General features: G+C 48.8%; 1 protein-coding gene across 1 annotated transcript; it reads right to left on the bottom strand.

The window, feature by feature from the left end:
* Positions 1-15,076: 15,076 nt before the first annotated feature.
* LOC141248663 (disks large homolog 4-like) lies at positions 15,077-39,238 on the bottom strand (the record flags this gene model as incomplete). The annotated part of the gene is made up of 5 exons (XM_073669393.1): positions 15,077-15,212; positions 35,824-35,933; positions 36,021-36,193; positions 38,380-38,481; positions 39,191-39,238. Coding segments are annotated over 5 exons (554 nt in total), but the record flags the coding sequence as incomplete, so codon positions are not given.
* Positions 39,239-61,598: the final 22,360 nt, after the last annotated feature.

The following is a 61,598-nucleotide window of genomic DNA, read 5'->3' as shown; positions in this document are numbered from 1 at the left end:
GACCACTAGACGCGTGCCTGAGTGTATACAGGGGGACACTAGACCGCGGTGCTGAGGTGTATACCAGGGGACACTAGACGCGTGCTGAGTGTATACAGGGGACACTAGGAGCGGTGCTGAGTGTATCCAGGGGATCACTAGACGCGTGCTGAGTGTATACAGGGGACACTAGACGCGTGCTGAGTGTATACAGGGGACACTAGACGCGTGCTGAGTGTATACAGGGGACACTAGACGCGTGCTGAGTGTATACAGGGGACACTAGACGCGTGCTGAGTGTATACAGGGGACACTAGACGCGTGCTGAGTGTATACAGGGGACACTAGACGCGTGCTGAGTGTATACAGGGGACACTAGACGCGTGCTGAGTGTATACAGGGGACACTAGACGCGTGCTGAGTGTATACAGGGGACACTAGACGCGTGCTGAGTGTATACAGGGGACACTAGACGCGTGCTGAGTGTATACAGGGGACACTAGACGCGTGCTGAGTGTATACAGGGGACACTAGACGCGTGCTGAGTGTATACAGGGGACACTAGACGCGTGCTGAGTGTATACAGGGGAACACTAGACGCGTGCTGAGTGTATACAGGGGGACACTAGACGCGTGCTGAGTGTATACAGGGGAACACTAGACGCGTGCTGAGTGTATACAGGGGACACTAGACGCGTGCTGAGTGTATACAGGGGACACTAGACGCGTGCTGAGTGTATACAGGGGACACTAGACGCGTGCTGAGTGTATACAGGGGACACTAGACGCGTGCTGAGTGTATACAGGGGAACACTAGACGCGTGCTGAGTGTATACAGGGGACACTAGACGCGTGCTGAGTGTATACAGGGGAACACTAGACGCGTGCTGAGTGTATACAGGGGACACTAGACGCGTGCTGAGTGTATACAGGGGACACTAGACGCGTGCTGAGTGTATACAGGGGACACTAGACGCGTGCTGAGTGTATACAGGGGAACACTAGACGCGTGCTGAGTGTATACAGGGGAACACTAGACGCGTGCTGAGTGTATACAGGGGACACTAGACGCGTGCTGAGTGTATACAGGGGACACTAGACGCGTGCTGAGTGTATACAGGGGACACTAGACGCGTGCTGAGTGTATACAGGGACACTAGACGCGTGCTGAGTGTATACAGGGGACACTAGACGCGTGCTGAGTGTATACAGGGGACACTAGACGCGTGCTGAGTGTATACAGGGGAACACTAGACGCGTGCTGAGTGTATACAGGGGACACTAGACGCGTGCTGAGTGTATACAGGGAACACTAGACGCGTGCTGAGTGTATACAGGGGACACTAGACGCGTGCTGAGTGTATACAGGGGACACTAGACGCGTGCTGAGTGTATACAGGGGACACTAGACGCGTGCTGAGTGTATACAGGGGACACTAGACGCGTGCTGAGTGTATACAGGGGACACTAGACGCGTGCTGAGTGTATACAGGGGACACTAGACGCGTGCTGAGTGTATACAGGGGACACTAGACGCGTGCTGAGTGTATACAGGGGACACTAGACGCGTGCTGAGTGTATACAGGGGACACTAGACGCGTGCTGAGTGTATACAGGGGACACTAGACGCGTGCTGAGTGTATACAGGGGACACTAGACGCGTGCTGAGTGTATACAGGGGAACACTAGACGCGTGCTGAGTGTATACAGGGGACACTAGACGCGTGCTGAGTGTATACAGGGACACTAGACGCGTGCTGAGTGTATACAGGGGAACACTAGACGCGTGCTGAGTGTATACAGGGGACACTAGACGCGTGCTGAGTGTATACAGGGGAACACTAGACGCGTGCTGAGTGTATACAGGGGACACTAGACGCGTGCTGAGTGTATACAGGGGAACACTAGACGCGTGCTGAGTGTATACAGGGGACACTAGACGCGTGCTGAGTGTATACAGGGGACACTAGACGCGTGCTGAGTGTATACAGGGGACACTAGACGCGTGCTGAGTGTATACAGGGGACACTAGACGCGTGCTGAGTGTATACAGGGGAACACTAGACGCGTGCTGAGTGTATACAGGGGACACTAGACGCGTGCTGAGTGTATACAGGGGACACTAGACGCGTGCTGAGTGTATACAGGGGACACTAGACGCGTGCTGAGTGTATACAGGGGACACTAGACGCGTGCTGAGTGTATACAGGGGAACACTAGACGCGTGCTGAGTGTATACAGGGGACACTAGACGCGTGCTGAGTGTATACAGGGGACACTAGACGCGTGCTGAGTGTATACAGGGGGACACTAGACGCGTGCTGAGTGTATACAGGGGACACTAGACGCGTGCTGAGTGTATACAGGGGACACTAGACGCGTGCTGAGTGTATACAGGGGACACTAGACGCGTGCTGAGTGTATACAGGGGAACACTAGACGCGTGCTGAGTGTATACAGGGGAACACTAGACGCGTGCTGAGTGTATACAGGGGACACTAGACGCGTGCTGAGTGTATACAGGGGACACTAGACGCGTGCTGAGTGTATACAGGGGAACACTAGACGCGTGCTGAGTGTATACAGGGGAACACTAGACGCGTGCTGAGTGTATACAGGGGACACTAGACGCGTGCTGAGTGTATACAGGGGACACTAGACGCGTGCTGAGTGTATACAGGGGGACACTAGACGCGTGCTGAGTGTATACAGGGGACACTAGACGCGTGCTGAGTGTATACAGGGGAACACTAGGCGCGTGCTGAGTGTATACAGGGGACACTAGACGCGTGCTGAGTGTATACAGGGGACACTAGACGCGTGCTGAGTGTATACAGGGGACACTAGACGCGTGCTGAGTGTATACAGGGGACACTAGACGCGTGCTGAGTGTATACAGGGGAACACTAGGCGCGTGCTGAGTGTATACAGGGGACACTAGACGCGTGCTGAGTGTATACAGGGGACACTAGACGCGTGCTGAGTGTATACAGGGGGACACTAGACGCGTGCTGAGTGTATACAGGGGACACTAGACGCGTGCTGAGTGTATACAGGGGACACTAGACGCGTGCTGAGTGTATACAGGGGACACTAGACGCGTGCTGAGTGTATACAGGGGGACACTAGACGCGTGCTGAGTGTATACAGGGGAACACTAGACGCGTGCTGAGTGTATACAGGGGGACACTAGACGCGTGCTGAGTGTATACAGGGGGACACTAGGCGCGTGCTGAGTGTATACAGGGGACACTACACGCGTGCTGAGTGTATACAGGGGACACTAGACGCGTGCTGAGTGTATACAGGGGACACTAGACGCGTGCTGAGTGTATACAGGGGGACACTAGACGCGTGCTGAGTGTATACAGGGGACACTAGACGCGTGCTGAGTGTATACAGGGGGACACTAGACGCGTGCTGAGTGTATACAGGGAACACTAGACGCGTGCTGAGTGTATACAGGGGGACACTAGACGCGTGCTGAGTGTATACAGGGGGACACTAGGCGCGTGCTGAGTGTATACAGGGGACACTACACGCGTGCTGAGTGTATACAGGGACACTAGACGCGTGCTGAGTGTATACAGGGAACACTAGACGCGTGCTGAGTGTATACAGGGGACACTAGACGCGTGCTGAGTGTATACAGGGGGACACTAGGCGCGTGCTGAGTGTATACAGGGGGACACTAGGCGCGTGCTGAGTGTATACAGGGGAACACTAGACGCGTGCTGAGTGTATACAGGGGAACACTAGACGCGTGCTGAGTGTATACAGGGGACACTAGACGCGTGCTGAGTGTATACAGGGGAACACTAGACGCGTGCTGAGTGTATACAGGGGACACTAGACGCGTGCTGAGTGTATACAGGGAACACTAGACGCGTGCTGAGTGTATACAGGGGACACTAGACGCGTGCTGAGTGTATACAGGGGAACACTAGACGCGTGCTGAGTGTATACAGGGGACACTAGACGCGTGCTGAGTGTATACAGGGGACACTAGACGCGTGCTGAGTGTATACAGGGAACACTAGACGCGTGCTGAGTGTATACAGGGAACACTAGACGCGTGCTGAGTGTATACAGGGGGACACTAGACGCGTGCTGAGTGTATACAGGGGACACTAGACGCGTGCTGAGTGTATACAGGGGACACTAGACGCGTGCTGAGTGTATACAGGGAACACTGGACGCGTGCTGAGTGTATACAGGGGAACACTAGACGCGTGCTGAGTGTATACAGGGAACACTAGACGCGTGCTGAGTGTATACAGGGGACACTAGACGCGTGCTGAGTGTATACAGGGGACACTAGACGCGTGCTGAGTGTATACAGGGGACACTAGACGCGTGCTGAGTGTATACAGGGGACACTAGACGCGTGCTGAGTGTATACAGGGGAACACTAGACGCGTGCTGAGTGTATACAGGGGAACACTAGACGCGTGCTGAGTGTATACAGGGGGACACTAGACGCGTGCTGAGTGTATACAGGGAACACTAGACGCGTGCTGAGTGTATACAGGGGGACACTAGACGCGTGCTGAGTGTATACAGGGGACACTAGACGCGTGCTGAGTGTATACAGGGGGACACTAGACGCGTGCTGAGTGTATACAGGGGACACTAGACGCGTGCTGAGTGTATACAGGGGACACTAGACGCGTGCTGAGTGTATACAGGGGAACACTAGACGCGTGCTGAGTGTATACAGGGGAACACTAGACGCGTGCTGAGTGTATACAGGGGACACTAGACGCGTGCTGAGTGTATACAGGGGGACACTAGACGCGTGCTGAGTGTATACAGAGGACACTAGACGCGTGCTGAGTGTATACAGGGGGACACTAGACGCGTGCTGAGTGTATACAGAGGACACTAGACGCGTGCTGAGTGTATACAGGGGACACTAGACGCGTGCTGAGTGTATACAGGGGAACACTAGACGCGTGCTGAGTGTATACAGGGAACACTAGACGCGTGCTGAGTGTATACAGGGGACACTAGACGCGTGCTGAGTGTATACAGGGGAACACTAGACGCGTGCTGAGTGTATACAGGGAACACTAGACGCGTGCTGAGTGTATACAGGGGGACACTAGACGCGTGCTGAGTGTATACAGGGAACACTAGACGCGTGCTGAGTGTATACAGGGGGACACTAGACGCGTGCTGAGTGTATACAGAGGACACTAGACGCGTGCTGAGTGTATACAGGGGAACACTAGACGCGTGCTGAGTGTATACAGGGAACACTAGACGCGTGCTGAGTGTATACAGGGGACACTAGACGCGTGCTGAGTGTATACAGGGGAACACTAGACGCGTGCTGAGTGTATACAGGGAACACTAGACGCGTGCTGAGTGTATACAGGGGACACTAGACGCGTGCTGAGTGTATACAGGGGGACACTAGACGCGTGCTGAGTGTATACAGGGAACACTAGACGCGTGCTGAGTGTATACAGGGGAACACTAGACGCGTGCTGAGTGTATACAGGGGGACACTAGACGCGTGCTGAGTGTATACAGGGAACACTAGACGCGTGCTGAGTGTATACAGGGGACACTAGACGCGTGCTGAGTGTATACAGGGAACACTAGACGCGTGCTGAGTGTATACAGGGAACACTAGACGCGTGCTGAGTGTATACAGGGGAACACTAGACGCGTGCTGAGTGTATACAGGGGGACACTAGACGCGTGCTGAGTGTATACAGAGGACACTAGACGCGTGCTGAGTGTATACAGGGGAACACTAGACGCGTGCTGAGTGTATACAGGGGACACTAGACGCGTGCTGAGTGTATACAGGGGAACACTAGACGCGTGCTGAGTGTATACAGGGAACACTAGACGCGTGCTGAGTGTATACAGGGGACACTAGACGCGTGCTGAGTGTATACAGGGGACACTAGACGCGTGCTGAGTGTATACAGGGGAACACTAGACGCGTGCTGAGTGTATACAGGGGAACACTAGACGCGTGCTGAGTGTATACAGGGGACACTAGACGCGTGCTGAGTGTATACAGGGGACACTAGACGCGTGCTGAGTGTATACAGGGGACACTAGACGCGTGCTGAGTGTATACAGGGGAACACTAGACGCGTGCTGAGTGTATACAGGGGACACTAGACGCGTGCTGAGTGTATACAGGGGGACACTAGACGCGTGCTGAGTGTATACAGGGGAACACTAGACGCGTGCTGAGTGTATACAGGGGACACTAGACGCGTGCTGAGTGTATACAGGGGACACTAGACGCGTGCTGAGTGTATACAGGGGACACTAGACGCGTGCTGAGTGTATACAGGGAACACTAGACGCGTGCTGAGTGTATACAGGGGACACTAGGCGCGTGCCGAGTGTATACAGGGGACACTAGACGCGTGCTGAGTGTATACAGGGGACACTAGACGCGTGCTGAGTGTATACAGGGAACACTAGACGCGTGCTGAGTGTATACAGGGGGACACTAGACGCGTGCTGAGTGTATACAGGGGACACTAGACGCGTGCTGAGTGTATACAGGGAACACTAGACGCGTGCTGAGTGTATACAGGGGGACACTAGACGCGTGCTGAGTGTATACAGGGGGACACTAGACGCGTGCTGAGTGTATACAGGGGGACACTGGATTTAGGAATCACTCACATTCTGCTTTGCAGTAAATGCTTTCATGACTGCGCTACGGTCTATGGTGAAGATCACGTCCAGCGGAGGCGGCACTGACGCAATGTATGGACTGAGGGAACTTATTCCATCTGCACAGTGATGCCTCATATACACATGACTACCTCCATATATAAACTAGTACCCCTATATACAAACATGGAAAAAACTGTTACCTTCTGGTAAAGTAAGGACACCCCCCCCCACCTGTCAATGAAATAACCGGACAATGACAAAAGTAAGTGTCGATGTAAATTTCCCGAATATCAGTAACGAGGTTCAATAGAAAAATGTAAGAAACCCACTAATGATCCCACTGCCAGGACACAACCCACTAATGATCCCACTGCCGGGACACAAGCCACTAATGATCCCACTGCCGGGACACAAGCCACTAATGATCCCACTGCCGGGACACAAGCCACTAACGATCCCACTGCCGGGACACAAGCCACTAACGATCCCACTGCCAGGACAACCCACTAATGATCCCACTGCCAGGACAACCCACTAATGATCCCACTGCCGGGACACAAGCCACTAATGATCCCACTGCCAGGAAAAAAGCCACTAATGATCCCACTGTCAGGACAAAAGCCACTAATGATCCCACTGCCAGGACAACCCACTAATGATCCCACTGCCGGGACACAAGCCACTAATGATCCCACTGCCGGGACACAAGCCACTAATGATCCCACTGCCAGGACACAAGCCACTAATGATCCCACTGCCGGGACACAAGCCACTAATGATCCCACTGCCGGGACACAAGCCACTAATGATCCCACTGCCGGGACACAAGCCACTAATGATCCCACTGCCAGAACACAAGCCACTAATGATCCCACTGCCGGGGACACAAGCCACTAACGATCCCACTGCCAGGAAAAAAGCCACTAATGATCCCACTGCCAGGACAAAAGCCACTAATGATCCCACTGTCAGGACAAAAGCCACTAATGATCCCACTGCCAGGACACAAGCCACTAACGATCCCACTGCCGGGACACAAGCCACTAACGATCCCACTGCCGGGACACAAGCCACTAATGATCCCACTGCCGGGACACAAGCCACTAATGATCCCACTGCCAGGACACAAGCCACTAATGATCCCACTGCCGGGACACAAGCCACTAATGATCCCACTGCCGGGACACAAGCCACTAATGATCCCACTGCCAGGACACAAGCCACTAATGATCCCACTGCCGGGACACAAGCCACTAATGATCCCACTGCCGGGACACAAGCCACTAATGATCCCACTGCCGGGACACAAGCCACTAATGATCCCACTGCCAGAACACAAGCCACTAATGATCCCACTGCCAGGACACAAGCCACTAATGATCCCACTGCCAGGACACAAGCCACTAATGATCCCACTGCCGGGACACAAGCCACTAACGATCCCACTGCCGGGACACAAGCCACTAACGATCCCACTGCCGGGACACAAGCCACTAACGATCCCACTGCCGGGACACAAGCCACTAACGATCCCACTGCCGGGACACAAGCCACTAAGGATCCCACTGCCGGGACACAAGCCACTAATGATCCCACTGCCGGGACACAAGCCACTAATGATCCCACTGCCGGGACACAAGCCACTAACGATCCCACTGCCAGGACACAAGCCACTAACGATCCCACTGCCGGGACACAAGCCACTAATGATCCCACTGCCGGGACACAAGCCACTAATGATCCCACTGCCGGGACACAAGCCACTAATGATCCCACTGCCGGGACACAAGCCACTAATGATCCCACTGCCGGGACACAAGCCACTAATGATCCCACTGCCGGGACACAAGCCACTAATGATCCCACTGCCAGAACACAAGCCACTAATGATCCCACTGCCAGAACACAAGCCACTAATGATCCCACTGCCAGGACACAAGCCACTAATGATCCCACTGCCAGGACACAAGCCACTAATGATCCCACTGCCAGGACAACCCACTAATGATCCCACTGCCGGGACACAAGCCACTAATGATCCCACTGCCGGGACACAAGCCACTAATGATCCCACTGCCTGGACACAAGCCACTAATGATCCCACTGCCGGGACACAAGCCACTAATGATCCCACTGCCGGGACACAAGCCACTAATGATCCCACTGCCGGGACACAAGCCACTAATGATTCCACTGCCAGGACACAAGCCACTAATGATTCCACTACCAGGACACAAGCCACTAATGATTCCACTGCCAGGACACAAGCCACTAATGATTCCACTGCCAGGACACAAGCCACTAATGATTCCACTGCCAGGACACAAGCCACTAATGATTCCACTGCCGGGACACAAGCCACTAATGATTCCACTGCCGGGACACAAGCCACTAATGATTCCACTGCCGGGACACAAGCCACTAATGATCCCACTGCCGGGACACAAGCCACTAATGATTCCACTGCCAGGACACAAGCCACTAATGATTCCACTGCCAGGACACAAGCCACTAATGATTCCACTGCCAGGACACAAGCCACTAATGATTCCACTGCCGGGACACAAGCCACTAATGATCCCACTGCCGGGACACAAGCCACTAATGATCCCACTGCCAGGACACAAGCCACTAATGATTCCACTGCCAGGACACAAGCCACTAATGATCCCACTGCCAGGACACAAGCCACTAATGATCCCACTGCCAGGACACAAGCCACTAATGATTCCACTGCCAGGACACAAGCCACTAATGATTCCACTGCCAGGACACAAGCCACTAATGATCCCACTGCCAGGACACAAGCCACTAATGATCCCACTGCCAGGACACAAGCCACTAATGATCCCACTGCCAGGACACAAGCCACTAACGATCCGACTGCCAGGACACAAGCCATGGTTCTGTGACACGGCCTGGTGAGGCGCTCGCTGCGGTCGATGTCTGCGCCTCTCGGTGAGACTTCTGCCCCCGTCCACAGGTATTTTGGTGGCTCCTCGTGTCTCAGATGTGGAGACGCTTTCTCCAGGCTGCAGGTCTCCGCTCCGTCCACAGATGTTCTGTAGGATTTAGATCAGGGCCATAGAAGCCTCTTCAGAAGAGTCCGATGCTTTGCTCTCAGCCGTTCTTGGGTGGTTTTACCTAATTTGGGTCATTATCCTATTGGGAGGAGGCATGATCGGAGGCACTGACTGAGCTTTCTGACACTTTGCAGCATATTTCTCTCCAGAATACCTTGAGATTTCATTGTACCCTGCACAGATACAGGACCCCCTGTGCCAGATGAAACAGAGCCGCCCCTGAACATCCCCAAGCTCCTCCATGTGTCAGATGCAGCAGAGCCACCCAAGAACATCCCCGAGTTCCACCATGTGTCAGATGCAGCAGAGCCACCCAAGAACATCCCCGAGCTCCACCATGTGCCAGATGCAGCAGAGCCGCCCAAGAACATCCCCGAGCTCCACCATGTGCCAGATGCAGCAGAGCCGCCCCTGAACATCCCCGAGCTCCACCATGTGCCAGATGCAGCAGAGCCGCCCCAGGACATCCCCGAGCTCCTCCATGTGTCAGATGCAGCAGAGCCGTCCCTGAACATCCCCAAGCTCCTCCATGTGCCAGATGCAGCAGAGCCGCCCCAGGACATCCCCGAGCTCCTCCATGTGTCAGATGCAGCAGAGCCACCCAAGAACATCCCCGAGCTCCACCATGCGTCAGATGCAGCAGAGCCACCCAAGAACATCCCCGAGCTCCACCATGTGCCAGATGCAGCAGAGCCGCCCCTGAACATCCCCGAGCTCCACCATGTGCCAGATGCAGCAGAGCCGCCCCAGGACATCCCCGAGCTCCTCCATGTGTCAGATGCAGCAGAGCCGTCCCTGAACATCCCCAAGCTCCTCCATGTGTCAGATGCAGCAGAGCCAACCCAGAACATCCCCGAGCTCCTCCATGTGTCAGATGCAGCAGAGCCACCCCAGAACATCCCCGAGCTCCTCCATGTGCCAGATGCAGCAGAGCAGCCCCAGGACATCCACAAGCTCCTCCATGTGCCAGATGCAGCAGAGTCGCCCCAGGACATCCCCAAGCTCCTCCATGTGCCAGATGCAGCAGAGCCGCCTCAGGACATCCCCGAGCTCCTCCATGTGTCACAGCAGAACCGCCCCAGATCATGCCCGAGCTCCTCCATGTGCCAGATGCAGCAGAGCCGCCCCAGGACATCCACAAGCTCCTCCATGTGCCAGATGCAGCAGAGCCACCCCTGAACATCCCCAAGCTCCTCCATGTGCCAGATGCAGCAGAGCCGCCCCAGGACATCCCCGAGCTCCTCCATGTGCCAGATGCAGCAGAGCCGCCCCAGGACATCCCCGAGCTCCTCCATGTGCCAGATGCAGCAGAACCGCCCCAGATCATCCCCGAGCTCCTCCATGTGCCAGATGCAGCAGAGCCGCCCCAGGACATCCACAAGCTCCTCCATGTGCCAGATGCAGCAGAGCCGCCCCAGGACATCCACAAGCTCCTCCATGTGCCAGATGCAGCAGAGCCGCCCTGAACATCCCCAAGCTCCTCCATGTGCCAGATGCAGCAGAACCGCCCCAGATCATCCCCGAGCTCCTCCATGTGCCAGATGCAGCAGAGCCGCCCCAGGACATCCACAAGCTCCTCCATGTGCCAGATGCAGCAGAGCCGCCCCAGGACATCCCCAAGCTCCTCCATGTGCCAGATGAAACAGAGCCGCCCCTGAACATCCCCAAGCTCCTCCATGTGCCAGATGCAGCAGAGCCACCCCAGAACATCCCCGAGCTCCTCCATGTGCCAGATGCAGCAGAGCCGTCCCAGAACATCCCTGAGCTCCTCCATATATCAGATGCAGCAGAGCCGCCCCTGAACATCCCCAAGCTCCTCCATGTGCCACATGCAGCAGAGCCGCCCCAGAACATCCCCGAGCTCCTCCATGTGCCAGATGCAGCAGAGCCGTCCCAGAACATCCCCGAGCTCTTCCATGTGCCAGATGCAGCAGAGCCGCCCAAGAACATCCCAGAGCTCCTCCATGTGCCAGATGCAGCAGAGCCGTCCCAGAACATCCCCGAGCTCTTCCATGTGTCAGATGCAGCAGAGCCGCCCAAGAACATCCCAGAGTTCCTCCATGTGTCAGATGCAGCAGAGCCGCCCCAGAACATCCCCGAGCTCCTCCATGTGCCAGATGCAGCAGATCCTCGCTGAACATCCCCAAGCTCTTCCATGTGTCAGATGCAGCAGAGCCGCCCCAGAACATCTCCGAGCTCCTCCATGTGCCAGATGCAGCAGAGCCGCCCCAGAACATCCCCGAGCTCCTCTATGTACCAGATGCAGCAGAGCCGCCCCAGAACATCCCCGAGATCTTCCATGTGCCAGATGCAGCAGAGCCGCCCCAGAACATCCCCCAGGTCCTCTATGTGCCAGATGCAGCAGAGCTGCCCCAGAACATCCCCGAGCCCCTCCATGTGCCAGACGCAGCAGAGCCGCCCCAGGACATCCCCGAGCTCCTCCATGTGTCACAGCAGAACCGCCCCAGATCATCCCCGAGCTCCTCCATGTGCCAGATGCAGCAGAGCCACCCCAGGACATCCACAAGCTCCTCCATGTGCCAGATGCAGCAGAGCTGCCCCAGGACATCCCCAAGCTCCTCCATGTGCCAGATGAAACAGAGCCGCCCCTGAACATCCCCAAGCTCCTCCATGTGCCAGATGCAGCAGAGCCACCCCAGAACATCCCCGAGCTCCTCCATGTGCCAGATGCAGCAGAGCCACCACAGAACATCCCCAAGCTCCTCCATGTGCCAGATGCAGCAGAGCCGCCCCAGGACATCCCCGAGCTCCTCCATGTGTCACAGCAGAACCGCCCCAGATCATCCCCGAGCTCCTCCATGTGCCAGATGCAGCAGAGCCGCCCCAGGACATCCACAAGCTCCTCCATGTGCCAGATGCAGCAGAGCCACCCCAGGACATCCCTGAGCTCCTCCATATACCAGATGCAGCAGAGCCGCCCCAGAACATCCCTGAGCTCCTCCATATACCAGATGCAGCACAGCAGCCCAAGAATATCCCCGAGCTCCTCCATGTGCCAGATGTAGCAGAGCCGCCCCAGAACATGCCTGAGCTCTTCCATGTGCCAGACGCAGCAGAGCCGCCCCAGAACATCCCTGAGCTCTTCCATGTGCCAGATGCAGCAGAGCCGCCCAAGAACATCCCCGAGCTCCTCCATGTGCCAGATGCAGCAGAGCCGCCCCAGAACATCCCTGAGCTCCTCCATATACCAGATGCAGCACAGCCGCCCAAGAACATCCCCGAGCTCCTCCATGTGCCAGATGTAGCAGAGCCGCCCCAGAACATCCCTGAGCTCCTCCATGTGCCAGATGCAGCAGAGCCGCCCCAGAACATCCCCGAGCTCCTCCATGTGCCAGATGCAGCAGAGCCGCCCCTGAACATCCCCAAGCTCCTCCATGAGCCAGATGCAGCAGAGCCGCCCAAGAACATCCCAGAGCTCCTCCATGTGTCAGACGCAGCAGAGCCGCCTCAGAACATCCCCGAGCTCCTCCATATACCAGATGCAGCAGAGCCGCCCCAGATCATCCCCGAGCTCCTCCATGTGTCAGATGCAGCAGAGCCGCCCCATATCATCCCCGAGCTCCTCCATGTATCACAGCAGAGGCGCCCCAGAACATCCTCCTCCATGTGCCAGATGCAGCAGAACCCCGGTGAACATCCCCAAGTTTTTCCATGTGGCAGATGCAGCAGAGCGGCCCCAAAACATCCCCAAGCTCCTCCATATGCAAGATACAGCAGAGCCGTCCCACATCATCCCCGAGCTCCTCCATGTGCCAGATGCAGCAGAGCCGCCCCAGATCATCGCCGAGCTCCTCCATGTACCAGATGCAGCAGAGGGGCCCTAGAACATCCCAGAGCTCCTCCATGTGCCAGATACAGCAGAGCCGGCCCAGGACATCCCTGAGCTCATTCATATGCCAGATGCAGCAGAGCCACCCCAGAACATTCTCGAGCTCCTCCATGTGCCAGATGCAGCAGAGCCGCCCCAGAACATCCCTGAGCTCCTCCATGTGCCAGATGCAGCAGAGCCACCCCAGAACATTCTCGAGCTCCTCCATGTGCCAGATGCAGCAGAGCCGCCCCAGAACATTCTCGAGCTCCTCCATGTGCCAGATGCAGCAGAGCCACCCCAGAACATTCTCGAGCTCCTCCATGTGCCAGATGCAGCAGAGCTGCCCCAGGCCATCCCTGAGCTCCTCCATGTGCCAGATGCAGCAGAGCTGCCCCAGGCCATCCCTGAGCTCCTCCATGTGCCAGATGCAGCAGAGCCGCCCCAGAACATTCTCGAGCTCCTCCATGTGCCAGATGCAGCAGAGCTGCCCCAGGCCATCCCTGAGCACCTCCATGTGCCAAATGCAGGAGAGCCACCCCAAAACATCTCCGAGCTCCTCCATGTGTCACAGAAGGTGCAATGTTCTGTTCTTTGCTTTGTTCTTGCGTGTGTGAACAGAGCTGATGTGATACCAAAGAGCTCCAGTTTTGTCTCCTCCATCCACAGAATGTTCTCAAAGAAGCTTTGCGGCTCATCAATATTTATTGTGGCAAATTCCAGTGTGGCCTTCTATGATTTTCTTTCAGTGGTTCCCTCCTCGGTCGTCTTCCATGAAGCCCACTTTGGCCAAGTCCGTGCTGGATGGTGCAACTTGACATTGATGGACCTTGACCTCGAAGATACCCTCTAATCTCTTTGGAAGTTGTTCTGGGGTCTTTGGTTCCCATTCCTATTATCCGTCCCTTTAATTTGCCATCAGTTTTGGTCTTGCGGTCTCATCTAGGGAGGTCGTTTACAGCCCCATAGACCTTACACTTCTGGATAATCTGTGCCGCTGTAGTCACAGGAACATCTGGCTTTGTGGAGACGTCTTATAGCCTTTACTTGTCACATCTTGGTCTATAATGTTCTTTCTAATCTCCCGAGACAACGCTCTCCTCAGCTTTCTCTGCTCCATGTTCAGTGTGGTCAACGTCATGATCACAAACAGCACAGTGACTACTTTTCACCCTATAAATAGGTGTCTGACCAATTACAAGTCTGTAGACACCTGTGATGCTAATTAGGCACACGTCCCTACAGTCACATTATTCCCAATCTTTTCCAGGGGAACCAGCATTTGTGTATAGGACAGTTTCAGTAGGATTTTTAAAAAAAATTCTAATAAACCACAAATCACAAACTAAAAAGCAAAGTATGATTCTCATTATTGATATTCAGGAAACTTGCACTGAAAATTACTGACCAGTGGGGGTGTTCTTTCTTTACCAGAAGCTACCGACAATTTTGTCCATGTGTGTATACACTTGTACTCCCCATATATACACACACACACACTAATAATACACAGTAGTACCCCCACATATACACAGTAGTACCCTCATATACACACAGCGATGACCGTCTCACCTGAGAAGCACTCGGTAAAGTCTTGCTCCAGCTTTGTGGACCTCTCATATGTTTTTCTGGCTTGTTCCTCAGTTAGACGTTTGTTAATTTCTCTGGCAGAACAGAATAAAACAAAGAGGAGATCAGAAATGATCACACATCTATAAACATATCTGACCTCGAAACAAACAGGATTAGATCCACCACAGATGATCTCATAGGAATAGGAACGTGATACGAAACAAAGGGTGGTTATTAATGGAACAAAGGGTGGTTATTAATGAAACAAAGGGTGGTTATTAATGGAACACACTCAGATTGGGTCATTGTTAACAGTGGAGCACCATAGGGGTCAGTACTGGGTCCTCTTCTTTTTAACATTTATTAATGACGTTGTAGGGGGCACAGAGTAGAATTACAATATTTGAAGATGACAATAAACTCTGAAGGGTAATCACCACTGAGGAGGATAATTTAATGCTACAGAGGGATTTGTAAGAGTTATAAGTTGAAGACTCGGTCTGAGAAATGGTAATTGAAGTTTAACGTACCGTAAATGTAAGGTCATGCACTTGGGCAGAGGAAATAAAATGTATAATTATATACAAAAATATAAAATACTGACCATGGGGACATTGTCTGATGTTTGATGCGAACAGACACACGGGCTAAGAGCTCTCGCTCATAATCTTGTAATCCCAGCCTGCACCAACAGTGCAAATGAATTTATACCGCCGATCCTACCTCCCAGCACACTTGGGTACCTGTGAGGAGTTGATATTGGGGACCCCCAAGGAGAATGACCCGTCAAAAGAGCCACGCTGGCAAGGAGGACAGCCAGTCCAACATGGCGCTGGCTGAAGAAGCACAACAGGGAGATAAGGTGTCGGAGGCTGCATCTAGTCTGAGACGCTTTGCTCGGGTGAGAGAGGCAGCTATAGAGGATTCTCCTAAAGATCAGTGGTTGTAGGAACAAGAGGAGCAGGGAGAAGCGTGTGACCCTGAAACCAAGCAGATGACGCAGCAAAAAATCCAGCAGCACCCATCCTGGGTTTCAGGTGAAGGAATTCATGAGGCGCCGGCAGTAAACATAGAACTTACAACAGACCAGGAACCCACCATAAGGGATGTGCGGTCTGCGGTCAATATGACCAACAAGTGCTAGCCTAGGGACGTTAAGGAGCCTCGCTGAGAAGCCCACCTCCGAGTCTGATAAGGAGAGGGTATTCTGGGACCAAGGGAGGTTGTACCGGGAGACAGTTCCCTGTACACCCCAACATGAGTGGCTGAGGGAAAGACAGCTGGTCGTCCCCTACCAATTCAGGGATGAGTTGTTGCGGATCGCCCATGAAATTCCACTCGCTGGACACTTGGGGGTCAGCAAAACCAAGGCCCGGCTGTCCCATCACTTTTATTGGCCCAAAATGAGGACGGATGTGGTGAACTACTGTCGCTCCTGTACCACGTGTCAAAGAGTGGGAAAGTCAGGGCCGGCCCCCAAAGCCCCCCTGATCTCTTTGCCAGTGATAGAGGAGCCTTTCCAGAGGATTGCTGTGGACATTGTGGGACCACTGGCCATACCCAGCAGCTCTGGAAAACGTTTCATCCTTACCGTGGTAGACTATGCTACCCGGTATCCAGAGGCAGTAGCCCTGTCCTCAATTAGGGCGGATAAGGTGGCGGACGCCCTCTTGGCCATCTTTTCGCGAGTAGGCTTTCCCAGGGAGATGCTTACCGACCAGGGGACCCAGTTCATGTCACGCTTAATGGAGGCCCTATGTAAGAAAATGCAGGTGCAGCATCTGGTATCGAGCGCGTATCATCCCCAAACCAATGGTTTGTGTGAGCGATTCAACGGTACCCTCAAACAGATGTTAAAAATGCTGGTTGAGACCCAGGGACGCGACTGGGAACGTTACCTCCCACACCTGTTATTTGCTTACAGAGAGGTTCCACAGGCCTCGACGGGGTTCTCCCCCTTTGAGCTCCTGTATGGCAGGCGTGTCCGAGGACCCCTTGGGTTGATAAGGAAGTTCTGGGAAGAAGAGCCGAGCTCCCCAGGAGTGTCCATCGTGGAGTATGTCATGCGCTTCCGTGACAAGATGCAGACCTTGAGGCAGTTGGTGCATGACAACATGGCGCAAGCCCAGGCTGACCAGAAGCACTGGTATGACCAGAATGCCTGAGGGTGGACCTACCAGGTGGGTTAGAAGGTGTGGGTGCTGGTCCCCGTACCAAAGGACAAGCTTCAGGCAGCCTGGGAAGCCCGGTCACCTACGTGATCTTAATATGATGAAGGCTCATCAAGAACGTGGAACCTGCGTCCTTCCGGTCTGCAGACTGCCCGAGGATGGGGAGGACGACCCCCGCTTGGACATGCTGGCCCAAGCGAAGGCCAGCGGTTCCCTAGAGGATGTAGAGATAAGCGCCTTGCTATCCGCAGACCAGAGGTCTCAGCTGCGAGCAGTGCTGAAACCCTTCCAAGCAGTGTTCACCAACATGCCTGGCAGGACTAAGGTGGCGGTCCATGAAGTGGACACCGGGAATCATGACCCACTCCGGCGGACAGCCTATCGAATCTCCGACTAGGTGCAGCATGTCATGCGCCAGGAGGTCGAGGAGATGCTGAAGTTGGGGGTGATTAAGCGGTTCAAAAGCCTGTAGTCCTGGTGCCAAAGAAGGACCGGACCACCCGGTTCTGTGTGGACTACAGGGGGCTTAACGCTATCACAGCCTCTGATGCACAACCAATGCCACGCATTGAGGAGCCGCTGGAGCGGTTAGCCAGCGCGAGCTATCTCTCCATTATGGATCTGAGTCGGGGATATTGGCAGATTCCCTTGAGCCCCGGGGCCCAGGAGAAGTCCGCCTTTATCACCCACTTCGGATTGTATGAATCCACGGTCATGCCCTTTGGCATGAAAAATGCCCCTGCCACTTTCCAGCGAATGGTCAACCACCTGCTCCAGGGACTGGAGAGGTACGCAGTAGCGTACCTGGATGACATTGCTGTCTTCAGTCCCACCTGGGAGGATCACCTCGAGCATCTGCAGCAGGTGCTCGGGCACATTCACCAGGCGGGCTTGACAATCAAGCCAGGAAAGTGCCAGATGGGCATGAACGAGGTGCACTACCTGGGGCACCGGGTAGGTGGGGTACTCTGAAGCCAGAGCCTGGGAAGGTGGACGCTATCGTGTCCTGGCCCACCCCCAGGACCAAAAAGCACGTGCAGTCCTTCTTGGGCACCGCAGGGTACTATAGATGCTTTGTACAAGACTATAGTAGCCTTGCAAAGCCCTTGACAGACCTCACCAGGAGGAGCCTGCCCCATTCAGTCAAATGGACAGATGAATGCGAGGTGGCCTTTCGGGCTTTGAAGACTGCCCTGAGCAGATCTCCTGTGCTAAAGGCGGTCGACGGCACACGGCCACTTTTCGTACAGACCGACGCCAGTGAGTTTGGCCTCGGTGCTGTACTCAGCCAGGTTGACTAGGGGAACCAAGAACACCCCGTGTTGTACATAAGTCGGAAACTGCTGCCGAGGGAAGTGGCCTATTCCACCATAGAGAAGGAGTGCCTGGCCATTGTATGGGACCTCAACCGTTTACCCGTTTAGGGTCACCTTGCTGCTGGTGGGACGGCTTGTATACTTTTTTTGATCAAAAATAGTTCACTAAGTACCCTATATTTATTATGCAACTTTGCTTTACATTTATATATAATGATGGTAGGGTATGAGATATATTTTTGTCTTTTGTAGGTTTTACAGCCTTACTTGTACGGGCGCCCCTTCACTGTAGTGACTGACCACAACCCCCTGAGTTGGCTGCACATCATGTCCGGTGCCAATGGAAGGTTGTTACGCTGGAGCCTCACCCTCCAGCAGTACGACTTTACCGTTCAACACTGCAAAGGCAGCGAGCATGGCAATGCCGATGGGCTGTCCCGGCGAGGGGAGCCTCCAGAGATACGCCTGGAGGAGTACCAGAAGGTCCTACCATTATAGCGCAGTCTAAAAAGGGGGAGGTGTCAGGCAAAATGTATTTTTGTCCTAGTTTTAAAAATGAGAGATGCCTTAAATCTCCAACCCCTGTTCATTTGGAAGGGACATCCGTAGAACTTTCTTTACCTCCCCCCCTGACAAGAAATTTTTATTGCCGCCATAAAACGTCAGCGAGCATACTGGCATACCCTGGATTTTCCCTCCAAGATCCTATTGTCTAACTGTACAAGCTTTTAATGTCGATTTTAATAATGCACATGACTGTCACAAACACAGGGACCACATTTTTGAGATATTCACCTTTTTCCAATTGTGATGGTGTGGTTTTCGTGGCTGGGAGACTACCAGGAACCGGGGAAATGGATTCTGAGCTTCTGAGCGTCATAGAGATATTATATTTGATATCCATCTTCATGAATAGTGGTGACGGCAAACATGATGTCTCCATCTTGGAGGTGAGACCCCCCCCATACCAAGATATGAAATCTGAAGGATTTTTATGTTTTATGAAGCTGGGTGGGTTCACAACACCGAGCCCCCATGTGAGGTAAACAACATGGGTGTCTCCTAATGTTTTGGTCCCTTACTAAAAACCAGAGCGGCCATTTTAAGTCATTCTTACCCGGGACGTCAGACGCATGCACTCCTCGCTGCGTGGAAGAATCACATTTAATTTCCGGGGAGCCGTCCCCCCACAGGACCTGAGACCATCACCTCGTGGCGCAGGTTTTGCTATTATTTACCACTTTTATTTTAAAAACGGTTTTATGCATATATGTAAATTGTCTTTTTTATAATATCTTGCATATGTTTTGTAAACAGTGCCCACTATCGGGAGTAAATCATTATTATTTACCAGCTTCGTTCTTCTTGTCCTATGTCGAACAAACACGTTCCTCACCCGCTAATTCAAGTTACCTAACGGGTACAGCAAGGTCTGACCAAGTGTGATTTCTTGACAATACTGTACTGTACTGACCCCTGTGTATTAGGACAGAGCGGAGCTAGAGCGGGTGTACTTATATACTGTGTATTGTACTGACCCTGTGTATAAGGACATAGCGGAGCTATAGCGGGTGTACTTATATTCTGTGTACTGTACTGACCCTGTGTATGAGGACAGAGCGGAGCTAGAGCGGGTGTACTTATATACTGTGTACTGTACTGACCCTGTGTATAAGGACAGAGTGGAGCTAGAGCGGGTGTACTTATATACTGTGTACTGTACTGACCCCTGTGTATAAGGACAGAGCGGAGCTAGAGCGGGTGTACTTATATACTGTACTGTACTGACCCCTGTGTATAAGGACAGAGCGGAGCTAGAGCGGGTGTACTTATATACTGTACTGTACTGACCCCTGTGTATAAGGACAGAGCGGAGCTAGAGCGGGTGTACTTATATACTGTACTGTACTGACCCTGTGTATAAGGACAGAGCGGAGCTAGAGTGGGTGTACTTATATACTGTGTACTGTACTGACCTCTGTGTATAAGGACAGAGTGGAGCTAGAGCGGGTGTACTTATATACTGTGTACTGTACTGACCCCTGTGTATAAGGACAGAGCGGAGCTAGAGCGGGTGTACTTATATCCTGTACTGTACTGACCCTGTGTATAAGGACAGAGTGGAGCTAGAGCGGGTGTACTTATATACTGTACTGTACTGACCTCTGTGTATAAGGACAGAGCGGAGCTAGAGCGGGTGTACTTATATACTGTACTGTACTGACCCTGTGTATAAGGACAGAGCAGAGCTAGAGCGGGTGTACTTATATACTGTGTACTGTACTGACCCCTGTGTATAAGGACAGAGCGGAGCTAGAGCGGGTGTACTTATATACTGTACTGACCCCAGTGTATAAGGACAGAGCGAAGCTAGAGCGGGTGTACTTGTATACTGTACTCTACTGACCCTGTGTATAAGGACAGAGTGGAGCTAGAGCGGGTGTACTTATATACTGTACTGTACTGACCCCTGTGTATAAGGACAGAGAGGAGCTAGAGCGGGTGTACTTATATACTGTACTGTACTGACCCCTGTGTATAAGGACAGAGCGGAGCTAGAGCGGGTGTACTTATATACTGTGTACTGTACTGACCCTGTGTATAAGGACAGAGCGGAGCTAGAGCGGGTGTACTTATATACTGTACTGTACTGACCCCTGTGTATAAGGACAGAGCGGAGCTAGAGCGGGTGTACTTATATACTGTACTGTACTGACCCCTGTGTATAAGGACAGAGCAGAGCTAGAGCGGGTGCACTTATATACTGTACTGTACTGACCCCTGTGTATAAGGACAGAGCGGAGCTAGAGCTGGTGTACTTATATACTGTGTACTGTACTGACCCCTGTGTATAAGGACAGAGCGGAGCTAGAGCGGGTGTACTTATATACTGTACTGTATTGACGCCTGTGTATAAGGACAGAGCGGAGCTAGAGCGGGTGTACTTATATACTGTGTACTGTACTGACCCCTGTGTATAACGACAGAGCAGAGCTAGAGTGGGTGTACTTATATACTGTACTGTACTGACCCCTGTGTATAAGGACAGAGCGGAGTTAGAGCGGGTGTACTTATATACTGTACTGTACTGACCCTGTGTATAAGGACAGAGCGGAGCTAGAGCGGGTGTACTTATATACTGTACTGACCCCTGTGTATAAGGACAGAGCGGAGCTAGAGCGGGTGTACTTATATACTGTGTACTGTACTGATCCCTGTGTATAAGGACAGAGCGGAGCTAGAGCGGGTGTACTTATATACTGTACTGTACTGACCCCTGTGTATAAGGACAGAGCGGAGCTAGAGTGGGTGTACTTATATACTGTACTGTACTGACCCTGTGTATAAGGACAGAGCGGAGCTAGAGCGGGTGTACTTATATACTGTGTACTGTACTGACCCCTGTGTATAAGGACAGAGCGGAGCTAGAGCGGGTGTACTTATATACTGTACTGTACTGACCCCTGTGTATAAGGACAGAGCGGAGCTAGAGCGGGTGTACTTATATACTGTACTGTACTGACCCCAGTGTATAAGGACAGAGTGAAGCTAGAGCGGGTGTACTTGTATACTGTACTCTACTGACCCTGTGTATAAGGACAGAGTGGAGCTAGAGCGGGTGTACTTATATACTGTGTACTGTACTGACCCCTGTGTATAAGGATAGAGCGGAGCTAGAGCGGGTGTACTTATATACTGTACTGTACTGACCCCTGTGTATAAGGACAGAGAGGAGCTAGAGCGGGTGTATTTATATACTGTGTACCGTACTGACCCCTGTGTATAAGGACAGAGCGGAGCTAGAGCGGGTGTACTTATATACTGTACTGTACTGACCCCTGTGTATAAAGACAGAGCGGAGCTAGAGCGGGTGTACTTATATACTGTACTGTACTGACCCCTGTGTATAAGGACAGAGCGGAGCTAGAGCGGGTGTACTTATATACTGTACTGTACTGACGCCTGTGTATAAGGATAGAGCGGAGCTAGAGCGGGTGTACTTATATACTGTACTGTACTGACCCCTGTGTATAAGGACAGAGCGGAGCTAGAGCGGGTGTACTTATATACTGTACTGTACTGACCCCTGTGTATAAGGACAGAGAGGAGCTAGAGTGGGTGTAATTATATACTGTACTGTACTGACCCCTGTATATAAGGACAGAGCGGAGATAGAGCGGGTGTACTTATATACTGTACTGTACTGACCCCTGTGTATAAGGACAGAGCGGAGCTAGAGCGGGTGTACTTATATACTGTACTGTACTGACCCTGTGTATAAGGACAGAGCGGAGCTAGAGCGGGTGTACTTATATACTGTGTACTGTACTGACCCCTGTGTATAAGGACAGAGCGGAGCTAGAGCGGGTGTACTTATATACTATACTGTACAGACCCTGTGTATAAGGACAGAGCGGATGTACTTATATACTGTACTGTAATGACCCCTGTGTATAAGGACAGGGCGGAACTAGAGCGGGTGTACTTATATAATGTAATGTACTGATTCCTGTGTATAAGGACAGAGCTGAGCTAGAGCGGGTGTACTTATATACTGTACTGTACTGACCCCAGTGTATAAGGACAGAGCGGAGCTAGAGCGGGTGTACTTATATACTGTACTGTACTGACACTGTGTATAAGGATAGAGCGGAGCTAGAGCGGGTGTACTTATATACTGTACTGTACTGACCCTGTGTATAAGGACAGAGCGGAGCTAGAGCGGGTGTACTTATATACTGTACTGACCCCTGTGTATAAGGACAGAGCGGAGCTAGAGCGGGTGTACTTATATACTGTACTGTACTGACCCTATGTATAAGGACAGAGCGGAGCTAGAGCAGGTGTACTTATATACTGTACTGACCCCTGTGTATAAGGACAGAGCGGAGTTAGAGCGGGTGTACTTATATACTGTACTGTACTGACCCCTGTGTATAAGGACAGAGCGGAGCTAGAGCGGGTGTACTTATATACTGTACTGTACTGACCCCTGTGTATAAGGACAGAGCGGAGCTAGAGCGGGTGTACTTATATACTGTACTGTACTGACCCCTGTGTATAAGGACAGAGCGGAGCTAGAGCGGGTGTACTTATATACTGTGTACTGTACTGACCCTGTTTATAAGGACAAAGCGGACCTAGAGCGGGTGTACTTATATACTGTACTGTACTGACACCTGTGTATAAGGACAGAGCGGAGCTAGAGCGGGTGTACTTATATACTGTACCGTACTGAGCCCTGTGTATAAGGACAGAGCGGAGCTAGAGCGGGTGTACTTATAAACTGTACTGACCCTGTGTATAAGGACAGAGCGGAGCTAGAGGGGTGTACTTATATACTGTACTGTACTGACAACTGTGTATAAGGACAGAGCGGAGCTAGAGCAGGTGTACTTATATACTGTGTACTGTACTGACCCTGTGTATAAGGACAGAGTGGAGCTAGAGCGGGTGTACTTATAAACTGTACTGACCCTGTGTATAAGGACAGAGCGGAGCTAGAGCAGGTGTACTTATATACTGTACTGTACTGACCCCTGTGTATAAGGACAGAGAGGAGCTAGAGCAGGTGTACTTATATACTGTGTACTGTACTGACCCCTGTGTATAAGGACAGAGCGGAGCTAGAGCGGGTGTACTTATATACTGTACTGTACTGACCCTGTGTATAAGGACAGAGTGGAGCTAGAGCGGGTGTACTTATAAACTGTACTGACCCTGTGTATAAGGACAGAGCGGAGCTAGAGGGGTGTACTTATATACTGTACTGTACTGACCCCTGTGTATAAGGACAGAGTGGAGCTAGAGCGGGTGTACTTATATACTGTACTGTACTGACCCCTGTGTATAAGGACAGAGCGGAGCTAGAGCGGGTGTACTTATATACTGTAATGTACTGACCCTGTGTATAAGGACAGAGAGGAGCTAGAGCGGGTGTACTTATATACTGTACTGTACTGACCCCTGTGTATAAGGACAGAGCGGAGCTAGAGCGGGTGTACTTATATACTGTACCGTACTGAGCCCTGTCTATAAGGACAGAGCGGAGCTAGAGCGGGTGTACTTATATACTGTACTGTACTGACCCTGTGTATAAGGACAGAGCGGAGCTAGAGCGGGTGTACTTATATACTGTACTGTACTGACCCCTGTGTATAAGGACAGAGCGGAGCTAGAGCGGGTGTACTTATATACTGTACCGTACTGAGCCCTGTGTATAAGGACAGAGAGGAGCTAGAGCGGGTGTACTTATATACTGTACTGTACTGACCCCTGTGTATAAGGACAGAGCGGAGCTAGAGCGGGTGCACTTATATACTGTACTGTATTGACCCCTGTGTATAAGGACAGAGCGGAGCTAGAGCGGGTGTACTTATATACTGTGTACTGTACTGACCCTGTTTATAAGGACAAAGCGGACCTAGAGCGGGTGTACTTATATACTGTAATGTACTGACCCTGTGTATAAGGACAGAGCGGAGCTAGAGCGGGTGTACTTGTATACTGTACTGTACTGACCCTATTTATAAGGACAGAGCGGAGCTAGAGCGGGTGTACTTATATACTGTACTGTACTGACCCCTGTGTATAAGGACAGAGCGGAGCTAGAGCGGGTGTACTTATATACTGTACTGTACTGACCCCTGTGTATAAGGACAGAGCGGAGCTAGAGCGGGTGTACTTATATACTGTACTGTACTGACCCCTTTGTATAAGTACAGAGCGGAGCTAGAGCGGGTGTACTTATATACTGTGTACTGTACTGACCCCTGTGTATAAGGACAGAGCGGACCTAGAGCGGGTGTACTTATATACTGTACTGTATTGACCCCTGTGCATAAGGACAGGGCGGAGCTAGAGCAGGTGTACTTATATACTATACTGTACAGACCCCTGTGTATAAGGACAGAGCGTAACTAGAGCGGGTGTACTTATATACTGTACTGTACTGTACTGACCCTGTGTTTAAGGACAGAGCGGAGCTAGAGCGGGTGTACTTATATACTGTACTGTACTGTACTGACCCTGTGTATAAGGACAGAGCGGAGATAGAGCGGGTGTACTTATATACTGTATTGTACTGACCCTGTGTATAAGGACAGAGTGGAGCTAGAGCGGGTGTACTTATATACTGTACTGTACTGAGCCCTGTGTATAAGGACCGAGAGGAGCTAGAGCGGGTGTACTTATATACTGTACTGTACTGACCCCTGTGTATAAGGACAGAGCGGAGCTAGAGCGGGTGTACTTATATACTGTACTGTATTGACCCCTGTGTATAAGGACAGAGCGGAGCTAGAGCGGGTGTACTTATATACTGTGTACTGTACTGACCCTGTTTATAAGGACAAAGCGGACCTAGAGCGGGTGTACTTATATACTGTAATGTACTGACCCTGTGTATAAGGACAGAGCGGAGCTAGAGCGGGTGTACTTATATACTGTACTGTACTGACCCTATTTATAAGGACAGAGCGGAGCTAGAGCGGGTGTACTTATGTACTGTACTGACCCCTGTGTATAAGGACAGAGCGGAGCTAGAGCGGGTGTACTTATATACTGTACTGTACTGACCCCTGTGTATAAGGACAGAGCGGAGCTAGAGCGGGTGTACTTATATACTGTACTGTACTGACCCCTTTGTATAAGTACAGAGCGGAGCTAGAGCGGGTGTACTTATATACTGTGTACTGTACTGACCCCTGTGTATAAGGACAGAGCGGATCTAGAGCGGGTGTACTTATATACTGTACTGTATTGACCCCTGTGCATAAGGACAGGGCGGAGCTAGAGCAGGTGTACTTATATACTATACTGTACAGACCCCTGTGTATAAGGACAGAGCGTAACTAGAGCGGGTGTACTTATATACTGTACTGTACTGTACTGACCCTGTGTATAAGGACAGAGCGGAGATAGAGCGGGTGTACTTATATACTGTACTGTACTGTACTGACCCTGTGTATAAGGACAGAGCGGAGATAGAGCGGGTGTACTTATATACTGTATTGTACTGACCCTGTGTATAAGGACAGAGTGGAGCTAGAGCGGGTGTACTTATATACTGTACTGTACTGTACTGACCCTGTGTATAAGGACAGAGCGGAGCTAGAGCGGGTGTACTTATATACTGTACTGTACTGACCCTGTGTATAAGGACAGAGTGGAGCTAGAGCGGGTGTACTTATATATTGTGTACTGTACTGACCCTTGTGTATAAGGACAGAGCGGAACTAGAGCGGGTGTACTTGTATACTGTACTGTACTGACCCCTGTGTATAAGGACAGAGAGGAGCTAGAGCGGGTGTACTTGTATACTGTACTGTACTGACCCTGTGTATAAGGACAGAGCGGAGCTAGAGCGGGTGTACTTATATACTGTGTATTGTACTGACCCTGTTTATAAGGACAGAGCAGAGCTAGAGCGGGTGTACTTATATACTGTACTGTACTGACCCTGTGTATAAGGACAGAGTGGAGCTAGAGCAGGTGTACTTATATACTGTACTGTACTGACCCTGTGTATAAGGACAGAGCGGAGCTAGAGCGGGTGCACTTATATACTGTACTGTACTGACCCCTGTGTATAAGGACAGAGCGGAGCTAGAGCGGGTGTACTTATATACTGTACTGTACTGACCCTGTGTATAAGGACAGAGCGGAGCTAGAGCGGGTGCACTTATATACTGTACTTTACTGACCCCTGTGTATAAGGACAGAGCGGAGCTAGAGCGGGTGTACTTATATACTGTACTGTACTGAGCCCTGTGTATAAGGACAGAGCGGAGCTAGAGCGGGTGTACTTATATACTGTGTACTGTACTGACCCTGTGTATAAGGACAGAGCGGAACTAGAGCGGGTGTACTTATATACTGTAATGTACTGACAACTGTGTATAAGGACAGAGCGGAGCTAGAGCGGGTGTACTTATATACTGTACTGTACTGAGCCCTGTGTATAAGGACAGAGCGGAGCTAGAGCGGGTGTACTTATATACTGTAATGTACTGACCCTGTGTATAAGGACAGAGCGGAGCTAGAGCGGGTGTACTTATATACTGTACTGTACTGAGCCCTGTGTATAAGGACAGAGCGGAGCTAGAGCTGGTGTACTTATATACTGTGTACTGTACCGACCCCTGTGTATAAGGACAGAGCGGAGCTAGAGCGGGTGTACTTATATACTGTACTGTACTGACCCCTGTGTATAAGGACAGAGCGGAGCTAGAGCGGGTGTACTTATATACTGTGTACTGTACTGACTCCTGTGTATAAGGACAGAGCGGAGCTAGAGCGGGTGTACTTATATACTGTACTGTACTGACCTCTGTATATAAGGACAGAGCGGAGCTAGAGCGGGTGTACTTATATACTGTACTGTACTGAGCCCTGTGTATAAGGACAGAGCGGAGCTAGAGCGGGTGTACTTATATACTGTACTGTACTGACCCTGTGTATAAGGACAGAGCGGAACTAGAGCGGGTGTACTTATATACTGTACTGTACTGACCCTGTGTATAAGGACAGAGCGGAGCTAGAGCGGGTGTACTTATATACTGTGTACTGTACTGACCCTGTGTATAAGGACAGAGAGGAGCTAGAGCAGGTGTACTTATATACTGTACTGACCCCTGTGTATAAGGACAGAGCGGAGCTAGAGCGGGTGTACTTATATACTGTACTGACCCTGTGTATAAGGACAGAGCAGAGCTAGAGCGGGTGTACTTATATACTGTACTGTACTGACGCCTGTGTATAAGGATAGAGCGGAGCTAGAGCGGGTGTACTTATATACTGTACTGTACTGACCCCTGTGTATAAGGACAGAGCGGAGCTAGAGCGGGTGTACTTATATACTGTACTGTACTGACCCCTGTGTATAAGGACAGAGCGGAGCTAGAGCGGGTGTACTTATATACTGTACTGTACTGACCCCTGTGTATAAGGACAGAGCGGAGCTAGAGCGGGTGTACTTATATACTGTACTGTACTGACCCCTGTGTATAAGGACAGAGCGGAGCTAGAGCGGGTGTACTTATATACTGTGTACTGTACCGACCCCTGTGTATAAGGACAGAGCGGAGCTAGAGCGGGTGTACTTATATACTGTGTACTGTACCGACCCCTGTGTATAAGGACAGAGCGGAGCTAGAGCGGGTGTACTTATATACTGTGTACTGTACCGACCCCTGTGTATAAGGACAGAGCGGAGCTAGAGCGGGTGTACTTATATACTGTACTGTACTGACCCCTGTGTATAAGGACAGAGCGGAGCTAGAGCGGGTGTACTTATATACTGTACTGTACTGACCCCTGTGTATAAGGACAGAGCGGAGCTAGAGCGGGTGTACTTATATACTGTACTGTACTGACCCTGTGTATAAGGACAGAGCGGAGCTAGAGCGGGTGTACTTATATACTGTACTGTACTGACCCCTGTGTATAAGGACAGAGCGGAGCTAGAGCGGGTGTACTTATATACTGTGTACTGTACTGACTCCTGTGTATAAGGACAGAGCGGAGCTAGAGCGGGTGTACTTATATACTGTACTGTACTGACCTCTGTATATAAGGACAGAGCGGAGCTAGAGCGGGTGTACTTATATACTGTACTGTACTGAGCCCTGTGTATAAGGACAGAGCGGAGCTAGAGCGGGTGTACTTATATACTGTACTGTACTGACCCTGTGTATAAGGACAGAGCGGAGCTAGAGCGGGTGTACTTATATACTGTACTGTACTGACCCCTGTGTATAAGGACAGAGCGGAGCTAGAGCGGGTGTACTTATATACTGTACTGTACTGACCCCTGTGTATAAGGACAGAGCGGAGCTAGAGCGGGTGTACTTATATACTGTACTGTACTGACCCCTGTGTATAAGGACAGAGCGGAGCTAGAGCGGGTGTACTTATATACTGTACTGTACTGACCCCTGTGTATAAGGACAGAGCGGAGCTAGAGCGGGTGTACTTATATACTGTAATGTACTGACCCTGTGTATAAGGACAGAGAGGAGCTAGAGCGGGTGTACTTATATACTGTACTGACCCCTGTGTATAAGGACAGAGCAGAGCTAGAACGGGTGTACTTATATACTGTACTGTACTGAACCCTGTGTATAAGGACAGAGCGGAGCTAGAGCGGGTGTACTTATATACTGTACTGTACTGACCCCTGTGTATACGGACAGAGTGGAGCTAGAGTGGGTGTACTTGTATACTGTACTGTACTGACCCTGTGTATAAGGACAGAGAGGAGCTAGAGCGGGTGTACTTATATACTGTACTGTACTGACCCCTGTGTATAAGGACAGAGAGGAGCTAGAGCGGGTGTACTTATATACTGTACTGACCCTGTGTATAAGGACAGAGCGGAGCTAGAGCGGGTGTACTTATATACTGTACTGTACTGACCCCTGTGTATAAGGACAGAGCGGAGCTAGAGCGGGTGTACTTATATACTGTACTGTACTGACCCTGTGTATAAGGACAGAGCGGAGCTAGAGCGGGTGTACTTATATACTGTACTGACCACTGTGTATAAGGACAGAGCGGAGCTAGAGCGGGTGTACTTATATACTGTACTGTACTGACCCCTGTGTATAAGGACAGAGCGGAGCTAGAGCGGGTGTACTTATATACTGTACTGTACTGACCCTGTGTATAAGGACAGAGAGGAGCTAGAGCGGGTGTACTTATATACTGTACTGACCCTGTGTATAAGGACAGAGCGGAGCTAGAGCGGGTGTACTTATATACTGTACTGTACTGACCCTGTGTATAAGGACAGAGCGGAGCTAGAGCGGGTGTACTTATATACTGTACTGTACTGACCCTGTGTATAAGGACATAGCGGAGCTAGAGCGGGTGTACTTATATACTGTACTGTACTGACCCTGTGTATAAGGACAGAGCGGAGCTAGAGCGGGTGTACTTATATACTGTGTACTGTACTGACTCCTGTGTATAAGGACAGAGCGGAGCTAGAGCGGGTGTACTTATATACTGTACTGTACTGACACTGTGTATAAGGATAGAGCGGAGCTAGAGCGGGTGTACTTATATACTGTACTGTACTGACCCTGTGTATAAGGACAGAGCGGAGCTAGAGCGGGTGTACTTATATACTGTACTGACCCCTGTGTATAAGGACAGAGCGGAGCTAGAGCGGGTGTACTTATATACTGTACTGTACTGACCCTATGTATAAGGACAGAGCGGAGCTAGAGCAGGTGTACTTATATACTGTACTGACCCCTGTGTATAAGGACAGAGCGGAGTTAGAGCGGGTGTACTTATATACTGTACTGTACTGACCCTGTGTATAAGGACAGAGAGGAGCTAGAGCGGGTGTACTTATATACTGTACTGACCCTGTGTATAAGGACAGAGCGGAGCTAGAGCGGGTGTACTTATATACTGTACTGTACTGACCCTGTGTATAAGGACAGAGCGGAGCTAGAGCGGGTGTACTTATATACTGTACTGTACTGACCCTGTGTATAAGGACATAGCGGAGCTAGAGCGGGTGTACTTATATACTGTACTGTACTGACCCTGTGTATAAGGACAGAGCGGAACTAGAGCGGGTGTACTTGTATACTGTACTGTACTGACCCCTGTGTATAAGGACAGAGCGGAGCTAGAGCGGGTGTACTTATATACTGTACTGTACTGACCCTGTGTATAAGGACAGAGCGGAGCTAGAGCGGGTGTACTTATATACTGTACTGTACTGACCCTGTGTATAAGGACAGAGCGGAGCTAGAGCGGGTGTACTTATATACTGTACTGTACTGACCCCTGTGTATAAGGACAGAGCGGATCTAGAGCGGGTGTACTTATATACTGTACTGTACTGACCCCTGTGTATAAGGACAGAGTGGAGCTAGAGCGGGTGTACTTATATACTGTACTGTACTGACCCCTGTGTATAAGGACAGAGCGGAGCTAGAGCAGGTGTACTTATATACTGTACTGTACTGACCCCTGTGTATAAGGACAGAGCGGAGCTAGAGCGGGTGTACTTATATACTGTACTGTACTGACCCCTGTGTATAAGGACAGAGTGGAGCTAGAGCGGGTGTACTTATATACTGTACTGTACTGACCCCTGTGTATAAGGACAGAGCGGAGCTAGAGCGGGTGTACTTATATACTGTACTGTACTGACCCCTGTGTATAAGGACAGAGTGGAGCTAGAGCGGGTGTACTTATATACTGTACTGTACTGACCCCTGTGTATAAGGACAGAGCGGATCTAGAGCGGGTGTACTTATATACTGTACTGTACTGACCCCTGTGTATAAGGACAGAGTGGAGCTAGAGCGGGTGTACTTATATACTGTACTGTACTGACCCCTGTGTATAAGGACAGAGCGGATCTAGAGCGGGTGTACTTATATACTGTACTGTACTGACCCCTGTGTATAAGGACAGAGTGGAGCTAGAGCGGGTGTACTTATATACTGTACTGTACTGACCCTGTGTATAAGGACAGAGCGGAGCTAGAGCGGGTGTACTTATATACTGTAATGTACTGACCCTGTGTATAAGGACAGAGAGGAGCTAGAGCGGGTGTACTTATATACTGTACTGTACTATCCCTGTGTATAAGGACAGAGCTGTTACTTATCTTGTGGTTTTTCCGTTTGGGGAAGTGAAGGCTGATGGGAGATCTTATTATACTGCTCAGTACAGTGATCTGTATAACGATTATTACATTGAGGCCTGCGACGGAGACTGAGGGCAAGACCTGATCGTCGCTGACAGGCCCGATCATCGCTGACAGGCCCGATCTCCAGCTAGTTCACCACTGATCTGTAGACACTATTCTCCACCACAGATTAGGCTTGACCAGACTGGGATAATAGGTGGCAGTACATGGACCCTGGTGACCACTGACAGACCAGATCTCCAGCTAGTTCACCACTGATCTGTAGACCCTATTCTCCACCACAGATTTGGCTTGACCAGACTGGGATAACAGGTGGCAGTACATGGACCCTGGCGACCACTTACAGACCAGATCTCCAGCTAGTTCACCACTGATCTGTAGACACTATTCTCCACCACAGATTAGGCTTGACCAGACTGGGATAATAGGTGGCAGTACATGGACCCTGGCGACTACTGACAGACCAGATCTCCAGCTAGTTCACCACTGATCTGTAGACACTATTCTCCACCACAGATTAGGCTTGACCAGACTGGGATAATAGGTGGCAGTACATGGACCCTGGCAACCACTTACAGACCAGATCTCCAGCTAGTTCACCACTGATCTGTAGACCCTATTCTCCACCACAGATTTGGCTTGACCAGACTGGGATAATAGGTGGCAGTACATGGACCCTGGTGACCACTGACAGACCAGATCTGCAACTAGTTCACCACTGATCTGTAGACACTAATCTCCACCACAGATTAGGCTTGAACAGACTGGGATAATAGGCGGCAGTACATGGACCCTGGTGACCACTCACAGACCAGATCTCCAGCTAGTTCACCACTGATCTGTAGACACTAATCTCCACCACAGATTAGGCTCGACCAGACTGGGATAACAGGCGGCAGTACATGGACCCTGTCAGGAAACAACACCGCTCTCTGGCGCCCCCTTATCCTGCTGGTCAAACACGGTATTGACCGAGGATAAGCACTGGCACAGCTGCTCTAATTTATGTCGACTATTGTGGCACATGATGTGACAGGATGTATATATACCACCAGTTCCTTCCAGGAACGTATATATACCTCCGACCAGCCACCCTCAAACCACAATATCACATAAATACTGGTATACTGCCACCACCGATCGCTTAACAGGTGGATCGGGTACCCGTTAGGTAACGTGAATTAGCGAGTGAGGAACGTGTTTGCTCGACATAGGACAAGAAGAACGAAGCTGGTAAATAATAATGATTTACTCCCAAAAGTTGGCAGTGTTTACAAAATATATACAAGATATTATAAAGGAGACAATTTACATATATGCATAAACAGTTATTAAAATAAAAGGGATAAGTAATAGCAAAACCTGCTTCACAAGGTGATGGTCTCAGATTCTGTGGGGGGGCCGGCTCCCCGGGAATTAGAGGTGATTCTTCCACGCAGCGTGTAGGGCATGAGTCTGACGTCCCTGAGAAGAATGCCAGTTTTATGACTGTTCTGGTTTTACTAAAGGGGCCAAACGATTAGGAGACGCCCATTATTTACCTCACAAGGGGGGCTCGGCTTTGTGAGCCCGCCCTGCAGCACAAGACCTAATCATCCTTCATATTCCATATCTTGGTGTGGGGGGGTCCCACATCCAAGATGGAGACATCATGTTGGCCGTCACTAATTTTCATGCAGATAGATATTAAACATGACATCTCTATGATGCTCCGAAGCTAAGAAACAATTTCCTCGATTTCTGGGGGTTTCCCAGTTATGAAAAATATATCATTGTAACCAGGAAAATGTGAGCATTCCAAAAATGTGGTCCCTGGGTTAGTGACAGTCCTGTGCGTTATTAAAATTGACATTAAACGTTGGTCCAGCTAAACAATAGAATTGGAGGGAAAATCTAGTTTGAGCTAGAAGCTGCTCTACACTGAGGGTTTACGACGGTAATAAAAATTCTTAGGGTGGGGGCCAGCACTGCAGTTCTATGTCTTACAAATGGACAGGGGTGGAAATTTAAGACAGCTTTCATTTTTTAAAACTGGGACCAAAAATACATTTTGCCTGACAGACCCTGGTGACTACTGACAGACCAGATCTCCAGCTAGTTCACCACTGATTTGTAGACACTAATCTCCACCACAGATTAGGTTCGACCAGACTGGGATAATAGGCGGCAGTACATGGACCCTGGTGACTACTGACAGACCAGATCTCCGGCTAGTTCACCAATGATCTGTAGACACTAGTCTCCACCACAGATTAGGCTCGACCAGACTGGGATAATAGGCGGCAGTACATGGACCCTGGTGACTACTGACAGACCAGATCTCCGGCTAGTTCACCACTGATCTGTAGACACTAGTCTCCACCACAGATTAGGCTCGACCAGACTGGGATAATAGGCGGCAGTACATGGACCCTGTTGACCAATGACAGACCAGATCTCCAGCTAGTTCACCACTGATCTGTAGACACTAATCTCCACCACAGATTAGGCTCGACCAGACTGGGATAATAGCTGGCAGTACATGGACCCTGGTGACCACTGACAGACCACATCTCCAGCTAGTTCACCACTGATCTGTAGACACTAATCTCCACCACAGATTAGGCTCGACAAGACTGGGATAATAGGTGGCAGTACATGGACCCTGGTGACCACTGACAGACCACATCTCCAGCCAGTTCACCACTGATCTGTAGATACTAATCTCCACCACAGATTAGGCGTGAGCAGACTGGGATAATAGGTGGCAGTACATGGACCCTGGTGACCACTGACAGACCAGATCTCCAACTAGTTCACCACTGATCTGTAGACACTAGTCTCCACCACAGATTAGGCTTGACCAGACTGGGATAATAGGTGGCAGTACATGGACCCTGGTGACCACTGACAGACCAGATCTCCAGCTAGTTCACCACTGATCTGTAGACACTAATCTCCACCACAGATTAGGCTTGACCAGACTGGGATAATAGGTGGCAGTACATGGATCCTGGTGACCACTGACAGACCACATCTCCAGCTAGTTCACCACTGATCTGTAGACACTAATCTCCACCACAGATTAGGCTCGACCAGACTGGGATAATAGGCGGCAGTACATGGACCCTGGTGACCACTGACAGACCAGATCTCCAGCTAGTTCACCACTGATCTGTAGAAACTAGTCTCCACCACAGATTAGGCTCGACCAGACTGGGATAATAGGCGACAGTACATGGACCCTGGTGACCACTGACAGACCAGATCTCCAGCTAGTTCACCACTAATCTGTAGACACTAGTCTCCACCACAGATTAGGCTTGACCAGACTGGGATAATAGGCGGCAGTACATGGACCCTGGTGACCACTGACAGACCAGATCTCCAGCTAGTTCACCACTGATCTGTAGACACTAATCTCCACCACAAATTAGGCTCGACCAGACTGGGATAATAGGCGGCAGTACATGGACCCTGGTGACTACCCCTCTGCATCGGGAGGAGGCGACACCTGTACAGACATGACTACAGCTGCGAGGCAGGTAGAACTTACAGAATATTCTCCAGAGACTTAGGCCGTATAAAGATGGCGATGGGCTGGAGCTGAGCTGCCTGAAGACGTCGAACAGCATTAGCAGAGACATCCAGGATACAATGCTTTCCCTAAGAAGAGATGACCAAGATTCTGATTATTGGGGCAGTGACATAAATAAAGATGGAGACTTCATGAATGAAAAACCCATGGATTACCTGCTCCGCGACCTCCCTGACGCTCTGCACGCTCGTCCCATACAGGTGTCCATTATACTGTCCGGCCTCAATAAATTTATGACCTTGAATGTCTTTCTCCATCTTCTCTCGAGATGATACAAAGTGGTAATCTCTTCCATCCACCTCATAATCGCGCTTGGGACGCGTCGTATCTATAGGGTCAGAGAACAGAGCTGGGTTATTGGTGACCGGATGGGTGGACATTATACATGATAACTAGTGACTGGCCCAGTGCACAGATCTAACCCTGACCTGGAGCCGAGCAAGCAAAGTGCCTCACGCATAATGTCACCATCACAAAAAACATGGACGACAAGCGAGAACAGAGAAGCCCTGGCATCTGTAGGGGCTTCTCATCCTCCATGGATGCCCCCGCACATTATGAGTGATCCCCTCCATGGATGAGTAGCCCCCGCACATTGTGAGTGATCCCCTCCATGGATGAGAAGCCCCCGCACATTGTGAGTGATCCCCTCCATGGATGAGAAGCCCCCACACATAGTGAGTGACCCCCTTGATGGATAAGAAGCCCACCAGTCGGCTCTTATATCAATCAGCATGACCGCGTCATGTCAGCTGCCTTGTCCTGGTTACCACTTCCCCCTCATCTAACGAGAAGATCACCAGCATGATGGAAGCAGGTCGTCTTGTGGCACGGCTGAAAATCTGCTGAAATGGAGTTTTCATGATTACTTTAATCTTTAGATTTGAGAGTCCTCAAAGGTTGATACCTTTTAATGGCTAACTGAAAAGATGGGAACAGGTTGCAGGCTTTCGAGGCTACTCATGTCTCATCAGGCTAGTATAATCCAAAATCTGAAGAGTCACATATTTATACACAATGGGACACAGAAATAATGTAATAGATGAGACAGGTGACGTAAAGCAGAGCAATTACTGAGGGAGAAAGATAAACCGTTCTGGCTGTAAATATTGGAGCAGTTCATAGATAAGGAGTGTGAAAGCTTTATTGTCTGGTGACTGAGGTCTGGTCCAGGGTTGTGATGACCCTGCAGTTCTAAGGAGCACATTCCTTAGTTGATGTAGAATAACAAATCCATGCGACACATTCATTCCTGCTCTGAAGGTGTCAAAGATCACCATGAGTTTATATTCCGAGACTCTTCTGTCTCTCTGAGATTTGAAGTTACCTTTTCATACCAGTAATTTCATGTCTTTTATGCTGTGATCAGGGGAAGAAAAATGCTTGGCTACAGGCAGATCTATTCTTTTTTCTTTCATTGTGTGGCAATGATGATTCATCCTTGTTCTAAATTTTTGCCCTGTCTCCCCTACATAAAGACCCCCAGATGGACATTTGGTACATATAATTAAGTACACTACATGAGATGTGATACAGCTGAATGTACCTGGGATCTTATAGTCCTGATGTGAATTGGGGATCTTTATCTTGTCTGTGGTCGTTATAAACGGACAGGGTTTACATTTTTTCTGGTTGAAAGGAAAGGTTCCTGTAGCTGGTGGAGATGACAGGGAGCTTCTGACAATGATGCTTCTTAGATTTGGGGGCTGCCTGAAACACATAAGTGGGGGGTCTGGAAATATGGATTGTAATCGGGCATCTTTTTGTAGTAAGGGTTGTAGTTTCCGTGCAGCTCTCCTTAGCGCCTCCAGATTTGGATTGTAGGTGACCACTAGAGGCACCCGGTTGCTTTTTTGTTTGGTTTTGTAATGTAGGAGATGATTCCTTGATATTCTGGTGGCTCTTGTAATCTGGTTCTCAATTGTTCTCGGATGGTAGCCCTATTTCAAAAAGGTCTTTCTGAGGCCATCAAGGTGTTTGTCTCTATCCATAGGGTTGGAACAAATCCGATTGTATCTGATGGCTTGGCTGTAGACAATTATGTGACTGTCCCATTTAAGGCATGTAGGACGGTCGATTGGTTTCCGGTACAAGGATGTCTCTATTTCATTGTTCTGTAGCTTGATGATGGTGTCCAAAAAGTTAATTTCAGTCCAGGAGTAGTTGAGTGTTAGGTTGATGGTGGGATGAAATCAATTAAAGTGTTGATGGAACATCTTCAGCTGTTGCTCAGACCCCGTCCAGATGATTAAAATATCGTCAATGTAACGACAGTAGGCCCGAGGCCTGATGGGACATGACAATTACTTTAATTTTCATGGCAAGGAATGACTTCAAATTTTCATCTGATCGCTCTTCATGACTAAATGTAGAAAACCAAACTTTGTGACCGTCTCAACTTTTTGTTCATGACTGAATATGAGATGTGGGGTCTGTGTCAAGAACAGATCTCTCTCCGACAACTCAAACACCATTAACAGCGCCCCCCCTACAGCCCACCCCAGGAATACTCACGAGGAACGCAGGAGCCAAACTTATCAGGAAATTCAGAAAGCAGGTCGTCATTAACCCTGTCCTTCCCAGGCCCCAGAATGATGATGGGACGAGCATAGTGCACTGCAGAGAACAAGAGAATCCAAGATGAAAGGGGAAAATCAATAAAAGCCAAGACGCAAAAGAAACACTAAGATTATCTAACTTCCCAATGTATCGTCCATGGACATCAGGACCTAAGGCTCTGTTCACATATCCACTTCTCTCTTCAGTTTTTCTGTACGGTTTAGAAGAGATAAGCAACAATCGCATCCTGGACGTTCTGGCTCCAGTCTGCGGTAGAGCAAGCAGCGACGCATTATGGGGCCGGCCCAGGCGACGCCGGCCCCAGGGGAAGCAGCCGGTCCGTTGCAGGGGGGAGGGCGGCCGGTCCGCCGCAGGAGGGAGGGCGGCCGGTCTGCTGCAAAGAGGAGGGCGGCCGGTCCGCTGCAGGGGGGAGGAGGGCGGTCCGCTGCAGGGGGAGGAGGGCGGCAGGTCCGTTGAGGGGGGGGGGGGGCGGCAGGTCCGTTGAGGGGGGGGGGGGGCGGCCGGTTCGCTGCGGGGGGGGGGGGGTAATGGAGGTGTAATGACTGTGTGTCATTAAGAAGAAAAAACCGATGGAAGAAAAGGCAATTTTCCCTCAATGTGAAAGGATTTCTGTGAGTTTGAATGCAACAAAGAGGAATAAATGAAAAACGATCAGAAGGGAAAAGCCAGAGTCCGAAGGCGGAATGAGAAAAATCATTAATAATCCAGAACAAAATACGTGAGAAAAAACACAAAAAACACAAACCTTCCATATGTACAACCATTTCATAGCTCAACACCGTGTCTTCCCGACCTAAAAAGACAAAGAATGGAACGTCACAAGACCTGGCCAAGACAAACTTATATAACAAGGTACAGGAATAGTAGATACAGGACAGGATGGAGGTGTAGTGTAGATCTGTGTGTACAGTACAGGAATAGTAGATACAGGACAGGATGGAGGTGTAGTGTAGAGCGGTGTAAGGTACAGGAATAGTAGATAGAGGACAGGATGGAGGTGTAGTGTAGAGCTGTGTGTACAGTACAGGAATAGTAGATACAGGACAGGATGGAGGTGTAGTGTAGAGCTGTGTGTACAGTACAGGAATAGTAGATACAGGACAGGATGGAGGTGTAGTGTAGAGCGGTGTAAGGTACAGGAATAGTAGATACAGGACAGGATGGAGGTGTAGTGTAGAGCTGTGTGTACAGTACAGGAATAGTAGATACAGGACAGGATGGAGGTGTAGTGTAGAGCTGTGTGTACAGTACAGGAATAGTAGATACAGGACAGGATGGAGGTGTAGTGTAGAGCTGTGTACAGTACAGGAATAGTAGATACAGGACAGGATGGAGGTGTATAGTACAGCTGTGTACAGTACAGGAATAGTAGATACAGGACAGGATGGAGGTGTAGTGTAGATCTGTGTGTACAGTACAGGAATAGTAGATACAGGACAGGATGGAGATGTAGTGTAGAGCTGTGTACAGTACAGGAATAGTAGATACAGGACAGGATGGAGGTGTAGTGTAGAGCTGTGTACAGTACAGGAATAGTAGATACAGGACAGGATGGAGGTGTAGTGTAGAGCTGTGTGTACAGTACAGGAATAGTAGATACAGGACAGGATGGAGATGTAGTGTAGAGCTGTGTACAGTACAGGAATAGTAGATACAGGACAGGATGGAGATGTAGTGCAGAGCTGTGTACAGTACAGGAATAGTAGATACAGGACAGGATGGAGGTGTAGTGTAGAGCTGTGTACAGTACAGGAATAGTAGATACAGGACAGGATGGAGGTGTAGTGTAGAGCTGTGTACAGTACAGGAATAGTAGATACAGGACAGGATGGAGGTGTAGTGTAGAGCTGTGTACAGTACAGGAATAGTAGATACAGGACAGGATGGAGGTGTAGTGTAGAGCTGTGTACAGTACAGGAATAGTAGATACAGGACAGGATGGAGGTGTAGTGTAGAGCTGTGTACAGTACAGGAATAGTAGATACAGGACAGGATGGAGGGGTAGTGTAGAGCTGTGTGTACAGTACAGGAATAGTAGATACAGGACAGGATGGAGGTGTAGTGTAGAGCTGTGTACAGTACAGGAATAGTAGATACAGGACAGGATGGAGGTGTAGTGTAGAGCTGTGTACAGTACAGGAATAGTAGATACAGGACAGGATGGAGGTGTAGTGTAGAGCTGTGTGTACAGTACAGGAATAGTAGATACAGGACAGGATGGAGGTGTAGTGTAGAGCTGTGTACAGTACAGGAATAGTAGATACAGGACAGGATGGAGGTGTAGTGTAGAGCTGTGTGTACAGTACAGGAATAGTAGATACAGGACAGGATGGAGGGGTAGTGTAGAGCTGTGTGTACAGTACAGGAATAGTAGATACAGGACAGGATGGAGGGGTAGTGTAGAGCTGTGTGTACAGTACAGGAATAGTAGATACAGGACAGGATGGAGGTGTAGTGTAGAGCTGTGTACAGTACAGGAATAGTAGATACAGGACAGGATGGAGGTGTAGTGTAGAGCTGTGTACAGTACAGGAATAGTAGATACAGGACAGGATGGAGGTGTAGTGTAGAGCTGTGTGTACAGTACAGGAATAGTAGATACAGGACAGGATGGAGGTGTAGTGTAGAGCGGTGTAAGGTACAGGAATAGTAGATACAGGACAGGATGGAGGTGTAGTGTAGAGCTGTGTGTACAGTACAGGAATAGTAGATACAGGACAGGATGGAGGTGTAGTGTAGAGCTGTGTGTACAGTACAGGAATAGTAGATACAGGACAGGATGGAGGTGTAGTGTAGAGCTGTGTACAGTACAGGAATAGTAGATACAGGACAGGATGGAGGTGTATAGTACAGCTGTGTACAGTACAGGAATAGTAGATACAGGACAGGATGGAGGTGTAGTGTAGATCTGTGTGTACAGTACAGGAATAGTAGATACAGGACAGGATGGAGATGTAGTGTAGAGCTGTGTACAGTACAGGAATAGTAGATACAGGACAGGATGGAGGTGTAGTGTAGAGCTGTGTACAGTACAGGAATAGTAGATACAGGACAGGATGGAGGTGTAGTGTAGAGCTGTGTGTACAGTACAGGAATAGTAGATACAGGACAGGATGGAGATGTAGTGTAGAGCTGTGTACAGTACAGGAATAGTAGATACAGGACAGGATGGAGATGTAGTGCAGAGCTGTGTACAGTACAGGAATAGTAGATACAGGACAGGATGGAGGTGTAGTGTAGAGCTGTGTACAGTACAGGAATAGTAGATACAGGACAGGATGGAGGTGTAGTGTAGAGCTGTGTACAGTACAGGAATAGTAGATACAGGACAGGATGGAGGTGTAGTGTAGAGCTGTGTACAGTACAGGAATAGTAGATACAGGACAGGATGGAGGTGTAGTGTAGAGCTGTGTACAGTACAGGAATAGTAGATACAGGACAGGATGGAGGTGTAGTGTAGAGCTGTGTACAGTACAGGAATAGTAGATACAGGACAGGATGGAGGGGTAGTGTAGAGCTGTGTGTACAGTACAGGAATAGTAGATACAGGACAGGATGGAGGTGTAGTGTAGAGCTGTGTACAGTACAGGAATAGTAGATACAGGACAGGATGGAGGTGTAGTGTAGAGCTGTGTACAGTACAGGAATAGTAGATACAGGACAGGATGGAGGTGTAGTGTAGAGCTGTGTGTACAGTACAGGAATAGTAGATACAGGACAGGATGGAGGTGTAGTGTAGAGCTGTGTGTACAGTACAGGAATAGTAGATACAGGACAGGATGGAGGGGTAGTGTAGAGCTGTGTGTACAGTACAGGAATAGTAGATACAGGACAGGATGGAGGGGTAGTGTAGAGCTGTGTGTACAGTACAGGAATAGTAGATACAGGACAGGATGGAGGTGTAGTGTAGAGCTGTGTACAGTACAGGAATAGTAGATACAGGACAGGATGGAGGTGTAGTGTAGAGCTGTGTACAGTACAGGAATAGTAGATACAGGACAGGATGGAGGTGTAGTGTAGAGCTGTGTGTACAGTACAGGAATAGTAGATACAGGACAGGATGGAGGTGTAGTGTAGAGCTGTGTACAGTACAGGAATAGTAGATACAGGACAGGATGGAGGTGTAGTGTAGAGCTGTGTATACAGTACAGGAATAGTAGATACAGGACAGGATGGAGGTGTAGTGTAGAGCTGTGTGTATAGTACAGGAATAGTAGATACAGGACAGGATGGAGGTGTAGTGTAGAGCTGTGTGTACAGTACAGGAATAGTAGATACAGGACAGGATGGAGGTGTAGTGTAGAGCTGTGTGTACAGTACAGGAATAGCAGATACAGGACAGGATGGAGGTGTAGTGTAGAGCTGTGTGTACAGTACAGGAATAGTAGATACAGGACAGGATGGAGGTGTAGTGTAGAGCTGTGTACAGTACAGGAATAGTAGATACAGGACAGGATGGAGGTGTAGTGTAGAGCTGTGTGTACAGTACAGGAATAGCAGATACAGGACAGGATGGAGGTGTAGTGTAGAGCTGTGTACAGTACAGGAATAGTAGATACAGGACAGGATGGAGGTGTAGTGTAGAGCTGTGTACAGTACAGGAATAGTAGATACAGGACAGGATGGAGGTGTAGTGTAGAGCTGTGTACAGTACAGGAATAGTAGATACAGGACAGGATGGAGGTGTAGTGTAGAGCTGTGTGTACAGTACAGGAATAGCAGATACAGGACAGGATGGAGGTGTAGTGTAGAGCTGTGTACAGTACAGGAATAGTAGATACAGGACAGGATGGAGGTGTAGTGTAGAGCTGTGTGTACAGTACAGGAATAGCAGATACAGGACAGGATGGAGGTGTAGTGTAGAGCTGTGTACAGTACAGGAATAGTAGATACAGGACAGGATGGAGGTGTAGTGTAGAGCTGTGTACAGTACAGGAATAGTAGATACAGGACAGGATGGAGGTGTAGTGTAGAGCTGTGTGCACAGTACAGGAATAGTAGATACAGGACAGGATGGAGGTGTAGTGTAGAGCTGTGTACAGTACAGGAATAGTAGATACAGGACAGGATGGAGGTGTAGTGTAGAGCTGTGTACAGTACAGGAATAGTAGTTACAGGACAGGATGGAGATGTAGTGTAGAGCTGTGTACAGTACAGGAATAGCAGATACAGGACAGGATGGAGGTGTAGTGTAGAGCTGTGTGTACAGTACAGGAATAGTAGATACAGGACAGGATGGAGGTGTAGTGTAGAGCTGTGTACAGTACAGGAATAGTAGATACAGGACAGGATGGAGGTGTAGTGTAGAGCTGTGTACAGTACAGGAATAGTAGATACAGGACAGGATGGAGGTGTAGTGTAGAGCTGTGTGTACAGTACAGGAATAGTAGATACAGGACAGGATGGAGGTGTAGTGTAGAGCGGTGTACAGTGCAGGAATAGTAGATACAGGACAGGATGGAGGTGTAGTGTAGAGCTGTGTGTACAGTACAGGAATAGTAGATACAGGACAGGATGGAGGTGTAGTGTAGAGCTGTGTGTACAGTACAGGAATAGTAGATACAGGACAGGATGGAGGTGTAGTGTAGAGCTGTGTGTACAGTACAGAAATAGTAGATACAGGACAGGATGGAGGTGTAGAGTTGTGTGTACAGTACAGGAATAGTAGATACAGGACAGGATGGAGGTGTAGAGTTGTGTGTACAGTACAGGAATAGTAGATACAGGACAGGATGGAGGTGTAGTGTAGAGCTGTGTACAGTACAGGAATAGTAGATACAGGACAGGATGGAGGTGTAGAGTTGTGTGTACAGTACAGGAATAGTAGATACAGGACAGGATGGAGTTGTAGTGTAGAGCTGTGTGTACAGTACAGGAATAGTAGATACAGGACTGGATGGAGGTGTAGAGTTGTGTGTACAGTACAGGAATAGTAGATACAGGACAGGATGGAGGTGTAGAGCTGTGTACAGTACAGGAATAGTAGATACAGGACAGGATGGAGGTGTAGTGTAGAGCTGTGTGTACAGTCCAGGAATAGTAGATACAGGACAGGATGGAGGTGTAGTGTAGAGCTGTGTGTACAGTACAGGAATAGTAGATACAGGACAGGATGGAGGTGTAGTGTAGAGCTGTGTGTACAGTACAGGAATAGTAGATACAGGACAGGATGGAGGTGTAGTGTAGAGCTGTGTACAGGAATAGTAGATACAGGACAGGATGGAGGTGTAGTGTAGAGCTGTGTACAGTACAGGAATAGTAGATACAGGACAGGATGGAGGTGTAGTGTAGAGCTGTGTGTACAGTACAGGCATAGTAGATACAGGACAGGATGGAGGTGTAGTGTAGAGCTGTGTGTACAGTACAGGAATAGTAGATACAGGACAGGATGGAGGTGTAGTGTAGAGCTGTGTACAGTACAGGAATAGTAGATACAGGACAGGATGGAGGTGTAGTGTAGAGCTGTGTGTACAGTACAGGAATAGTAGATACAGGACAGGATGGAGGTGTAGTGTAGAGCTGTGTGTACAGTACAGGAATAGTAGATACAGGACAGGATGGAGGTGTAGTGTAGAGCTGTGTGTACAGTACAGGAATAGTAGATACAGGACAGGATGGAGGTGTAGTGTAGAGCTTTGTACAGTACAGGAATAGTAGATACAGGACAGGATGGAGGTGTAGTGTAGAGCTGTGTGTACAGTACAGGAATAGTAGATACAGGACAGGATGGAGGTGTAGTGTAGAGCTGTGTACAGGAATAGTAGATACAGGACAGGATGGAGGTGTAGTGTAGAGCTGTGTACAGTACAGGAATAGTAGGTACAGGACAGGATGGAGGTGTAGTGTAGAGCTGTGTGTACAGTACAGGAATAGTAGATACAGGACAGGATGGAGGTGTAGTGTAGAGCTGTGTGTACAGTACAGGAATAGTAGATACAGGACAGGATGGAGGTGTAGTGTAGAGCTGTGTACAGTACAGGAATAGTAGATACAGGACAGGATGGAGGTGTATAGTACAGCTGTGTACAGTACAGGAATAGTAGATACAGGACAGGATGGAGGTGTAGTGTAGATCTGTGTGTACAGTACAGGAATAGAAGATACAGGACAGGATGGAGGTGTAGTGTAGAGCTGTGTACAGTACAGGAATAGTAGATACAGGACAGGATGGAGGTGTAGTGTAGAGCTGTGTACAGTACAGGAATAGTAGTTACAGGACAGGATGGAGATGTAGTGTAGAGCTGTGTACAGTACAGGAATAGCAGATACAGGACAGGATGGAGGTGTAGTGTAGAGCTGTGTGTACAGTACAGGAATAGTAGATACAGGACAGGATGGAGGTGTAGTGTAGAGCTGTGTACAGTACAGGAATAGTAGATACAGGACAGGATGGAGGTGTAGTGTAGAGCTGTGTACAGTACAGGAATAGTAGATACAGGACAGGATGGAGGTGTAGTGTAGAGCTGTGTGTACAGTACAGGAATAGTAGATACAGGACAGGATGGAGGTGTAGTGTAGAGCGGTGTACAGTGCAGGAATAGTAGATACAGGACAGGATGGAGGTGTAGTGTAGAGCTGTGTGTACAGTACAGGAATAGTAGATACAGGACAGGATGGAGGTGTAGTGTAGAGCTGTGTGTACAGTACAGGAATAGTAGATACAGGACAGGATGGAGGTGTAGTGTAGAGCTGTGTGTACAGTACAGAAATAGTAGATACAGGACAGGATGGAGGTGTAGAGTTGTGTGTACAGTACAGGAATAGTAGATACAGGACAGGATGGAGGTGTAGAGTTGTGTGTACAGTACAGGAATAGTAGATACAGGACAGGATGGAGGTGTAGTGTAGAGCTGTGTACAGTACAGGAATAGTAGATACAGGACAGGATGGAGGTGTAGAGTTGTGTGTACAGTACAGGAATAGTAGATACAGGACAGGATGGAGTTGTAGTGTAGAGCTGTGTGTACAGTACAGGAATAGTAGATACAGGACTGGATGGAGGTGTAGAGTTGTGTGTACAGTACAGGAATAGTAGATACAGGACAGGATGGAGGTGTAGAGCTGTGTACAGTACAGGAATAGTAGATACAGGACAGGATGGAGGTGTAGTGTAGAGCTGTGTGTACAGTCCAGGAATAGTAGATACAGGACAGGATGGAGGTGTAGTGTAGAGCTGTGTGTACAGTACAGGAATAGTAGATACAGGACAGGATGGAGGTGTAGTGTAGAGCTGTGTGTACAGTACAGGAATAGTAGATACAGGACAGGATGGAGGTGTAGTGTAGAGCTGTGTACAGGAATAGTAGATACAGGACAGGATGGAGGTGTAGTGTAGAGCTGTGTACAGTACAGGAATAGTAGATACAGGACAGGATGGAGGTGTAGTGTAGAGCTGTGTGTACAGTACAGGCATAGTAGATACAGGACAGGATGGAGGTGTAGTGTAGAGCTGTGTGTACAGTACAGGAATAGTAGATACAGGACAGGATGGAGGTGTAGTGTAGAGCTGTGTACAGTACAGGAATAGTAGATACAGGACAGGATGGAGGTGTAGTGTAGAGCTGTGTGTACAGTACAGGAATAGTAGATACAGGACAGGATGGAGGTGTAGTGTAGAGCTGTGTGTACAGTACAGGAATAGTAGATACAGGACAGGATGGAGGTGTAGTGTAGAGCTGTGTGTACAGTACAGGAATAGTAGATACAGGACAGGATGGAGGTGTAGTGTAGAGCTTTGTATAGTACAGGAATAGTAGATACAGGACAGGATGGAGGTGTAGTGTAGAGCTGTGTGTACAGTACAGGAATAGTAGATACAGGACAGGATGGAGGTGTAGTGTAGAGCTGTGTACAGGAATAGTAGATACAGGACAGGATGGAGGTGTAGTGTAGAGCTGTGTACAGTACAGGAATAGTAGGTACAGGACAGGATGGAGGTGTAGTGTACAGCTGTGTGTACAGTACAGGAATAGTAGATACAGGACAGGATGGAGGTGTAGTGTAGAGCTGTGTGTACAGTACAGGAATAGTAGATACAGGACAGGATGGAGGTGTAGTGTAGAGCTGTGTACAGTACAGGAATAGTAGATACAGGACAGGATGGAGGTGTATAGTACAGCTGTGTACAGTACAGGAATAGTAGATACAGGACAGGATGGAGGTGTAGTGTAGATCTGTGTGTACAGTACAGGAATAGAAGATACAGGACAGGATGGAGGTGTAGTGTAGAGCTGTGTACAGTACAGGAATAGTAGATACAGGACAGGATGGAGGTGTAGTGTAGAGCTGTGTGTACAGTACAGGAATAGTAGATACAGGACAGGATGGAGGTGTAGTGTAGAGCTGTGTGTACAGGAATAGTAGATACAGGACAGGATGGAGGTGTAGTGTAGAGCTGTGTGTACAGTACAGGAATAGTAGATACAGGACAGGATGGAGGTGTAGTGTAGAGCTGTGTGTACAGTACAAGAATAGTAGATACAGGACAGGATGGAGGTGTAGTGTAGAGCTGTGTGCACAGTACAGGAATAGTAGATACAGGACAGGATGGAGGTGTAGTGTAGAGCTGTGTGTACAGTACAGGAATAGTAGATACAGGACAGGGTGGAGGTGTAGTGTAGAGCTGTGTGTACAGTACAGGAATAGTAGATACAGGACAGGGTGGAGGTGTAGTGTAGAGCTGTGTACAATACAGGAATAGTAGATACAGGACAGGATGGAGGTGTAGTGTAGAGCTGTGTGTACAGTACAGAAATAGTAGATACAGGACAGAATGGAGGTGTAGTGTAGAGCTGTGTGTACAGTACAAGAATAGTAGATACAGGACAGGATGGAGGTGTAGTGTAGAGCTGTGTACAGTACAGGAATAGTAGATACAGGACAGGATGGAGGTGTAGTGTAGAGCTGTGTGTACAGTACAGGAATAGTAGACACAGGACAGGATGGAGGTGTAGTGTAGAGCTGTGTGTACAGTACAGGAATAGTAGATACAGGACAGGATGGAGGTGTAGTATAGAGCTGTGTGTACAGTACAGAAATAGTAGATACAGGACAGGATGGAGGTGTAGTATAGAGCTGTGTGTACAGTACAGGAATAGTAGATACAGGACAGGATGGAGGTGTAGTGTAGAGCTGTGTGTACAGTACAAGAATAGTAGATACAGGACAGGATGGAGGTGTAGTGTAGAGCTGTGTGTACAGTACAAGAATAGTAGATACAGGACAGGATGGAGGTGTAGTGTAGAGCTGTGTGTACAGTACAGGAATAATAGATACAGGACAGGATGGAGGTGTAGTGTAGAGCTGTGTGTACAGTACAGGAATAGTAGATACAGGACAGGATGGAGGTGTAGTGTAGAGCTGTGTGTGCAGTATAGGAATAGTAGATACAGGACAGGATGGAGGTGTAGTGTAGAGCTGTGTGTACAGTACAGGAATAGTAGATACAGGACAGGATGGAGGTGTAGTGTAGAGCTGTGTGTACAGTACAGGAATAGTAGATACAGGACAGGATGGAGGTGTAGTGTAGAGCTGTGTGTACAGTACAGGAATAGTAGATACAGGACAGGATGGAGGTGTAGTGTAGAGCTGTGTGTACAGTACAGGAATAGTAGATACAGGACAGGATGGAGGTGTAGTGTAGAGCTGTGTACAGTACAGGAATAGTAGATACAGGACAGGATGGAGGTGTAGTGTAGAGCTGTGTACAGTACAGGAATAGTAGAGACAGGACAGGATGGAGGTGTAGTGTAGAGCTGTGTGTACAGTACAGGAATAGTAGATACAGGACAGGATGGAGGTGTAGTGTAGAGCTGTGTACAGTACAGGAATAGTAGATACAGGACAGGATGGAGGTGTAGTGTAGAGCTGTGTGTACGGTACAGGAATAATAGATACAGGACAGGATGGAGGTGTAGTGTAGAGCTGTGTGTACAGTACAGGAATAATAGATACAGGACAGGATGGAGGTGTAGTGTAGAGCTGTGTGTACAGTACAGGAATAGTAGATACAGGACAGGATGGAGGTGTAGTGTAGAGCTGTGTACAGTACAGGAATAGTAGATACAGGACAGGATGTAGGTGTAGTGTAGAGCTGTGTACAATACAGGAATAGTAGATACAGGACAGGATGGAGGTGTAGAGTAGAGCTGTGTACAGTACAGGAATAGTAGATACAGGACAGGATGGAGGTGTAGTGTAGAGCTGTGTACAGTACAGGAATAGTAGATACAGGACAGGATGGAGGTGTAGTGTAGAGCTGTGTACAGTACAGGAATAGTAGATACAGGACAGGAAGGAGGTGTAGTGTAGAGCTGTGTACAGTACAGGAATAGTAGATACAGGACAGGATGGAGGTGTAGTGTAGAGCTGTGTACAGTACAGGAATAGTAGATACAGGACAGGATGGAGGTGTAGTGTAGAGCTGTGTGTACAGTACAGGAATAGTAGATACAGGACAGGATGGAGGTGTAGTGTAGAGCTGTGTGTACAGTACAGGAATAGTAGATACAGGACAGGATGGAGGTGTAGTGTAGAGCTGTGTACAGTACAGGAATAGTAGATACAGGACAGGATGGAGGTGTAGTGTAGAGCTGTGTGTACAGTACAGGAATAGTAGATACAGGACAGGATGGAGGTGTAGTGTAGAGCTTTGTACAGTACAGGAATAGTAGATACAGGACAGGATGGAGGTGTAGTGTAGAGCTGTGTGTACAGTACAGGAATAGTAGATACAGGACAGGATGGAGGTGTAGTGTAGAGCTGTGTACAGTACAGGAATAGTAGATACAGGACAGGATGGAGGTGTATAGTACAGCTGTGTACAGTACAGGAATAGTAGATACAGGACAGGATGGAGGTGTAGTGTAGATCTGTGTGTACAGTACAGGAATAGAAGATACAGGACAGGATGGAGGTGTAGTGTAGAGCTGTGTACAGTACAGGAATAGTAGATACAGGACAGGATGGAGGTGTAGTGTAGAGCTGTGTGTACAGTACAGGAATAGTAGATACAGGACAGGATGGAGGTGTAGTGTAGAGCTGTGTGTACAGGAATAGTAGATACAGGACAGGATGGAGGTGTAGTGTAGAGCTGTGTGCACAGTACAGGAATAGTAGATACAGGACAGGATGGAGGTGTAGTGTAGAGCTGTGTGTACAGTACAGGAATAGTAGATACAGGACAGGGTGGAGGTGTAGTGTAGAGCTGTGTGTACAGTATAGGAATAGTAGATACAGGACAGGGTGGAGGTGTAGTGTAGAGCTGTGTACAATACAGGAATAGTAGATACAGGACAGGATGGAGGTGTAGTGTAGAGCTGTGTGTACAGTACAGGAATAGTAGATACAGGACAGGATGGAGGTGTAGTGTAGAGCTGTGTGTACAGTACAAGAATAGTAGATACAGGACAGGATGGAGGTGTAGTGTAGAGCTGTGTACAGTACAGGAATAGTAGATACAGGACAGGATGGAGGTGTAGTGTAGAGCTGTGTGTACAGTACAGGAATAGTAGATATAGGACAGGATGGAGGTGTAGTGTAGAGCTGTGTGTACAGTACAGGAATAGTAGATACAGGACAGGATGGAGGTGTAGTGTAGAGCTGTGTGTACAGTACAGGAATAGTAGATACAGGACAGGATGGAGGTGTAGTATAGAGCTGTGTGTACAGTACAGGAATAGTAGATACAGGACAGGATGGAGGTGTAGTGTAGAGCTGTGTGTACAGTACAGGAATAGTAGATACAGGACAGGATGGAGGTGTAGTGTAGAGCTGTGTGTACAGTACAGGAATAGTAGATACAGGACAGGATGGAGGTGTAGTGTAGTGCTGTGTACAGTACAGGAATAGTAGATACAGGACAGGATGGAGGTGTAGTGTAGAGCTGTGTACAGTACAGGAATAGTAGATACAGGACAGGATGGAGGTGTAGTGTAGAGCGGTGTACAGTGCAGGAATAGTAGATACAGGACAGGATGGAGGTGTAGTGTAGAGCTGTGTGTACAGTACAGGAATAGTAGATACAGGACAGGATGGAGGTGTAGTGTAGAGCTGTGTACAGTACAGGAATAGTAGATACAGGACAGGATGGAGGTGTAGTGTAGAGCGGTGTACAGTGCAGGAATAGTAGATACAGGACAGGATGGAGGTGTAGTGTAGAGCTGTGTGTACAGTACAGGAATAGTAGATACAGGACAGGATGGAGGTGTAGTGTAGAGCTGTGTGTACAGTACAGGAATAGTAGATACAGGACAGGATGGAGGTGTAGTGTAGAGCTGTGTGTACAGTACAGGAATAGTAGATACAGGACAGGATGGAGGTGTAGTGTAGAGCTGTGTACAGTACAGGAATAGTAGATACAGGACAGGATGGAGGTGTAGAGTTGTGTGTACAGTACAGGAATAGTAGATACAGGACAGGATGGAGGTGTAGTGTAGAGCTGTGTGTACAGTACAGGAATAGTAGATACAGGACTGGATGGAGGTGTAGAGTTGTGTGTACAGTACAGGAATAGTAGATACAGGACAGGATGGAGGTGTAGTGTAGAGCTGTGTACAGTACAGGAATAGTAGAGACAGGACAGGATGGAGGTGTAGTGTAGAGCTGTGTGTACAGTACAGGAATAGTAGATACAGGACAGGATGGAGGTGTAGTGTAGAGCTGTGTACAATACAGGAATAGTAGATACAGGACAGGATGGAGGTGTAGAGTAGAGCTGTGTACAGTACAGGAATAGTAGATACAGGACAGGATGGAGGTGTAGTGTAGAGCTGTGTACAGTACAGGAATAGTAGATACAGGACAGGATGGAGGTGTAGTGTAGAGCTGTGTACAGTACAGGAATAGTAGATACAGGACAGGAAGGAGGTGTAGTGTAGAGCTGTGTACAGTACAGGAATAGTAGATACAGGACAGGATGGAGGTGTAGTGTAGAGCTGTGTACAGTACAGGAATAGTAGATACAGGACAGGATGGAGGTGTAGTGTAGAGCTGTGTGTACAGTACAGGAATAGTAGATACAGGACAGGATGGAGGTGTAGTGTAGAGCTGTGTGTACAGTACAGGAATAGTAGATACAGGACAGGATGGAGGTGTAGTGTAGAGCTGTGTACAGTACAGGAATAGTAGATACAGGACAGGATGGAGGTGTAGTGTAGAGCTGTGTGTACAGTACAGGAATAGTAGATACAGGACAGGATGGAGGTGTAGTGTAGAGCTTTGTACAGTACAGGAATAGTAGATACAGGACAGGATGGAGGTGTAGTGTAGAGCTGTGTGTACAGTACAGGAATAGTAGATACAGGACAGGATGGAGGTGTAGTGTAGAGCTGTGTACAGTACAGGAATAGTAGATACAGGACAGGATGGAGGTGTATAGTACAGCTGTGTACAGTACAGGAATAGTAGATACAGGACAGGATGGAGGTGTAGTGTAGATCTGTGTGTACAGTACAGGAATAGAAGATACAGGACAGGATGGAGGTGTAGTGTAGAGCTGTGTACAGTACAGGAATAGTAGATACAGGACAGGATGGAGGTGTAGTGTAGAGCTGTGTGTACAGTACAGGAATAGTAGATACAGGACAGGATGGAGGTGTAGTGTAGAGCTGTGTGTACAGGAATAGTAGATACAGGACAGGATGGAGGTGTAGTGTAGAGCTGTGTGCACAGTACAGGAATAGTAGATACAGGACAGGATGGAGGTGTAGTGTAGAGCTGTGTGTACAGTACAGGAATAGTAGATACAGGACAGGGTGGAGGTGTAGTGTAGAGCTGTGTGTACAGTATAGGAATAGTAGATACAGGACAGGGTGGAGGTGTAGTGTAGAGCTGTGTACAATACAGGAATAGTAGATACAGGACAGGATGGAGGTGTAGTGTAGAGCTGTGTGTACAGTACAGGAATAGTAGATACAGGACAGGATGGAGGTGTAGTGTAGAGCTGTGTGTACAGTACAAGAATAGTAGATACAGGACAGGATGGAGGTGTAGTGTAGAGCTGTGTACAGTACAGGAATAGTAGATACAGGACAGGATGGAGGTGTAGTGTAGAGCTGTGTGTACAGTACAGGAATAGTAGATATAGGACAGGATGGAGGTGTAGTGTAGAGCTGTGTGTACAGTACAGGAATAGTAGATACAGGACAGGATGGAGGTGTAGTGTAGAGCTGTGTGTACAGTACAGGAATAGTAGATACAGGACAGGATGGAGGTGTAGTATAGAGCTGTGTGTACAGTACAGGAATAGTAGATACAGGACAGGATGGAGGTGTAGTGTAGAGCTGTGTGTACAGTACAGGAATAGTAGATACAGGACAGGATGGAGGTGTAGTGTAGAGCTGTGTGTACAGTACAGGAATAGTAGATACAGGACAGGATGGAGGTGTAGTGTAGTGCTGTGTACAGTACAGGAATAGTAGATACAGGACAGGATGGAGGTGTAGTGTAGAGCTGTGTACAGTACAGGAATAGTAGATACAGGACAGGATGGAGGTGTAGTGTAGAGCGGTGTACAGTGCAGGAATAGTAGATACAGGACAGGATGGAGGTGTAGTGTAGAGCTGTGTGTACAGTACAGGAATAGTAGATACAGGACAGGATGGAGGTGTAGTGTAGAGCTGTGTACAGTACAGGAATAGTAGATACAGGACAGGATGGAGGTGTAGTGTAGAGCGGTGTACAGTGCAGGAATAGTAGATACAGGACAGGATGGAGGTGTAGTGTAGAGCTGTGTGTACAGTACAGGAATAGTAGATACAGGACAGGATGGAGGTGTAGTGTAGAGCTGTGTGTACAGTACAGGAATAGTAGATACAGGACAGGATGGAGGTGTAGTGTAGAGCTGTGTGTACAGTACAGGAATAGTAGATACAGGACAGGATGGAGGTGTAGTGTAGAGCTGTGTACAGTACAGGAATAGTAGATACAGGACAGGATGGAGGTGTAGAGTTGTGTGTACAGTACAGGAATAGTAGATACAGGACAGGATGGAGGTGTAGTGTAGAGCTGTGTGTACAGTACAGGAATAGTAGATACAGGACTGGATGGAGGTGTAGAGTTGTGTGTACAGTACAGGAATAGTAGATACAGGACAGGATGGAGGTGTAGAGCTGTGTACAGTACAGGAATAGTAGATACAGGACAGGATGGAGGTGTAGTGTAGAGCTGTGTGTACAGTACAGGAATAGTAGATACAGGACAGGATGGAGGTGTAGTGTAGAGCTGTGTGTACAGTACAGGAATAGTAGATACAGGACAGGATGGAGGTGTAGTGTAGAGCTGTGTACAGGAATAGTAGATACAGGACAGGATGGAGGTGTAGTGTAGAGCTGTGTACAGTACAGGAATAGTAGATACAGGACAGGATGGAGGTGTAGTGTAGAGCTGTGTGTACAGTACAGGAATAGTAGATACAGGACAGGATGGAGGTGTAGTGTAGAGCTGTGTACAGGAATAGTAGATACAGGACAGGATGGAGGTGTAGTGTAGAGCTGTGTACAGTACAGGAATAGTAGATACAGGACAGGATGGAGGTGTAGTGTAGAGCTGTGTACAGTACAGGAATAGTAGATACAGGACAGGATGGAGGTGTAGTGTAGAGCTGTGTGTACAGTATAGGAATAGTAGATACAGGACAGGATGGAGGTGTAGTGTAGAGCTGTGTGTACAGTACAGGAATAGTAGATACTGGACAGGATGGAGGTGTAGTGTAGAGCTGTGTGTACAGTACAGGAATAGTAGATACAGGACAGGATGGAGGTGTAGTGTAGAGCTGTGTACAGTACAGGAATAGTAGATACAGGACAGGATGGAGGTGTAGTGTAGAGCTGTGTGTACAGTACAGGAATAGTAGATACAGGACAGGATGCAGGTGTAGTGTAGAGCTGTGTACAGGAATAGTAGATACAGGACAGGATGGAGGTGTAGTGTAGAGCTGTGTACAGTACAGGAATAGTAGATACAGGACAGGATGGAGGTGTAGTGTAGAGCTGTGTGTACAGTACAGGAATAGTAGATACAGGACAGGATGGAGGTGTAGTGTAGAGCTGTGTGTACAGTACAGGAATAGTAGATACAGGACAGGATGGAGGTGTAGTGTAGAGCTGTGTACAGTACAGGAATAGTAGATACAGGACAGGATGGAGGTGTAGTGTAGAGCTTTGTACAGTACAGGAATAGTAGATACAGGACAGGATGGAGGTGTAGTGTAGAGCTGTGTGTACAGTATAGGAATAGTAGATACAGGACAGGATGGAGGTGTAGTGTAGAGCTGTGTACAGGAATAGTAGATACAGGACAGGATGGAGGTGTAGTGTAGAGCTGTGTACAGTACAGGAATAGTAGGTACAGGACAGGATGGAGGTGTAGTGTACAGCTGTGTACAGTACAGGAATAGTAGATAAAGGACAGGATGGAGGTGTAGTGTAGAGCTGTGTACAGTACAGGAATAGTAAATACAGGACAGGATGGAGGTGTAGGGTAGAGCTGTGTGTACAGTACAGGAATAGTAGATACAGGACAGGATGGAGGTGTAGTGTAGAGCTGTGTGTACAGTACAGGAATAGTAGATACAGGACAGGATGGAGGTGTAGTGTAGAGCTGTGTACAGTACAGGAATAGTAGATACAGGACAGGATGGAGGTGTATAGTACAGCTGTGTACAGTACAGGAATAGTAGATACAGGACAGGATGGAGGTGTAGTGTAGATCTGTGTGTACAGTACAGGAATAGAAGATACAGGACAGGATGGAGGTGTAGTGTAGAGCTGTGTACAGTACAGGAATAGTAGATACAGGACAGGATGGAGGTGTAGTGTAGAGCTGTGTGTACAGTACAGGAATAGTAGATACAGGACAGGATGGAGGTGTAGTGTAGAGCTGTGTGTACAGTACAGGAATAGTAGATACAGGACAGGATGGAGGTGTAGTGTAGAGCTGTGTGCACAGTACAGGAATAGTAGATACTGGACAGGATGGAGGTGTAGTGTAGAGCTGTGTGTACAGTACAGGAATAGTAGATACAGGACAGGATGGAGGTGTAGTGTAGAGCTGTGTGTACAGTACAGGAATAGTAGATACAGGACAGGGTGGAGGTGTAGTGTAGAGCTGTGTGTACAGTACAGGAATAGTAGATACAGGACAGGGTGGAGGTGTAGTGTAGAGCTGTGTACAATACAGGAATAGTAGATACAGGACAGGATGGAGGTGTAGTGTAGAGCTGTGTGTACAGTACAGGAATAGTAGATACAGGACAGGATGGAGGTGTAGTGTAGAGCTGTGTGTACAGTACAAGAATAGTAGATACAGGACAGGATGGAGGTGTAGTGTAGAGCTGTGTACAGTACAGGAATAGTAGATACAGGACAGGATGGAGGTGTAGTGTAGAGCTGTGTGTACAGTACAGGAATAGTAGATACAGGACAGGATGGAGGTGTAGTGTAGAGCTGTGTGTACAGTACAGGAATAGTAGATACAGGACAGGATGGAGGTGTAGTGTAGAGCTGTGTGTACAGTACAGGAATAGAAGATACAGGACAGGATGGAGGTGTAGTATAGAGCTGTGTGTACAGTACAGGAATAGTAGATACAGGACAGGATGGAGGTGTAGTGTAGAGCTGTGTGTACAGTACAAGAATAGTAGATACAGGACAGGATGGAGGTGTAGTGTAGAGCTGTGTGTACAGTACAAGAATAGTAGATACAGGACAGGATGGAGGTGTAGTGTAGAGCTGTGTGTACAGTACAAGAATAGTAGATACAGGACAGGATGGAGGTGTAGTGTAGAGCTGTGTGTACAGTACAGGAATAGTAGATACAGGACAGGATGGAGGTGTAGTGTAGAGCTGTGTGTGCAGTATAGGAATAGTAGATACAGGACAGGATGGAGGTGTAGTGTAGAGCTGTGTGTACAGTACAGGAATAGTAGATACAGGACAGGATGGAGGTGTAGTGTAGAGCTGTGTGTACAGTACAGGAATAGTAGATACAGGACAGGATGGAGGTGTAGTGTAGAGCTGTGTGTGCAGTATAGGAATAGTAGATACAGGACAGGATGGAGGTGTAGTGTAGAGCTGTGTGTACAGTACAGGAATAGTAGATACAGGACAGGATGGAGGTGTAGTGTAGAGCTGTGTGTACAGTACAGGAATAGTAGATACAGGACAGGATGGAGGTGTAGTGTAGAGCTGTGTGTACAGTACAGGAATAGTAGATACAGGACAGGATGGAGGTGTAGTGTAGAGCTGTGTGTACAGCACAGGAATAGTAGATACAGGACAGGATGGAGGTGTAGTGTAGAGCTGTGTACAGTACAGGAATAGTAGATACAGGACAGGATGGAGGTGTAGTGTAGAGCTGTGTACAGTACAGGAATAGTAGATTCAGGACAGGATGGAGGTGTAGTGTAGAGCTGTGTGTACAGTACAGGAATAGTAGATACAGGACAGGATGGAGGTGTAGTGTAGAGCTGTGTACAGTACAGGAATAGTAGATACAGGACAGGATGGAGGTGTAGTGTAGAGCTGTGTGTACGGTACAGGAATAATAGATACAGGACAGGATGGAGGTGTAGTGTAGAGCTGTGTGTACGGTACAGGAATAATAGATACAGGACAGGATGGAGGTGTAGTGTAGAGCTGTGTGTACGGTACAGGAATAGTAGATACAGGACAGGATGGAGTTGCAGTGTAGAGCTGTGTATACAGTACAGGAATAGTAGATACAGGACAGGATGGAAGTGTAGTGTAGAGTTGTGTACAGTACAGGAATAGTAGATACAGGACAGGATGGAGGTGTAGTGTAGAGCTGTGTACAGTACAGGAATAGTAGATACAGGACAGGATGGAGGTGTAGTGTAGAGCTGTGTACAGTACAGGAATAGTAGATACAGGACAGGATGGAGGTGTAGTATAGAGCTGTGTACAGTACAGGAATAGTAGATACAGGACAGGATGGAGGTGTAGTATAGAGCTGTGTGTACAGTACAAGAATAGTAGATACAGGACAGGATGGAGGTGTAGTGTAGAGCTGTGTGTACAGTACAGGAATAGTAGATACAGGACAGGATGGAGGTGTAGTGTAGAGCTGTGTGTACAGTACAGGAATAGTAGATACAGGACAGGATGGAGGTGTAGTGTAGAGCTGTGTGCACAGTACAGGAATAGTAGATACAGGACATAATGGAGGTGTAGTGTAGAGCTGTGTACAGTACAGGAATAGTAGATACAGGACAGGATGGAGGTGTAGTGTAGAGCTGTGTACAGTACAGGAATAGTAGATACAGGACAGGATGGAGGTGTAGTGTAGAGCTGTGTACAGTACAGGAATAGTAGAAACAGGACAGGATGGAGGTGTAGTGTACAGCTGTGTGTACAGTACGGGAATAGTAGATACAGGACAGGATGGAGGTGTAGTGTAGAGCTGTGTGTACAGTACAGGAATAGTAGATACAGGACAGGATGGAGGTGTAGTGTAGAGCTGTGTACAGGAATAGTAGATACAGGACAGGATGGAGGTGTAGTGTAGAGCTGTGTACAGTACAGGAATAGTAGATACAGGACAGGATGGAGGTGTAGTGTAGAGCTGTGTGTACAGTACAGGAATAGTAGATACAGGACAGGATGGAGGTGTAGTGTAGAGCTTTGTACAGTACAGGAATAGTAGATACAGGACAGGATGGAGGTGTAGTGTAGAGCTGTGTGTACAGTACAGGAATAGTAGATACAGGACAGGATGCAGGTGTAGTGTAGAGCTGTGTACAGGAATAGTAGATACAGGACAGGATGGAGGTGTAGTGTAGAGCTGTGTACAGTACAGGAATAGTAGGTACAGGACAGGATGGAGGTGTAGTGTAGAGCTGTGTATAGGAATAGTAGATACAGGACAGGATGGAGGTGTAGTGTAGAGCTGTGTGTACAGTACAGAAATAGTAGATACAGGACAGGATGGAGGTGTAGTGTAGAGCTGTGTGTACAGTACAGGAATAGTAGATACAGGACAGGATGGAGGTGTAGTGTAGAGCTGTGTGTACAGTACAGGAATAGTAGATACAGGACAGGTTGGAGGTGTAGTGTAGAGCTTTGTGCAGTACAGGAATAGTAGATACAGGACAGGATGGAGGTGTAGTGTAGAGCTGTGTGTACAGTACAGGAATAGTAGATACAGGACAGGATGGAGGTGTAGTGTAGAGCTGTGTGTACAGTACAGGAATAGTAGATACAGGACAGGATGGAGGTGTAGTGTAGAGCTGTGTGTGCAGTATAGGAATAGTAGATACAGGACAGGATGGAGGTGTAGTGTAGAGCTGTGTGTACAGTACAGGAATAGTAGATACAGGACAGGATGGAGGTGTAGTGTAGAGCTGTGTACAGGAATAGTAGATACAGGACAGGATGGAGGTGTAGTGTAGAGCTGTGTGTACAGTACAGGAATAGTAGATACAGGACAGGATGGAGGTGTAGTGTAGAGCTGTGTGTACAGTACAGGAATAGTAGATACAGGACAGGATGGAGGTGTAGTGTAGAGCTGTGTACAGTACAGGAATAGTAGATACAGGACAGGATGGAGGTGTAGTGTAGAGCTGTGTACAGTACAGGAATAGTAGATACAGGACAGGATGGAGGTGTAGTGTAGAGCTGTGTACAGTACAGGAATAGTAGATACAGGACAGGATGGAGGTGTAGTGTAGAGCTGTGTACAGGAATAGTAGATACAGGACAGGATGGAGGTGTAGTGTAGAGCTGTGTGTACAGTACAGGAATAGTAGATACAGGACAGGATGGAGGTGTAGTGTAGAGCTGTGTGTACAGTACAGGAATAGTAGATACAGGACAGGATGGAGGTGTAGTGTAGAGCTGTGTACAGTACAGGAATAGTAGATACAGGACAGGATGGAGGTGTAGTATAGAGCTGTGTACAGTACAGGAATAGTAGATACAGGACAGGATGGAGGTGTAGTGTAAAGCTGTGTGTACAGTACAAGAATAGTAGATACAGGACAGGATGGAGGTGTAGTGTAAAGCTGTGTGTACAGTACAGGAATAGTAGATACAGGACAGGATGGAGGTGTAGTGTAGAGCTGTGTGTACAGTACAGGAATAGTAGATACAGGACAGGATGGAGGTGTAGTATAGAGCTGTGTGTACAGTACAAGAATAGTAGATACAGGACAGGATGGAGGTGTAGTGTAAAGCTGTGTGTACAGTACAAGAATAGTAGATACAGGACAGGATGGAGGTGTAGTGTAGAGCTGTGTGTACAGTACAGGAATAGTAGATACAGGACAGGATGGAGGTGTAGTGTAGAGCTGTGTGTACAGTACAGGAATAGTAGATACAGGACAGGATGGAGGTGTAGTGTAGAGCTGTGTACAGTACAGGAATAGTAGATACAGGACAGGATGGAGGTGTAGTGTAGAGCTGTGTACAGTACAGGAATAGTAGATACAGGACAGGATGGAGGTGTAGTGTAGAGCTGTGTGTACAGTACAGGAATAGTAGATACAGGACAGGATGGAGGTGTAGTGTAGAGCTGTGTGTACAGTACAGGAATAGTAGATACAGGACAGGATGGAGGTGTAGTGTAGAGCTGTGTACAGTACAGGAATAGTAGATACAGGACAGGATGGAGGTGTAGTGTAGAGCTGTGTACAGTACAGGAATAGTAGATACAGGACAGGATGGAGGTGTAGTGTAGAGCTGTGTACAGTACAGGAATAGTAGATACAGGACAGGATGGAGGTGTAGTGTAGAGCTGTGTACAGTACAGGAATAGTAGATACAGGACAGGATGGAGGTGTAGTGTAGAGCTGTGTGTACAGTACAGGAATAGTAGATACAGGACAGGATGGAGGTGTAGTGTAGAGCTGTGTACAGGAATAGTAGATACAGGAGAGGATGGAGGTGTAGTGTAGAGCTGTGTGTACAGTACAGGAATAGTAGATACAGGACAGGATGGAGGTGTAGTGTAGAGCTGTGTGTACAGTACAGGAATAGTAGATACAGGACAGGATGGAGGTGTAGTGTAGAGCTGTGTGTACAGTACAGGAATAGTAGATACAGGACAGGATGGAGGTGTAGTGTAGAGCTGTGTACAGTACAGGAATAGTAGATACAGGACAGGATGGAGGTGTAGTGTAGAGCTGTGTACAGTACAGG

Source organism: Phyllobates terribilis, unplaced genomic scaffold (genome assembly GCF_046119375.1).
Source record: "Phyllobates terribilis strain yellow unplaced genomic scaffold, ASM4611937v1 Scaffold_3781__1_contigs__length_70430, whole genome shotgun sequence".
NCBI classification, from domain to species: Eukaryota; Metazoa; Chordata; class Amphibia; order Anura; family Dendrobatidae; genus Phyllobates; species Phyllobates terribilis.
This window is presented reverse-complemented; position numbering and strand designations above follow the sequence as displayed.